At 32.8% G+C, this 72,089-nt stretch overlaps 2 protein-coding genes and 1 pseudogene across 7 annotated transcripts; 1 reads left to right on the top strand and 2 right to left on the bottom strand.

Moving 5' to 3' along the window:
• Nucleotides 1-4,856: 4,856 nt before the first annotated feature.
• LOC102621526 (uncharacterized) lies at nt 4,857-6,307 on the bottom strand (annotated as a pseudogene).
• Nucleotides 6,308-13,321: 7,014 nt separating this feature from the next.
• LOC102619985 (alpha,alpha-trehalose-phosphate synthase [UDP-forming] 1) lies at nt 13,322-31,458 on the top strand. 4 transcript variants are annotated; one of them, XM_006477757.4, is made up of 18 exons: nt 13,322-13,479; nt 20,521-20,970; nt 21,162-21,259; nt 21,433-21,821; nt 22,525-22,639; nt 22,799-22,900; nt 23,829-23,979; nt 24,942-25,030; nt 26,527-26,575; nt 27,266-27,366; nt 27,611-27,798; nt 28,454-28,571; nt 29,093-29,269; nt 29,347-29,469; nt 29,543-29,630; nt 29,726-29,856; nt 29,958-30,056; nt 30,770-31,458. In XM_006477757.4, exons 2-18 carry the CDS (start codon nt 20,583-20,585, stop codon nt 31,175-31,177), a joined length of 2,814 nt encoding a protein of 937 aa, XP_006477820.2. In that variant the 5' UTR covers nt 13,322-13,479; nt 20,521-20,582; the 3' UTR covers nt 31,178-31,458. The 4 variants fall into 4 exon arrangements, with proteins under 4 accessions (XP_006477820.2, XP_024954484.2, XP_006477822.2 ...); XM_025098716.2 differs by having other exon boundaries at nt 30,690-30,995; XM_006477759.4 differs by having other exon boundaries at nt 13,344-13,479; nt 20,574-20,970.
• Nucleotides 31,459-56,323: 24,865 nt separating this feature from the next.
• LOC102619504 (trifunctional UDP-glucose 4,6-dehydratase/UDP-4-keto-6-deoxy-D-glucose 3,5-epimerase/UDP-4-keto-L-rhamnose-reductase RHM1) lies at nt 56,324-59,724 on the bottom strand. 3 transcript variants are annotated; one of them, XM_006477755.4, is made up of 3 exons: nt 59,557-59,724; nt 57,290-58,865; nt 56,324-57,195 (listed from the first exon to the last, which is right to left on the bottom strand). In XM_006477755.4, the coding sequence occupies exons 2-3, from the start codon at nt 58,850-58,852 to the stop codon at nt 56,752-56,754; spliced, it is 2,007 nt and encodes a 668-aa protein (XP_006477818.2). In that variant the 5' UTR covers nt 58,853-58,865; nt 59,557-59,724; the 3' UTR covers nt 56,324-56,751. The 3 variants fall into 3 exon arrangements, with proteins under 3 accessions (XP_006477818.2, XP_006477819.2, XP_052294774.1); XM_006477756.4 differs by having other exon boundaries at nt 57,290-58,862; nt 59,557-59,720; XM_052438814.1 differs by having other exon boundaries at nt 59,430-59,692.
• Between the last annotated feature and the right edge of the window lie 12,365 nt (nt 59,725-72,089).

Raw genomic sequence — 72,089 nt, forward strand, 5'->3', positions numbered from 1 at the left:
AAACTTCACAAGCGATTCCCTTCACTTCCTCAGAATGCCCTCCTTACGATCTATAAAGCTCGGTCCGAACGCATGCGATTACTCATGAGGAATAACATACCTGCTGACATCCGTTGGTTAATCGAGGCTAAAGTACGATCGGCGGGTGAGTTACCTCCAAAATTTATTGCATACATGCCTGGTTGTGGTAAAGGAAATTATGCAAGAAAACGACGAGCTCGAAGAATTTCTGTTGCTTGTCATAAGTGTGCCAGAATGAGTTGCAATAAAAACCCATGTTCTTTAGGAATGGTGTCTGATAACAGGGAAGATAAGATTCAATTCATTAGGGATGGCTTGAATAAGGAGTCATTGGATGATATCCTTTTGTCTCTTGAAACGCATCCCAGTGGATATGTGCAAGGAGCGATTCTCCAGTTATGGCCATTATTCCAGAAAGAGCATGCACGATATAGTCTCGGGAATCTGACTATAAACGACCTTGTTTGCCAGTTTATAAGAAAACTGGATAGGAAGCCTATCCTCGACCCATAGAGGGCGTTCAAGCCGTTTCTGGACGTAGAACCAGAGGAAGATGTGAGCCACAGTCGCAACTACCTGTAAATATCCTTTCACTTTACTGTTATTTTATTTCACTATTGTTTTATTGTGTGCATTATTGTCTTTAAAAATTTTATTACTGTTTGCTTTTTCCTTATTACTGTTTTCTTTTTCCCTTTTACTGTTTTCCTTTTTGACTAGCGAGCCACGTGCTTTACGCGTTATTTGACACTGACATGTTACCTCATACATAACTGTAATCCACTGTCACCAAGATTCTTAAATGTGATTTCCTTTTTGTCAAGCACTCACAAATTGTTTTCGAGAAGTATCACAATGGCAGCTACTCCCAATAGACAATTCAAGAACATTTGTGTGCTTTCTGGATTTACCTATGGCAAACATAAAGAGTTCGTTGAGGCAGCTATAGATCTTGGTCGAAGCATAGCAGCGAGAAAATTACATTTGGTGTATGGAGGAGGTAATCGAGGGTTATCAAAAATGGTCTCAGAAGCAGCTTTTATCAGAGGAAGTCAAGTGTTAGGCATCATCCCAAGAGTCCTAAAACCATTGGGCAGTTCGTCTGACTCATCAACTGGAGAAGAATTAGTCGTCTCAGGTATGCAAGAAAGAATAACTGAAATGCTTAATTATGCTGATGCTTTTATTTTCCTTCCAGGAGATCTTGCAACACTAGAGGCACTTATGACACTAGCATCTTGGGCCCATCTACACATTCACCAGAAACCCATCGGTTTGTTAAATGTCAATAACTTTTATGATGGCTTTATCGCATTTCTTAACCATGCAATAAAAAACTATTTCATTCCTTCTAATGTGAAAAAACTCTTTATTTGTGCTCACACTGCTAATGAGCTACTTGATATGTTACAAGCTTATAAACCGGAGCCAGACCCCTGGACCTTTGTGTTGGAGCGACCAACTAATGATGGTAACAGTAGCCGCAGTAAGAAGTACAAATTAGATTTAACTCTCCGCCTGTAAATATTTTCTTCTGTGTTGCACCACCCAGGTGATGTCTTCTAAACTCTACTTATTTCCTTTCAAACATTGAGGACAATGTTTCGTTCAGGTTGGGGGGAGGGAATAGTCGACAATTGTGGAATCTTGGTTAAGTTTTTACTAATTTTTTGTTGTAGAAACTAACTGTTGCTAACTTTTTGTGTTGAAGATGGCTGAATATGGAGTGTAGTTACTCTAGAAACGCATCTTCATTGTTCGAAAAAAAAAATAATAAAAATTTTTTTTTCTTTATTAAGTTTTGATGTTCATTTTTCTTCTTCTTTTTATTTTCTCCTCTATAAATATACATTTTCCAACTTTTGAGTCGAAGATGGCTGAATATGGAGTGTAGTGCCTCTAGAAACGCATCTTTAAAAAAAAAAAACCATTTTCTTTTCCTATCATTTTAAGTGTAACTTTTCTAATTAGTTTTTCTACATCATTTTCGCATTTCTGCATGCATATTTTCCTTTCATGCTTAGAATAGGTTGGGGGGTAGAATGTTGTTAAAAAAAAAAAATTTTTGAGTTATTTGTTTTAACATTGGATGACATGATTAATTTCAAATTTTAGTATTTGTATTATCTTTGGTCTTAAGTGATGTTACGCTATGTTTGCTACTTTACATGTTGATGTCGGAGACAAATATGAGTTGCTTGAAGGAATGAACATGTCATAAATAAGTGCCAAGTGAGTTGTTGAGCCTATCATTTTCTTGGAGAGTAACCCTTTTGCTCATTCTCTATACAGCTTAGCAGTTTATTATTTTATACACGATCTCTAGATTTCTTTTGAGTTAACCCTTTAAAAAAAATGGTAAAATTAAAAAAAAAGAAAAAAGAAAAAAATGTGTGTTACTACATTGGGAGGCCCATCTAACTAGTAGATATGGATAATTATTTAGAGCCCTAAAAGACGATGGAAAGGCCATCTTTGATCCGTTTGAGCCTTTCTAGCCATCCCTGTTATTAAATATCCATAGTTACCCCTTTTGAGCCTTAAAAAAAAAAAAAAAAAAAAAAAAAAAAAAAAAAAACCTTTTCTTTGTCAACTTATCATCTTGACCCACTCCGATTTGGAGTATTACCCAATGTCTTTTAAGTTCCATCCCTATTTATGTTTGAGAAAATGTAAATAATTATGTTGTTCAGTGAAGTTATGCCAAATAAAAGCAAAAAAAAACAAAAAAACAAAAAAACAAAACAAAACAAAAGTTGTTGTTTCAAAAGAATAAAAATAACAATAATAGGTGAAATCCACCTTGCAACTTTCAAAAAAAAAAAAAAATCTGCATTTTTCTCAAACATACACTTTGTTTTCCTTATTTCCTTTCTTTGTTAGCCATATCCCTAGCCTACGTTACGTCCTAATAAAAGTCCTTCTTGATTTTAGGGAACTATAGTTTGAAGTAGAAGCTAGTTATATGGGCTAAAAAGATGTAGTGATGCATAAAAAAAAAAAAAAAGATAAATAAAGTGGGTTGACTAACATTTTATTTGACTTGAGATCGTATTATTTCTAAGCTGAGGGCATATTTATTTCATCTTGGTGAGAGCATGTGATATCATTTCTTTATTATTTTCTCTCTCAATTACCATTCATTGGAGTGACTATGTTTATTGGGTTTTAATTTCTTTGTGAGAGTGTCACCACTTCCAGTGAAATTTTGGGGTTTGACATGTCATTCTTGAAAGTAGATATAACAAAGTCTACTGGGCTGATTCATGTGGATGGTTAATATGGGTGTGATATTTCTTTAGACTGGAGATAATGCTTATACTTTTATTTGATTGCTATCATTAATCTGATTGAATAAATATGAGTGTTTCAAAAAAAAAAAAAAAAAAAAAGAAAAATCATTTTGAATTTGAATTTTGTTTTCGCTTTATTTGCTAGGGACTAGCAATAAGCTGGTTGGGGGGTGTGTTGAGTGTTAGAAAATGCATATTTATAAAGGAGAAAACCGTCATTTTACATTTCAAGTCTTACTAACAACCCTTACTTTTATGTATTTAACCTTCTTGTGATGTAATTACGTGTGTGTTATTTTAATTAAGTATTTTATGTATTTTAGGGGCAGTATAGCCATTTCACAATAAAGGAGAGATCAGACGGCAAAACGGACATCACTTTTGAACTCAGGACGGTCGAAAACCTTAGGAGGAGCATAAAAGGAAAAATGGCACTATTCACATGTACGGTACTATTCACGTATACGGTACTGTCTACGTTACTGTTCACGACACTGTTCACATAGACGGATCGATGACGTGGCATTGACCGATGATGTGGCATTGACTGATGAGGTGTCACGATCCTGTTGGGCTAAAATTCTTATGTACTGTTGATGGTGACGTGGCAGCATATCAGTGGACGAAAAATCTCGTGTACGGTGCATGCATCACACAGGATTATTTTCAACCAAACCGCGTTACTGTTCATCCGGGTCAAACCGCGTTACTGTTCAAAGTCGGGTCAAACCGTGTTACTGTTCATCCGCGTGGTCAAACCGTGGACTGTTGACTGATGACGTGGCGCAATCCTGAGCGTCCAAACTGTTTTTAATCCGATGGCCATGATTTACTCCATGTATCTATAAAAAGGGGGCCTCCCCCCCCTAATTTGATAGCTCTGAATCCATTTTTGGGATCCATTTTCTGTAATTCCTTCTCCATCTTGTATTTTCTTCGTATTTTAATAAATTCCCATTTTGCCCATAGTTCAATTATGAGTGGCTAATTTTCTTTCAAGCTTGGGTTGAAGGTGAAGTCTCAACATGTGTCATGGGCTTAATTTGGTAAATTTATTTTCTCTTCCCCTCTAGTTTTTGTGGATGTTTTGACTTCTCGTCGACAAATAACATTAATCTTGTCTAGTACCGCCTTGGTTTCACCGGCCCTCTAGTACAAGGTTATTATTATTTGGCACGATAAGCCCTTAGCACCATATTGATTAGAGCGTGGTTCATGAGGTGTGGATTCCCCCCTCATGATTTAATTGGCATTAATACGGATTATTTAGCCCATGATGCATGTTGATACGGATCCAGATACCCAAGTACGTTATTTCAATAGAATTCTCTTCAATTTATTCTCGCCATTGCGAGTCCAATTTTAGAATTTATTATCGCCATTTCAATTCCAATTTTAGGATAATTTAAATCACTTCCACCACAATTCCAACCACCCATTTACAAAATTAATTCTATATATAATTAAAATCCACCTCCTCGTGGGATCGACACTCGTCACCATAGATCTATACTACAATAGATTCGTGCGCTTGCGAGTACATTAAAATTTGCACAACATATCACCACAATGTTTTAGAGTAGTCTCTTGGTTTAGGCCTTGCCCACTCGAGAGATCTCCAAGATTAAGTGCTTTAACAACTTCCTCAGCATGTTTCTCTCTAAGAGCATCACAGCGTTTAGATGAGGCTCCAACAACATTCACCACATTGGCAATTATAGCAAAAAAAGATTCAATTTGAATATGATTTTTTGCAACAACAATAAGAGCTAATTGAAGTTGATGAGCAAAACAATGAATGTAATAAGCACACTCATTCTCTCTCAAAATTATGGTTTTAAGGCCATTAAATTCTCCTTGCATATTACTTGCTCCATCATAACCTTGCCCTCACAACCTAGACATACTCAACCCATGTCTAGAAAAAAGTCTATCAATAGCTTCCTTAAGTGATTGAGCAGTAGTACTAACAACTTATTCAATGCCTATAAAACGTTCAACCACTTGTCCACTAATGTTTACATATCGTAAGACAACAGTCATTTGCTCTTTTATTGATACGTCGCGAGATTCATCAACCAAAATAGAAAAAAAATGCATCACCCATCTCTCTTATAATGGCATTAGTGGTCTCAATTGCACAAGCACTAACAATGTCTTTTTTAGTATTAGGACATGTCACTTTAAAAAATGATAGGGCATTTTATAATGTAACAGCTTTTATATCCTCATTATGATTAGCCAAAAATTTGAGAAGTTCTAGAAAGTTACCTCGGTTACTTGACTCTTCAGATTCATCATGGCCACAAAATGCAAGTCCTTGTCGTAAAAGAAATCTGACACAATCAACTAATGCTTGTAACGAGCTCGATATTCACTTCTAGTTTGATTACAACGTTTGGAATACATTGTCTGAATATATTGCTCTTGCTTCATTAAATCTTGACAAGAACGCCAAGCATCATTGTGGACACTATTAGAGCAACCAACTTGAACTCTCAATCTTTTTGGTTTTTTCCAATTTGTAAACCCATGTTTAGTAAAAGATTCACCACCGGCTTGTTCTCCAATTTCTGGCTTGAAAAGATAACAACAAAGACAAAATGCAGCATCCTTTGCAATGCTATACTCTAACCAATTTCCATATTTATCAAACCAAGCTGAATTGAATCTCCGAGATTGTTTTCCAAAATGCCTAAGAGGAAAATTGTGAGTTTTTGGTTGACAAGGGCCATTTTGTAAATATTGTCTTCAAACTTGATCTTGGATATTTACATTGTAGTAAGAAATTAGATGTCGTAACGCAGGATCCATAAGAAGATTCAATAAATTCACCTCCACATCATTTTCTCTCATAGTTCCACATCATCATTCTTTTGTTTTTTACCACAATCATCATTTTTCTTTGAACCACTATTGTCTTTTTGTTTTGAAGCATCATCATCATTTTTTTCTAAAAGTGGTGGCTCCTTTCTTTTGTAAAACCTTTCCATACCTATTTCAAAATATAAATAAAGATTATGAATATTGAGTACTTTACTTAGGCTAGTAGCACTTTTAGCATATTCCCCTATTATATAATTATATTAATGCTATAAATTAATTAACAAACAATACAAGACATTAAAGCTAAACAAGCAAATGCTTAATTGCAATTGTTATTTTCTTAATCTAATAATATGTGTTCTTTTTCATGGAATCTACACTCAATTACATTATATTTTTCAAATATACCAATAGCCAGATGATACACTAACTAAGGGGGAAGAAAAACAACTATAACATCAATTCAACAAATAATTATATATGATTTATAAACAATAAAAAGCAAATAAAGTGTTAACTTGTACCTTAATTTTATTGAATGAAGAGATAAGGGGTTGTTTGAAATTTGGAGGAATAAATGAAAATCACTTTCCACTGTCACCATGTTTTACTTTTGGAGATGCCGAAACAAGAAGATGATTTAGGGATTTGCATATGGGTGCAGAACGTAGTGGAATTGGAGAGGGTAAAGAGTAATAAAATATTATTAATGGGTTTGTGGGCTGTTTAAAAATTTGATTAATATTAATATTTATGGGCTTGATTTTAGTTTGCAAAACCCATCTCTTTTTATTTGTTTTAAAAACTTAGAGTGTGAGAATTTAAGTATAATTATGTATTAGGGGCTTGAATATAAATTAGTGGGGGCTTAGGAAAAATTTATTAGAAATTGTTGGCAAATCAAATTCGTTAGTAAAAGATTTTTTTTTTCAATGGGGACTTAAGTCCCCACTTGTCCCAAGCTAGATCCGCCACTGAGTGTAACATTATCTTATTTTAATAAATATAATTATATTATATTTAATAAAAGAATGATAAAAAAAAAAGTGGTGAGAGTGAATTTTCACTCTCACCACTTCTATAAAAATGGGTGACACTCACACTCCTCACTCCCGCTCCAGTTAATAAACAATACTTAATGGAAGTTTTCCTTTGCATCGGGATTTAGTGACTTTTTCGAGTGGCTGGACAATTGAGGATTGACTATTAGTTGTGAGCACGTAGAAAATGGCGATCCATTATCCATCATGCTGCTGGACAATTGAGGTTACCTTGTCTTTTCACTCTGTATTATCTTTGGAAATTTCGGAACCAAAATCGTTTTGATGAGTGCTGACAATTAGTTCATTCAAATTGCTCGTTTGAAAACTCAAATTACCTTTCAACTTAATTTTCGGAGCACTTTTCCCTGGTTTTCTTGCCCATGAACTGCCAATTTATATACCTCTCAATTTAATAGTAGCCTTTGAAAAAACTCGAGTAAAAGTCATGAATAATATCATTGTTAAACCTAGCTACAAGAATCAACAATGGGTTTTGAAAATATCTTTTACTTCTCACGAGGCTTGACTAAATCATAAACACATCTGTCAACACTCAAGTTATTTGGCTGGGTAGTAAAGACTCTTTTCTGAAAATAAAATGATTTCACATGTCATAGTTAAAATTTATCATATTCTATAAATATTTATTCGTAAGTGTGGGAGACTTATGAACCACTTTATTCATAGACGATCATATTATTGCTCATGATGTTGCTCGCTGTAAACACAATACTTAATTTGTAAAATGATGTTTTTAATTTGTAGAATTATAAAACGATCGACGGCCTTGCTTGTTTCTTGGGCATAGTTCAGATTTTCGTAGTCACTTGTGTTCGAGTAAATATATAAACGAGACAGCACTTCAATTTTGATGGGTGAGATTTATCATCTCCATCCACCACAACAATAACAGCTTGAGAGTAATAAATTTGTTTGTACAAATTTTGCTAAATTTACCTAAAAGTAATCTGGGTAGACAAAAATGATTGCTGTGCTATGATAATGTAGCCATGCATCCCTATAACGTTTATAGATAATGAAGATATTGAGACTGCTTTTGTCAAATCAAAATAATTCTCATTCGGTATGATAATGTTTGTCGACCGTGATAAAAATTTAATTTATTTTTCATATATATTTATTTAAAAAAAAAAAGGGAAATGGAACATGACAGGCTAGCTAGGTTAAAAGGTGAAGAAAATAAAGATGAGATTCGTTTCGGGGTTTGATTTTCTTTTTTTTTTTTTCCAAATTACAAAATTAATTTTTATGTTTTATTTTCAATGAATCAAACCTTTTCCAAAAGAATTTATTTTTTGGGAACCGCATTCTAATAATTTAGTGATAAATTACTATAAGTTTACATTTATATACAGAAAGGATCGATCAATCTGTTATAGGCCAAATATCTAGATTGTATCATTTTACAAGGTTACCATGGATTTTTATTCTAAATTTAAGAAAACTTATAATCTAATTTAGAGCAGAAAAAAAAAGGGACCTCAAAATGTTCACTAGTTTCATGACTACCGCAAAAAAAGAGAAAAAGAAAGCAAGTAAATATATGAACTCTTGCAAATGTCCTAAGAAATCACATTAATTAGTTTCTAATTTCATTTGTACATTTTTAACTCAGAGAAAATCTAATTTCATTATTATGGCTCGTAAAAAATTTATATCTCATAATTTTATTCTCAAGAGAGCTTGAAGCTTTAGACATTCGTTGTAAAAATGTTTTTTCAATAGATATTTTTGGTAAAATAGAATAAAATTACTTTGTAGATATATAGGAAATGTTTTTAACATTGTCCCTGTATTTGGTTTTGAAAACACAACAATATTTGGTAAATAATTATTTTTACTTGTCTTTCAAATTTTTTTTTAAAATTTCTGAGTCAATAATTACTAATTATCCACTCATTTTAGAAGTTGCAAATCAAAAGCCACAGTAAACCAATACATCATTCCTTAAGATTTCGGTTTGTAAGAAATTCATAATCACTTTGTCGATAATTGGATGATAAATCTTAATTTCAAAATTAAAGTTGAAATGATAAGCATGGATAATGGAGAGAGATACATCACCAAAATGACGATGCAATTAGACGTGCATGATAACAACTTAGCTAGCAAGTAGCAACAAAGGGTAAACAACCTAAATTTATTTTATAATTTATTCGCACTACCGAATATCTAATCTTATGGTAAATGTATATATCATAAAAATATAGTCGCAAAACAATAGGAATTCTCAAACCCTCGACCTTGAGAAGTGTAAATTTGATTGAACGTTTAAACAAATCGGTTATCGTCATCTTACCCATAAAATTTCGAAACATCATTAATCCACACCAATTTTTAGTTTTTCCATTTGTTTGGGTGGCCGACTATGGTTGACTATCAATGTACATGTTTGGGTAAACATTTGTGTAATCTTTATATTTTGACTTAGATATTTACTCAGTCCCTACATTTTAAAACAATACCTTTAGATACCATTACTCTTAAATATATTACACTCTTACTCTATTTTTTCTTAGCTTTTACAATAACATCCTCACTCCAATATTCTATACATTAATTTATTCATCTATTGGAAAATTTAATTAGCAAATTAAGCAATAATTATTTACTAGTAAATTCATAAATAAATATCATTCTAAAAGAACTGATATTAATTTTATGCGCCATTGCAAAGACCTTGCTAATTATTATTTTATAAATCAATTCATACCAGCCAACTTTAAATAATGATTAATACCCTTGCAACAATCTTACTAATAACTATTTATAAGAAAATTAATTTACAAAATTAATCCTAAAAGTAAAGTAATAAAAAAAATTTACACTAATTTTTATTTTACTTTTAAGACTGATTTGATAAATTAATATTTTTTTCTTTTCATTCATATCCCCAAGAATATCATTGTAAGTGCATTATTGTAAAAACAAAAAAAAAATAAGGCAACAATATAATATATTTAACAATAAGGATGTTTTAAGATATTTTTTAAAATATAAAAACTAAACAGCTATTTAAATCAAAATATAAGAATTAAATAAATATTTGCCCAAATATTCATAATCAGTGATATCTCTTGTTAGATATAAAATAAGGCAATTTCTAGCCTTTTTTCTTTTCTTTTTCATTCCCACCTTCTTTTGAAGATAGTATGGCAAAAGAGACAACTGACATTATATAGACCAGGCAAATTGACGGAAAGATATTGTAAAATATCTTGATCAATGATATACAATCTTTGTACGGGCAATGCGTATCAAGAAAAGCTGATAATGTCACTACATGCATCAAAACTTTAATAGTTTCTAGTGTGTAGGGGTCCAAAATTAAATTAGTTTCCTCATTCATTCTCCCAACATGTGTCTATTTCTTTCCCGATCAAAATGAAAATCAAGTTAAGAAGATTTTTTTTTTGGTTGACAACTAGAAAGGTCCCTCCTTTTAACTTTATTTCTTTAGTTTTTGTTTTCTATTACTTGCTTTCTACTCCTTTCTTTTCTGGTAATGAATCGACTATCTCCATCTCTGAAAAAATCAAAGTTTTCTTTTACTCCAAATTTGAAATACATACATACATATGTATGTGCGCGCGCGCGCGCACACACACACACATATCTATATAACACACACATGTTACTAGGAATTGGTATTTTAAAGTAGATTTTTAATTATCGCAAAGTTTTGAGTTCTCTCATGTGCATTGGGGAGGTTAATTTTCTTCCAATAATTTAAAAATAGTTGCAACTCAATTTCAAACCTAGATATCCGAACTACACAATCATAAAATTAATACATGAAGTTCTAATAGATGTTTGATCGAGTCCTCCCATATATTGTGAAAGATGAATTTCTTTCAAATATTTAGAAGCAACTTTATCCTATTCTAGATCTAAATATCCAAATTGCACCTTCACAAAGGCGATACGAGAGTATCATAGCTTATAGAGGGACTTAACTGATAAAGCCGATAACTTTATAATTGCTGTGATATTGTGAAAATTATCAACAAAAAAAAAAAAAAGAAGAGCAACTTCAATGTAAAATTGTAAATAAAGTTATAGGACAACGTAAAACTAGGCCACCCCAAGTCCCAACGTATATATAGGGAGGTGGCCACTTGATCTCTTTCTACTCTTTCCTATAAAATTTTCACCTTAACAAGTAAATCTTCAAGGGCAATTCAGCGGTACCGCCATTGCTGTTGCTTCCTTTTTAATTTAATCAAATCGAATCTCAATCTCTGTCTCTCTATGCAAATTGCAAATTGCAAAAGTTAGTGGGGGTGACTAAAGTGACTTAATGAAAATGCTAGCTTTCTGCTCCTCCTGCAAAAGTTGATAGAAAACGCACACAAACACTTATGCATATTATTATATAAGGTCACGTGACAGCCAAAAACAGTCATGACATATGAGAATGAGATCACTAAAGCTTTCTTTTTGACAAAGGTTTGCTCATGGCCATGAGTTTTTGTCTTGCGAATCAAATAAGATCCCACTAGACATGCTAGAGAATATATATATATTTTAATTATTTGATGTGATATTGATACTTTCATAATCTTTTTTTTTTCTAGATCCTTTATCTAAATATATTTTATGATCTTGTAAACTAAGAAAATGATGACAATAATGTATCTATGATCATAGTAATTAAAAATCAATTTGATAGGTTAAATAAAATCAATTTTTTTTCGTTGTTGATACTAGATGATTTGGTAATATAGCCATTTTATGTAATATTCTTAGGCATTTTCTCTCCTAATCTTCCTAGACTTTTAAGGATCTATTGACATGTGTCATTAATGAAATTAAATAACTAATATTTTGTTTTAATTAAATTTTACCTAAATAGACGTCTAAACTCATATGTGACTCTTGTCAAATTTTTTAAGTTAAATTATTTCCCTCTCAACCACATCTTGCTTATAAAAACACAGTAGCTAAAGTTTTTTTTTTTTTCGAGAAAGAAGAAATGCAAAACTTAATTCTCCTATTGGGGTAAACTTAAAATCATCTCAACTTGACCTTTTTAATTTTTTTTAATAACACTTATTAAAAGTTAAACTGAGTTTTTGCTGAGCATTGAATTAATAGTTGTTAAGGAAGAGAAATAAAAAAATAAAAATTAAAAATAAATCTTGATCATTAATTCAGTACTCAGCGCAAAAAAAGTTCAGCACTGAATCCTAATTCAAAAATAAATTAAAACAAAATCTTAGCCATTTAATTTCATTAATGACACATGTCAATGGATTCTTGAAAGTTTAGGAGGAACATGAGAGAAAATGTTTAGGAGAGGATCCGGATCCTATTTAGTGGAATTATCCTCTAACCTTATGCTAGAGAATTTACATGAGGATTCTTGGAGTAGTTTCGTCATCTACCGATTCTTTTATTTGATCTTAAGCATATTTCATCTTATGTATTGATTTTTTTTTTCTAGTAAACTAAATGTTTTTGAATATATATATAGCTTGATCGATCTTTGATCAGTGCAATAACAATAAGTTTAACCTAATAATTGTAAATATATTTGTGCTAGTGTCTATATTTTTGTATTAATGTTAAAGTTCTTACCTAATAAATAAGACTTTACTGAAACTAGATTTTTACTAATATGATTTTATAAAGTGAAGGTTATAAATCTTAAAATTACAATTTTTTTCCAAACAAAAAAAATATTTTGAAAGTACAAATGTGGTTGCTACTCTGCATTAGCTGGAGTGGTGGATTGGTGCTCTAGACAGATAGATTCGACAAGACTCAAGAACTAGTATTTTTCCGTAAATATAAAAGGGTAGATATATCTCTTCAATTATTAGAGAATCGGTGGCTCTCTAAAGTGACTTTTTATTTGTATTATTATTATTATTATTTTATTTTATATAATGAAAATTAACTTTGTGAATATATTCTTTGAAATTATTTTAAAAAATTAAAAAAAAAAAGATTCAAAAGGAGGAACAAATTCCCTCCAAATGATTGGGTACACCGCACACACAAGAAAGCGAAGTGAAGGCAAAGCAAAACCAAAAAAATCAGCCACCCCCGCCAAAAAGGCGATGCAGACGGAACACTGTCTGCCAAGTATATAAAATTAAATCAAATTAAATTGAAGTCCTTCCCTCTTAATTTTTCTCCCCTATAAATACCCCTCTTTCTTCCGCTCTACACTTCTCCCTTTAAATTCCTTCAATCTTCCTTTTGGCTCAAAACTGGTCTCCAAACTTCTTCAACGGTCCAGATTCTTCCGTCACCAACGCAACTCTCAGGTCAGCTCTCGATCATCTCCTCTCTCCCTCTAGAAGCATCTATATTTCTGTCATACGTACATTGAAAACTCAAACTTATTTGCGTCGACGTTGAATTTGATTCTGTTAATAAACGATGTATGTTGAAATTTCTTTTGTTTTTTTTTTATTTCCTTGTTTTGATCTCTATTCGATACGCTGATTTCTTTGCCGTTTTTCTGTTACTACTTCTACGGTTCTATAAAATCTTGTTTCTAGCTGTAGTGATTGGATGCTGTGAAAAGAGAAGAAAAGAAAAGAAACTGAAAAAGAAAATGATCGATTTCTGACCATCTTGTTTGTTTATTCTGTTTAAATATCGGGAAAACGCTAAGAAACTAGTGCTATGAGTTGAATTTGCTACAGGTGGAACTTTTAGTATTTCTGATTTCCATTTTGTGTTTGGATGCTGAGAAGAGAAAAGAAAATTATGAATCGATTTGATTTGAATGTGTTGTGTTATCGGCTGGATTGAATCTGTGTGTTACCGGTGAAATTTATCGTGTTGTGTGGTGTTGTTTTGATCTGCATTAGAATCTGGATGCCGTTTTCAATTTAGGCTAGATTTAGTTTTTTATGTAATTGTGATTCAGTTTTTAGTGAAAGCACGATCGTTGAGACTTATTAGGAAATTATATGGAAGTATAGTTACAGTATTTTTGGAAGATTCTAGTATGTTTTATTGACGCTTTCATCCTGATCGATTTTTTTCTATTTTAAAAAATGCTGTTTGGTTGCTGAGAAAAGAAAAGAAAATTAAAACAAAATTGTAATCTCATGCTTATTGTGGTTTAAATCTCTGTAATCTCTGATTTAACTAATGAACTATACTACTAAATTTCTTCTTAGACTGTCTTAATTAGCTTAATTGTTAGGAGTCTAAAAATGCACCAAGATTTCTCTTGACTATTTGGTTATATATAAATAATTATTAATATTGCTCATTGATTGCCCATTAGAATAGCTTTTCATATGGTTGCATTACTCCTAATTCATTTTCTTATTGGTAGGCCAGAGAATCTTTCTTGATTACTTGTATGTTTTAAAAATCCTTTCAATGTAATGCACCGCTAATAATCTGTCAACTGATGTAAGCAAGTCGTGTACTCACTTTGTGATTAGGCATGTGTATTTATATACACTTTATGCACCTTCTTATTGAAATTTTGATTGTGGCTTAAGGCTGAAAAGATCCATTTTATGTTGGTTTTCTAAGTCCACTTTTCTGTTGCTTCGAGCCTTTATAATTTTTCCTCATATTCTATTTTTAACTTTCCAACCTTTCTAGCTATGGTTGATTAATTCACTCATCATCCAATAATCTGATGTTCAATTTTTCTCAATGATAAAAAATTGCCGGTCATGTGCCCTTTACTTGGTGGCAATTATTAGCAAATTCACTCTGAGTGATGATTGAGAACTTTGAAGTCTTGTTTAGTTAATTGCTAACAAGCTAAGTAAAGCCGAGTTTGCTTGCAATTCAAGGATGCTATTTCCTTAAATTATTATCATATTAAAAAACCTTTGCCTTTTTTTGCTCATTTGCTTGTATGATTATCCTCTGTTTCCATGTGAAGATGTTTAGCTTTCCCATTTATTTGTGAAGATGATTGTTCTTGTATAAGATAGAGCAGAACTTGCTAAACTAATAAAAAGTGAATAGTATTTAGAATAGATTAAAGTTCCTGCTCAGGGACTTTTTTTGAAGTTAATTCGGTGTGCCATGTCTTAGTCCTCGTTCAAAAAAAGTGTGCTCGTTGACTTAGTACATGGCCCTTGGAGCCGGAAATAAACAACAGAAAGAAAAGAAATAGTGGAATTAGAGCTTTTCTGCACACCCATAATTTGAAGTCATATAAGATATGTGGTCCTTTTGCAACAATCCTACTTTTAAAAAAACAGCTGTGAAGTTACAAAGAATCTCATACACTTTACAGATGCTGAGGCAAAGACATTTTCTTGGGATTATGCCGTATAAATTTTTTGATATTAAATCTTTTAGAAGTGCCTGGTCCACTTTTCAAGATTCCACTTAGCTAGGGTTCACCAGGAGTGAAATTACAAATTTCTTCTTGTCAAAAAGAAACTGGCCAGATTGGACGGTTCAGATCATCTTTCTTGAGTGGACCCCCACAGATACCAACAACCATTTGTGCATGTGTGACAAATATGTGGCTTCACTGCAAATTCTCTGTCCATTGCTGTGTAGTGTAATCTTCACGGGCTCTATCTACCCCACTCTAGCCTAAGAAACTCAATGAACTCTTCCACTTGCCTTCGTATTACAGGGAAAAAACAAGCGGCTGCATGATGTGCGCAGAGCCCTTTCTGTCAGTATCTGGTTCTGTTTCCTGTGCTTTGGCCCTATTCATTCATTTAATCACATGTGTTGTGGTTCTCTTTCACTTCCCCATTATATAAGGGCAAATTGTAGTAGTTAATACAGGAGCGTATCTCATTCAAAAGATATTTAAAGAGATATTTCTTCTGCCTCTTCATTGAAGTCATTGAGGACCAGGAGCTTCCTCTCTTCCTTCAGTGCAGGCTTTCAAAGAAGTCCATTAAGGTGGAGTTTTCTTCTCTTGTCAAACTATTAGCTTGGACTATCCTTAAAACTTATAAGCATGTATCAAACATGTTAAATAGAACTGTAGCAAGTCATTTTCTAATTTCCACTCCAAGGCCTTAAATCTAGAAGATAAGCAGTGGATTCAGATTAGTAGTGGATTTCAGCTAGGAAAATTGCGTCTTAACTTGCACTTGGTCTGTCTCTTTGATGTTTTTACTTTTTGATCAACATCTATTGGGTGGAAATAGGTTGTGTCAAAAGAAAGAAATTAATCAAGTTGAAAATTGTGAGGCTTGATAAACGCTTGCTTTCCCCATGTGTTTCTCCTGCCACAGACCAAATTCCTCTCTAGTGCCGGCAATTTTTTGTGCAGTTTGGTACCACCAATGGGCGCACTTAAGTAGCTACCAACTTGCCATGACATAGTGTAGAATGATTGTTTCTACGACTTTGGTAATAAACTTCATAGACAGCTTTTCTTTCTGGCTTCATCCTCAGATAAATTTTGAGATGCATTACTTCATGGCTGTCCCTGTCGACGAGAGAATCTTGTGTTGGACTACGGACTTATTATACAGTAGATCTAACGGGTCTCAGCCTCATAAGTGGATCTTATAAATTAAATAATATAATATTATATTATTCAAAATAAAAAATTATGAATCCCATAACGGCGCTATGAAATTTATCAAATGACAAGTCGCTGGCGGACGGATACACCAACTTAACAGGCTAAGGTAGTGCACTTGTTCTGCACAAGTTTTTTTTCTCGTTAATTATATATATTACTTTTATTAGTTGATTTAATTTATAGGAATTAATTTTAGGGTTTAGTTACCTTATATAATTACTCTTTTACAATCGTTTAATAAAAATTTAACGGTTGTGGAAATAATAAAATTTTGTTATTTTATATTTCTATAGTCGTTGGATTTGTATCAACCGATTGTGAAAGAATTATGTACTTTACATAATTATATAAGGTAACAAGATCTTTAATTTTATTCAGGATAAAAATATGTTTAGTTCTTATATTTTGAGATTAATCTATGTTTAGTCTTTATATTAATATGTATATTTTACTTTTAATTTGTCTTTTGGGATTAAATTAGTAATTTAATTTTTTTATATGTCAAAAAAATATTGTAAGAGAGTAATATTATAAAAATAAATAAAAAAATAAAAAATAACGATAAAATTGTTAATAGTTTAACAATAAAAATATTTTTAAAATATTTTTAATATAGAGAATAAATAAATACTAATATAAAAATATAAAGAAAAATAGACTTTTATTGGATGTAGGTTGTGTTGTAAAAACCTTTTGTGCACACATGGGCGCACAAGAAATTAAGTTGGGTGCGGCGAGATAAATAATAATAAAAAATTATTGAGAAATGTTGGAAAACGTGGAAAAGATTTGGTTGTCAGAAAATAATAATAAATTAATCATCTGTGGTACGCTCGCAAGCCTTCTGGAGGTGGTCAGAGTTGCCCAGCGTCAGCCCATGTGTTCATTTACCAAATATGGTTGTGCTACAGTTGTGTGAATATTGCACTAGTTTTAGGAAGAATAATAACAACGGACACATAATACGTTCTCTCAAAACACTATTTAGAGTGAATAAGTTTGCAACATAAAAAATTCTTAAATGATCTTTGCGGTGGTAATATCCAGAATCCTTTTAGTTTGGCTTATTGAGTCGCTGGGGTACGTTCATGCGTTGCTTGTATGTTGTATATTTTTGGACTTATTTGATGTTTAGGACATCAGTTAGGATGATAGTGGTGTATAGTTTTGTATTTTTTTTTGGGTTATTTAAAAAATTTTAATTGAGCAAAATCTAATGGTCAAAGGAGTCAAATGGGTGGGAGTATGTAAATTCAAAGTCGCAGCGGACCTAGATAATAAAATTACAAAGAAAAAGAGAAGTGATTTTAATATTAACTTTTGAAAACACGAGACACTGGTGGAAGGATTAGAAAAATTTCTAATAACTTTTAATTAAGAAAATTAGATATTTTACTTTGGCTGCGTCAATAAGAACAAATAGAGAGTGTTATAAATGTAATCTCACCATTTACCACTCCTTGACTATTTTCATATGGGACACACGTTTGTACAACTCAGAGATATAGATGACAACGACAGTGTCAATAAATCAATAATATTGTGTATGGAGATGATAGATGTAAGCTGTAAACGCATTCAATTCTGATTGAAATTTGACAAACTAACAATAACATGCCGGTAATAATACTAAATAATTGCATGATGTAATTAAGATGATAGTGGTGTTTTTTTTTAAATTAAAATTCCCTTATTTTATCACATTCTTATTTAATACTTTTTTAATATTAGAGGTCTTGATAATGATGTAACTTTTAAAATAATTATTATTAGTTGTACTATAAAAATAATCAATTATAATAAAAATTAATTAAATATTTAGTAAAATTTATTTTTAAAGTAGTATGAGTTTTAAAAATATTCGTATGTATTTAGTAAATTTTATTGTTAAACTGCTATAAGGTAAATGAATTGGATATAACATTGAATAAAATTTATTTAAACGTTTATAAATATGCATATAAACTATTTTTATTGTGTACATATAATAATTGATAATTAAAATAAATATTTTATATTATTAATTTTATTTTCTTATTTTCTTATCTCTGGCAATAATAATAATAATAATAATAATCTCTTTAAAATTAATGATTTATTTTTTAGTTAATAAAGATAGTTTTTTAGATTGTTATAATATATATGGGGAGATATATGAAATTGTATTAAGTGTAAAATTATTTCTCAAAATTAAATTTTGAAAAATTATTCCGTGCTTTCTTTTTAAATCTATTGTAAGATAAAGTGATTAGATTTTAATTTTTAAAATTATTTTTAAACTTCTCAAAAATAATCCAAATGGACCTTAAATTATGTTAATTCGAAATTTAAGAGTCCGATGGAGCAAACGAGACAAAACAGACCATGCTTTTAAGGCTTTTCTAGAAATTGATTGTCCTAATAATCTTTCTTTTTTTTGATAAATTCCATTAAAATGATTTATTACCGTCAATAAAAGAGGGTAAAAAGAAATATACTTTATCCAACACCACCTAATAACTCTCATTAACTAGCATATAATATGGTTAAGACTGATTAAAAAGGAAAGAAAACCTCTAACCGAAATTATGGGCTTTAATAGAAAAAAAAATAAAAAAATAAAAAAATCACTTGAAGTTGCAAAAATAAGCTTAAGCAGCTAACAACTAACCAAATATGGATACTGTGAATACTAATGGATGCGGCATTAAAATCATTTTAATTTAATCATTCGTTAATGATATTAAATTATTAATTAATTCAGTAGTTCATTAGTTGCTGTCTTGCCGATACTGCGTGGCAAACATATCCTAGGTATCATTCCGGCTTTTCCAAGCCCTCAGGGATTGAAGACTACTTTTTCTTTTGGGTGGAAAAATTAATTGATTTCCATTTATCTTTTCAACACCAATCTTTTGGTTTATTTGCATGGCTGTAAGGCTTTATGTACCCTCTAAAGCTTACACGAGGGTCTCGTTGTTCCCTCTCTTTTTTTCATCTTTTCCTCTCACTGTGATAATTTTCTGCCACCCGGAATCTGGTGGTTTCTCTGTACCATTCACTCCTCCCTTTCTTCTTCTCTTCTCACTCTAACTCGGTGGCTCAATGTCAAAAACCCATTAGCCATCTTATGAACTAACCTACATGTAATCTTTTGTTTTGCTTGAAGGGTCTTGTGCTCTTCTCTTGAGTGCTTCTTGGAGGTGGGTTTCGTATATATGCTTTGTTTTTTGAGTTATCATGTCTTTTTCTCTTGCTTGTGGATCTTGAACCATACAAATGATGTTTTTCAAGTTGAACTCACTCACTGAACTTTCTGTAGTTTTCTTTTCCTGCAATGTGTGTGCCTTTTTCTCTAATTAAATGAATCTTGGACTAACAGATAAAGCAGAGACCTCTGTTTTTTTATCTCAGAAACAACTCGGCCATCTATCTGTCTGCATTTTCTCTGATCTTTTTTAGATACTAGTGCTACTAATGCGTCTCCAAATCCAAGATTGTGAATGTGGGTTGGCAGTTTTGGCTTATGCAACCAGGATTCTATGGTATACCATGTTTTGTTGCCTCATGCAAATCTGTGGATCTCATTCTCTTCATTATCTTTTTAGTTGTGACCTCTTGTCATTTTTGTTTGTATTATGTTCGGCGCACATACTTTAGATAATTTATTCGTTTTCATTTTAGAGATGTCAAGAATTTTCAATTAGAGTAGAAATGTGATTACTATTTGTTTCAAAGCAAATGGTGTGAAAATTTGTGCTGGTAATGTCTAATCTGCAGCATCCGGAGTTTTTTGTTGCTCACTTTAATTGCTGAAGACTTAATTTATGTTGAACATATGTAGGACACAGAATTGTTTTGAGAACTCATAAATTTGGTATTGGAGGTTGGTTCTAGAGTGAGCATATGCCTGGAAACAGCTACAACAGTAATTCGTCCAATATTCCACCTGACCGTGTCACACGGCTCGTAAGAGAGAAGATAGAAAGAGATTTAAGGAAAAGCAGCAGGGCTTCCCACCCTAATGATGTGACTGATAATGGGGGGCGGGAGGTATTTGAGGATGAACAGCGCTTAAGAGATGGTGACAACTTGGGGCCTTCCATTGTCGATGAAGACTTGGAAGGGCCTGCAAGTACACCAAATGAGGGATGTGAAAGGCTAGATGGAAGGACTTTCAGCAGACAACGACTGCTGGTGGTGGCCAATAGGCTTCCTGTGTCTGCTATAAGGAGAGGTGAGGACTCATGGTCTCTTGAGATTAGTGCTGGCGGTTTGGTCAGTGCCCTTCTTGGTAAGTGGTTTTCAGAGTAGCATTTTGTGTGTTTGTCTCATTAAATCCTTGTTTTGTTTCATCCCATTTCGTTTTAATTAGAATATGTAAGTAGTTGAGATTCTTTAATGTTTTAGATTTTTTAACTTTCTTCTATGTTGTATTCATCTGAAACGAATCTCCATATTGGACTATGGATAAATTGTTTGAAGGTGTGAAGGAATTTGAGGCGAGATGGATTGGGTGGGCTGGTGTAAATGTCCCAGATGAGATTGGACAAAAAGCACTTACTAAAGCTTTGGCTGAAAAGGTAGAAAGTTTTTCTTCTCCAAAATCATTTTGTGATTTAATCTGTTCATGTGCATAGTTGCATAACTCTGAGATTGTTAACTTTATTATGTGATTTGTGACGTCAATATTTAGCTATATATGATAAATGTGTTGAGTGCTTGGACCAACTAATGTTTTTGGCATCTCTTGCAGAGGTGTATTCCTGTATTCCTTGATGAAGACATCGTTCATCAATACTATAATGGGTATTGCAACAACATCTTGTGGCCTCTTTTTCATTACCTTGGACTTCCGCAAGAAGACCGCCTGGCCACCACCAGAAGTTTCCAGTCTCAGTTTGCTGCATATATTAAGGCTAATCAAATGTTTGCTGATGTGGTAAACAAACACTATAAGGATGGAGATGTTGTGTGGTGTCATGACTACCATCTCATGTTCCTTCCAAAATGCCTAAAGGAGTACAACAGTGACATGAAAGTTGGTTGGTTTCTCCACACACCTTTCCCTTCTTCTGAAATCCATAGGACGCTGCCATCTCGATCTGATCTACTTCGTGCAGTTCTAGCTGCTGATTTGGTTGGGTGAGTTTTTGTCCTATTCTGCCTGAAACTGTTGCATGTCATCCTACTGCCGGGTTTTAGTCAGTAACTAAATTTGCATGCCTTGGGTGTTTCTTTTTGACTGTTAGTTATTAACTGGATAAGCCTTACATCAGATGAATGGTATACTTTAATAATGTAAACATCCACAGGAATAACTATTTTACTCCCAATTTTGGTGCATAGTGTGATTGTTTGTGTTAGGTCTAACAATTTAAGCAAATCTAGTGGATGCAGAAAAAGGCAGTGTTTTCCTTCTCTGGGTTCTCGTATGTTATAAATTCTGCTTTAATCTGTTTATTTATTCATAACCCTCTGATAACTTGAAAGTTATGGTGCTTCCCATGCTTTTTCCAACTGAGGTCTAGTGTTAAATTAGGACTTTTACTTAGACATTTTCCTTGACTTAGGGTGCTGTATGATTTGAATAGAAGATCATGCTGGTCTCAAAATGGATTTTGAAAGAATTCTTTGTGATTTACATAAAATAAAGGGAAAGGAGCTGACTCTTATGTTGGAATAGCAGCTAAAATTAGATTGACTTTACTTTCATGCTTTGGCAACTTGGCTTTTATAGAACAAATTTTAATATTCCCTTATGCCAAATTCATTCTCATGGTAGTGATTTGATCAATTTGCATTATTTTGTCACTCGTGAATATGTTTTCCCCCTTTTGTCCTGCAGTTTTCATACCTATGACTATGCAAGGCATTTTGTTAGTGCTTGTACTCGTATTCTTGGATTTGAGGGCACACCCGAAGGAGTTGAGGACCAAGGGAGACTAACTCGAGTTGCTGCGGTATAGTAGACTTGAACTGCATATTTGGTTGTTTCTCTATACGTTTAGTTCTTCAAATCTTGTTAATTTTTCCATTGCTCTAAAATATTAGTTGAACACATCACCTTTGAACCTTCTTATATATATATTCTGGTTATTTTGTTTCCTTGAAAACGTCAGTTTCCTATTGGAATAGACTCAGAACGGTTCATTCGGGCACTAGAGATTCATCCAGTCCAGGTTCACATCAAAGAATTACAAGAAACATTTGCTGGTCGGAAGGTAGATTTTGTTTTACTTTATGGTGCTGTTAGTTGCCTGTCAATTTAGTGGCAGTTTTTTTTTTCTTTTTCTGATATGAAACAAAGAATTTAGTATTAATGAGAACAATAATTACAAAATGTGAACAAGGAGTCCACAAAGAAAACCCCCCCCCCCCCCCCCCCCCCCCCCCAAAAAAAAAGATCACTAAATGATCTATTCAGTTGAGAGCTAATCAGATGACAGAACTTTCAAAAGTTGATTATTGCTTACATCTAAGTGTATTTATGCAATTGCAAGGTTTGGAATTGTATGACCAACGTCTGACAATTCTCAAATTATTGACAATATGATGCACAATAAGTAAAAAATAAAACAGTGATGCCTTTTCCTATCATCTATTCTGTTTTCTTTGTCTTCCCTCTCTCTGTTCAGTTTCACTCTATTTCCTTTCTCTATTCTGTTTTTTGTCCTTCTCCATCTTGTTCTCACTATTCTGTTTCTTCTATTTTAAATCTCTATTTCGGAATCTCTTCTCTTCCATTTCTACCAATCTATATTCTTGTATTTTGTCAGTCATACTTCAAAACATGGTACAATTTAATTGTATTACTAAGATATCATATATGTTTAATGCTCCCTCCTTTATTCTTGTAAAATTTGATAGAGACATTGCTTTAAAAGCATTCAATATCACTTGTGTAACTATTTCCTTAATCATATATTTGATCGTATGTAGAGTTTTTTCTTAATAGCTGTTAAAGCTTTCGCTTTGCACTTTTTCCTCGTTTGCAAAGTGCCCTATTTACTTGTGCATGAAAAGAAGTTCATGCTTCTTGTTAATCATCACATTCTGCTGGGCCTGTTTTTCAAGCATACAATTTAAAATCTTTGACAGCACTTGCAACTTTTGTCTAAATTACTTACTTTAACTGATCTGAGTTGACAGGTAATGTTAGGTGTTGATCGCCTTGATATGATTAAAGGAATTCCACAAAAGTTACTGGCTTTTGAAAAGTTCCTCGAGGAAAATTCTGATTGGCGTGGCAAAGTTGTTTTGCTTCAGATTGCAGTGCCAACAAGAACGGATGTTCCTGAATGTATGTTCCTTCTGTGTGTGCTGCTTCTTGTTACAAATATTTCTCTGCATATTATTATTATTATTTTATTTATTTATTTATTTTTTGTTACTAAAATAGGATAATTGAAGATTGTTTTACTTTTTGTGAGCTGGATGGTGCATGTTGCTTGAGTGATAAATTTCTTGGCTAATATAAGTTTCAAAAAACAATGGTATAGATGTAAAAGTTGATCCTCAGTATGGTTGCCATGCCTTGTAGACAAGACAGCTCAACTTTGTGATTCTCAAGTCAAGATATACAGCTCAACTCTGTGATTCTCATGTCAAGATATACTGACTAATTCTATGATTTTCAGTTTTCTATGTGTGGGGCATATTCCATGGAGTTGGATGCAGCACGTGGACTGATTATGAATCCATATGTTTTTCTGAACTTTCAGTTTTCATCAAACTTACAGTTTCTGTATAATCCATTTCCTAAATTGCATCATTTTGATTGATAACATGCTCCGATTTCTGTTTCCTTTAACACGAATTTCAAATTGGACAGTTTGAAAACATAGACTGTGAGAGATGAAAAAATATATCAAGTGCAATTATTAGTATAGGCCCTCAGTTTCTATTTGGGTGATCCGCATTCCTTGTGAAATTTACCATGATGGAACTATAATTTGGTGACATTTATATTGAAACATTTGTACCACTCTTTTCTTCCCAGTTATCTTTTCCCTACTTTCATTACTAGGATATCTTATAATATGTTATTTATTGGATAAAGTGCAACAAAGAATTACATCAGTGATTTAGGGTTATTGACAATACATGAATTTGTTATGGCTGACATGTAAATGCCTGAATACAGACTTTTCTCGTGCTTGCACAGAGTAGATCCCTCAGCTTTGCCCCTTTAATTACATAATGCTTTGATCTTTGATAATTGATAGGATATATCAATTTGATTTTGTTTTTGTATATTCTCAGATCAAAGACTTACGAGCCAGGTTCATGAAATTGTTGGACGCATTAATGGCCGATTTGGAACACTGACTGCTGTTCCAATACATCACCTGGTCTGTCTTTGACTTCCTAAATTGAGAAATCCATGAGATGATTGATGCATTTTCTTTCTCTGAGCTCAATGAATACAGTTAAATTGGAGGTCTTGGCTTATACTCTATTCAGCTTTATTTGGATATTTATCTAGTAACCCTTATCGGACACAAGTATTTGTTAGAAGAATTAGAAGAGACTCAAAGTTGACTTTGTGACAGGTGTGAGGGAAGGGAGAGCAATATCTTGACAAAAGGAAAGATAAAATAGGTCTCAACCTTTTTTAATACAAACTAGGTACATTTTATACCCTTCTAAGTTAACTGGCAGACCAATGACTTGGTTAAGGTCTCTAACTCGTAAAATTACCATGTATTGCGAGGAAATGAAAATTTCCTGGATAATCTGTGTTTTATGTTATTACCTAGACTGTTATCAATTTCTATATTGATGGCCACTCAGTAAATCGTTTACATCGTTGGGGGAAAAGGAAATAAATTTTTACAATATCATAAGGGCAAAAGAGCATCATGGAGGTCAAAATTACTTTTTAGATATAGCTAGCCCGACATTAAAGATCCAAATATGATCAAATGGTGCCTCCCTGAAGTAATTTGAGATTAAGGTTTTCTTAGATTGTACTTGTTGCATCATGGAGGTCAAAATTACTTTTTAGATATAGCTAGACCGACATTAAAGATTCAAATATGAGCAAATGGTGCCTTCCTGAAGTAATTTGAGATAAAGGTTTTGTTAGATTGTACTTGTTGGAAGACTAAGTTCCAGCAATTTGAGACCTGCAACAGTGGTACCCTTACTGGCCAAGTGGTTTTCCAGCAGCTTTATTTAGCTGGCCACCCAAGTTTGAAACCAGGGGATTGTATAGGTTAGAAAATTGATTTGTACTTTGTCCATCCCTCTACCTCAAACATTGTAATAATTCAAAAAAATTGGAATGTTAAAAATTGAAGTATTCAAGAACTACTTTTCCTGAAAAAATTCAGTCTCTAGACATTTTTTTTAAAAATTTTTTTCCAATTTTATATGATGGATTATTTAACATGCTAATCAAGTAAGATGGAGTTGCTAGGCTGGAAATTTAATGTAGCTTATAGATGTTAGCAGGTCAAAGCATATATCACTTAGTTTTCCAATATGCAAATTGGAAAATAATCCAAAGAACCTTGTTAATTCTACTTGTCAACAATCCATATTTGTGTGCTGGTTTTCATTGTCCAAAGAAACTTCTAGCATCTCTTGTTGTCAATGTTACTGCTTTACTGCTTGCCCAGAATCATATTGTACATACCCTCTTCGAAATAAAAGAGAATGCCAACTTTATTGACCGAATAGTCCAAAAGAGTTGATTATCTTTGTTTGAAACCATGTAGGATGAAACATTGTACTTGAAGATCCTTCTGATGGTCTTACGCCAGGATCATATATAAATAAATTTAGCATGCCAATTTTATCAGCAGTTAAAAGTTCTTAATGGAATTTTCTTCCTTTTTCACAGGATCGTTCTCTTGATTTCCCTGCATTGTGTGCATTATATGCTGTTACTGGTAACTTTCTTGCTCTGACTTTTAGATTCTTTAACTTTTCTTAATTTCCGTGATCTCTGGCATCCATAAAGGCCTTTATTCTTTTACACTTCTAGTCATTTGTGTATTATAAGTTTGAGTGGTGATTGATTATGGTATTTTGAAAATGTCTTTTCTATATTTTGAATGCAAGCAAATATCTTTTCTGTATTAGTATCCTTTGAAGCAACAAAAACAGTAAGACATACTAAACAGTAGCTGACGAGGAGTGCAAGTACACCCTTTTCTTTCCCTTCCATGTTGAGTGGTCTCAAAGACAAATACTCAACATGGATGTTAGGGACTATAATTCTGAATCTTTTTCTTTAGTTTTTATTTTCTCATATTCCTTTCTCTTTTTCTTTCTGTTTTTAGTTCGAACTGCCTTGTAGCTGCCTAATGTTATAAGTAATATTTTACTGAAATTTATATATCTTTGCAGTATATTTTTGAATTAGCTGATGAATTTAAGTCATCCAAGATGTTAAAAGAACTTTTAAAAATGTATTGTTGTTAATGGAATAAAGGCACCTGCATCTAGTGTTTTGTCACAATTTTTAAATTATCGCTAGTGCACTTTTGCAGATTATTGTTGCTTCTGTTGGAAAATGGATTCTTTGAGTTTACTACTGATGTAGTTTATTTCCCTTCCTTTTTTATGTTTTTCCTCAGATGTAGCACTTGTAACATCTTTAAGGGATGGAATGAATCTTGTCAGCTATGAGTTTGTGGCATGCCAAGACCTTAAGAAAGGGGTTCTCATTCTCAGTGAAGTAATTTCTCATGGTTCATAATTGTTATGCTAGATTCTAGTCTGTCCACACAAATTTAATGTCATAAATTGAAAAGAGATTTTACATAGGTTACAGCAGTCTGTCTTCATATGTTATGCATGGATTATGTCATAGTCTAACCGAGCCTGCATCAACTTCTTAAAGACACTTTGATATTCCACAGTACTAAAAAAATGGAAATCTTGTGAATTAAAAATTTGTACTCTCATGATCTATTTTGTAGTTCGCTGGTGCTGCACAATCTCTGGGTGCTGGAGCAATCCTTGTGAACCCTTGGAATATAACAGAGGTGGCAAATGCAATTGCCCGGGCACTAAATATGTCACCTGAAGAGAGAGAAAAGCGACATCGGCATAATTTTACACATGTAACGGCTCATACTGCTCAAGAATGGGCTGAAACCTTTGTGAGGTATGCATACAATGTTGCCATGATATACTCTGTGTTGTGAAACTGAAGACGCTTGCACCTTTTTGTCTTAAGCATTTCATGATACTTGTGTCATGCTTTTCTTGACTGAACATTTTAAGATTCCTTTCGGTCTCTTCTTTACGTGTTACATATTAAGCATTGGAGTAATGCTCCATAGCAGCTTCTAGTGGGGACATTAGCACTGAAAGCATTGAATACTTGTCAGAAATTTTATTGTTCTTTGTGATCTGAAACATCTGTTCTTTAACTATGCCACTATTTCTGCTCCAGTAGTTGAAGCAACATGAATTTACAATTTGATGTGTGGGAGTTCTAAATCCTATCTTCTTTGAAAGTATGGATAAAGATAAGTGTCCTTGATATATCTCACGAGAAGTTGTCTTTGGCATTTGATGAAATCTATTTTATGGTTTTTCACAAAAAATAAAATCAGAAGCTCAATTTAATATTGATATGTGTGATAGTACATTTCTGAATAATATTGGTTGTGTTTATGGATAAGTAGCTTTAAAAATGGCCTTTTGGTTTCTTGTCTATTTGTTTTTTGGTTTCAAATATGCCAATTATACAAATGATACACAGGGAGTTTTTCACCATTCTTAAAGATTTGAGTTTTTATATAATTGCTTTGCAGTGAACTGAATGACACAGTTGTTGAGGCGCAACTAAGGATAAAACAAGTCCCACCTAGCCTTCGAGAAGCAGACTCCATTGAACGTTATTTGCGTTCCAATAATCGTTTGCTCATACTGGTATGCTTTATTTGGTTCTGAAACCTATGAGTTACTGGAATTTTCCATGGTTGAGTGATAACATTCAAAATTTTGAAGAGTTGTTCTCTTAATTGGATATTCATAGTACTCATATGTGATGTATGTTAAGCATGTACAGCTTGTTAAGTCGTCATTAAAGTAATAGAAAACTGCGAAGGAATTGAACATGCATTCTAGATTATGCAAGTGAGTGAATACTTGTCATTATCTAGTACAATGTAAAAAGATAGTGTAGAATTTGTATTTGTAAACATAAGACAAATGAATTTGGCTTGGTAAAATTTCATGACTTGTTAATCTAATCCAAACCCATTTGAACATTTGGATGTCATTCTCAATTTATTAGCATTACGAGAAATTTTAATGCAGTTTCATTAGACAAAGATTTGTGTATTTGACAAACTTTAGAGTTGTATTGCTGTTAGATGATGCTTTTATTTCATTGTTTGGCATGATTCTAATTTCTTTTTGGTCCTTTGTTTGAAATCCATCTCATCCAGGGTTTCAATGCAACATTAACCGAACCTGTGGACACTCCTGGGAGAAGAGGGGATCAAATTAGAGAAATGGAACTAAAACTGCATCCAGATCTAAAACAACCACTAAATGCACTTTGCCATGATCCAAAGACAACAATTGTTGTCCTTAGTGGGAGTGACAGAAATGTCCTGGATAAAGTACTGGATCTGGTTCTATTCATCTTCTTTTCTGGCCTTCTTATATCCACTTCTTAATAAATTGTACCCTTTTACAGAACTTTCAAGAGTACAATCTTTGGTTGGCAGCAGAAAATGGGATGTTTTTACGCTGTACCACAGGAAAATGGATGACCACAATGCCAGAGCATTTAAATATGGAATGGGTCGACAGTCTTAAGGTGTCTATATTACTGTAACAATTCTTTGTAATTCTCTCATCTGGCCTCTAAGCTTATGATGGTATGTTTTCAGCATGTTTTTGAGTATTTCACTGAACGAACACCGAGATCACATTTTGAACAGCGTGAAACATCCCTAGTTTGGAATTACAAATATGCAGGTACTTTATTATTTGGACATTGTTTCTGTCCAAGCTATTTCTACCTTTCCATTGGTCCCTCACCACTTTGCCTTCTCATATTATTATGGTTTTAGATGTTGAATTTGGAAGAATTCAGGCAAGAGATATGTTGCAGCATCTCTGGACAGGCCCAATCTCTAATGCATCTGTTGAAGTTGTTCAAGGAAGCAAGTCTGTAGAGGTGCGAGCAGTTGGTGTTACGAAGGTGATTAGCATTTAACTATACCTGTACATTTTCATATTGTTTTCATTGCATTGGTTGGTTCTACAGATGCTATCTTATGTGAAAGCTTCATATTCATTCAGGGTGCAGCAATTGATCGTATTTTGGCAGAGATAGTTCATAGTAAGAAGATGAAAACAGCAATCGACTATGTGCTGTGTATTGGACATTTTCTGGGGAAGGTACTACTCACTCAATTTTTAATACAAGTAGGTTCTTCAATCAATTCACTTCAAAAAAAAAAAAAAAAGAAAGGTTCATCTATTATTTGGAATATTCTTAAGATTTTCATACTGTGGTGTTCAATATTAATGCTCTTCAAACTTATAGACGAGTCTTTCAGAGTCCTTTTTTAGAAAACTCCCAGATGAAAGCTACATTACAATGTGAAAGCACTTTCTAAAGGCGCTTATCATTGCTTTCTCGAATGGTATTTTTTTTTTTTTTTGGGTGTAAATCAAAGAACATTTTGCAGAAAATCATTTATCAACTGCATTAGAACAACCATTAGGAAAGCAGCAACCCAGATGGAAGAAAATGGACTAGAACAATCGTTCTAATTAACAGCGAACTTCAACCTGTGTTTATTTCCGTCCCCACCAAGATAGAGACAAAGAACATGTAATCTGCAAGGAAAAAGGACGAGGATAGTGAGCCACTAGGTGATTTTGTTGAGATATTGTCCAAATGGGATGTCTCTACCAAGTATAAACAATTTCCCCTAGCTATCATCTCTAAAGAGGAGTTACTTTGTCTTGTTATGAGTTGATATACTGGAATGATAAGTAATTTAATCCTTGGTAGTCGAATTGCAGAATTGTAATTTGCCTTTGCAATTCCTCATGCAAACAATCAGCACAGTCAGACTTGACAGTTCATTTCTTCATTACCTCAGGATGAAGATGTGTATGCGTTTTTTGAGCCAGAACTACCTGATGATGGCCCGGGCATTCCAAGAACCAGACCAACAGATGCAATAAAGGTACCAGGGGAGCGAAGACAAGCATTGAAGGTAGCAAGTAGAGGCAGCTCAAAGATATCTCAAGGTAAGACGCAGCGACCTGCCCAAGCTCCCGAGAAAAAAACCCCGAATCACAACTGTACTAATGTACGGCAGCCATCATCGGATAAGACGTCCTACAATGTGCTTGATCTCAATAAAGAGAACTACTTCTCCTGTGCTGTGGGGCGACCTCGTACAAATGCCCGGTTTCTACTTCAGTCATCGGATGAGGTCGTCTCATTTCTAAAGAAGCTAGCTGACGCATCGTCGTCACATGAAGCACACAATGGTCCAACTTAAGAAACGTTTTCAGCTTGCATGCTTGCGACGTTGCATCTGATTCGTAGGCGCAAGAACCAAGCCCAAATTGAAGGTACAGAGAGAGATGACAGATGCGTCCCCTGCTTACTGGGACATGAATCTACACATGTTTCATAGAGATAGGATATTAAATGACTCGAAATGGTTGTGTGATACAAAGCTTAGTTCTTGTATGACACAGGTTAATAGAAAGAATCTGGACCACAGGGATGTTCTTCATTGAAAGATCCATTAAGAAAAAAAAAAAAATTGTTAGCACCTATTGATGCTTCAAGTTTTTTACTTTATTTTTTTTTTTTTTTTTTTGTGCATAATTTTCATAAATTGTAATACTTTCTAAAACTCAGTCGGAACAAGTACTCTACACTGCGAATACACTTAAAAAGAATTTGTAGGAGCAGTAGGTATTTTATGAATTGTAGTGTATATTGATTGAAGACGTGAAGATGGCACGAAACACGTTATCAAATGTTGAAGATCAAATCATTGGCCCCACAACACGCTATCTACCTTCCTTGGAACTCTTTTCTCTCAAAAAGAGAACTTAGGAATGGTTGCTAAAAGGGGATCTTCATGGTCCATTCTGTCGGTGTTTTGGGTTCTCTTATATTTAGTGAGAACAACGATAGGTGGGTGTTGGTGTGGTAATTAATCTCAGGCTAAAGAAAGCTTAAACGCTTGAGGATGGATACTGAAGAATTAATAAGCAAGTAACCTTAAAAGAAGAAGAAACAAACAATATCAACTTTATTGGAAATATAAGGAGAAAGGGGAAAAACTTGCAGCTGCCTTATTGGGAAGATTTGGCTGTCAAGAGAAGTGAACATAGAAGGGTTGAGAATGGCAATGCAGCAAGTGTGGAAGTTGGTACGAGAAATCAAAGTGGAGAGTCTGGGAGACAACATTTTTTGTTTTCAAATTCCCTTACGAAGCTGAAAAGAAAAGAGTCTTGTATGGGGGACCTTGGCATTTTGACAAAGCCTTGATGGTGCTTACAGAACCGAGCGAGGTGGGGGACATCAAACAACAATCCTTCCAGCACACATCTTTTTGGGTTCAGTTATAAAAAGTTCGGGTAATTTTTAAAAATCTCTCCTGAGGTTTGGACTTATTGTAAGTAAATGACGAGAATTGATTTATTTGTAAAAAATCTCCTACCGTCAGTTAATTTTAACATTGACCGTTAGTTGACCGTGCAAAGACAATATTATCCTTAACAATAGTTTATAAACGAAAATAACTATAAAAAAAAACTAAAATTATTAGCTATTTTACCATCTTTAAATTATTGATATTTTTTTAAAGTTCTTATAAAAAAGATAAAATTAAAAAATTAAAAAATTCTCTTTAAATTATTGATATTTTCTTAAAATTCCTACAAGAAAGATAAAATTAAAAATTTAAAAATAAAATAGTCATAATTCTTACCTATGATATTGTAAATTTTTAGAATTGACAAAGATAAAATTATTAAAAAATAAGATTTGTGCTTTTCGCGCCAATAATTTTGATTTTTTTTAGTTATTTTCGTTTATAAACTATTGTTAAGGATAATATTGTCTTTGCACGGTCAACTAACGGTCAATATTAAAATTAACTGACGGTAAGAGATTTTTTATAAATAAATCAATTCTCGCTATCTACTTGCAACAAACCCAAACCTCAAGAAAAATTTTTAAAAATTACCCTAAAAAGTTCCAGTAATGTGTATGGAGAAAGATGTGATTCAAGAAATGGGTAAGAAAATTGAAAAAGTGGAGGAAGTGGAAATCGACAAGTCAGGGGAGTGTATTGGACCTTTTATTCGAGTCCGTATCTCAGTGGATATTACACAGCCTCTCAAAAAGGTTTTGTTGTTGGACTTAGAGAATAGCGAAGAAATTATGTTACCAGTACTATACGAGAAGTTGCTTGAATTTTACTTTTGTCGTGGAATCATTGGTCATCAATATAAAGTATGTCTAAGTTACAAAGGGTAGCCAAAGGAACAATTGGTCTTTGGAGCTTGGATTATGGCGTTAACAAGAGTTGAGAAAGCAAAGCAGAATAGGAACTGAGACCGATGAAACAAGGAAGCGGGTCAATCAAACCATGACTGCCAGCATCAACCTCAACGCAAACAAAGTCTGATTAACCAGATTGTGGAAAGTGGATCCGAGTCAAACTCTAATAGCCTGGAAAAGGCTAAATCACCAATGAGACACGAGAACGTAAAAGGGGTAGTTGAGGGCTTATTAATGCAAATAGAGGTAGGGGTTATTTAGCAGAATCTAGAAGGCAAAAAGCATTCCATGGCATCTGACAAGGGATTGGTATCTAGGGAGATGAACACAAGTGTGGGAATGCTTGGAAGGTGGGAAACTGATGCAGTAATCAAAAAATGGGATTCGGCCTTAATTGGGCCAAATAATGTGATAGAAGAAGAAACGGAACAGGAAGATTTGAACAGAGAAGATGAAGTATGTGGACCCAAAAAAAGGACAAAAGCTAAGGCTAAAAAATGGAAATTCCAAGCGATGATAAGGACAAAAAAGAGTGAGGTAGAAGTTGGGCCAATCTCTTTGAAAAGGCCCGTTGAAGGAACAATGATCTCAAGCCGGCGAACTAAGAAGGCAATGGTAAGAAGTCCAAATGTTACGCGGGTGAATCAAATTCACATTCATCGCTATCGACAAAACTGAAGCTGCTGTGGGAGGATGCAGTACAGAAGGTTATGGAGTTTTAAATGACTAATTCAGATAAGTTATCAGCAGAGGCTGAAGACCAGCCCCGTTGACATCCATGAAGATCATAAGCTGGAATGTCCGGGGCTTGGGGAATTCTCGTATGCGCCTAGCCATTAAAAAAATTCTTCACCTGTATAAACCCCAATTAATTTTCTTTTGTGAGACTAAATTGAGTTCTAGGCAAGTTAATGATGTGTGTAGGGAGTTGGGTATTGAGAATTGTTTAATGGTGGATTGTAGAGGAAAAAGTAGAGGATTAGCCATGCTGTGGAGTTCAGAGATTACAGTGCAAATAACATCATACAATAACCATCATATAGATCCTAAGATACAGAATGCAAATGGGCGAAATTGGAGATGGACTAGCATATATGGTCATCCTAAAGCCAGCCAAAAAAAGCATACTTGGTCTTTGTTAAGAAGGCTGGTAGGTTTGAATAAGAAAATTGGTGGCTTAGACAGAAATGCTAAGATGGTTGCTGAATTTAGGGAATCTGTCAAAGATTGTAAGCTTGTGGATGTGGGATGCAGAGGACACCCTTTTACTCGGTCTAACAGACATTTTGGACCCATTATATAGAGGATAGATTGGATAGATTCAAGCAGAGAAGTCTGAATTATGAAAGAAGAACCTTCACTAGAATCCACTACGAGGATATATGGAGCTCATATGAAGAATGCAAAAATATTGTGAAGAGAGAATAACTTAAAAAAGGAGATCGAAGAGAAGATAATCCTATTCAAATTTTCAAAACGATTACTAAAATTCTATGGCACTGTAGATATAGAGTAAGGAAGCTTTTGGTGGCAGAGAGAACAATTTAAAAAACCTAATGAGGAAGCTGGAAAGAGTAAAGCAGTGCAATCTTCAGTATGATGATGGGGATGATATAAGAAGTATTGAGCTGGAGATCCAAAATTTGTTGATTGATGAAGAGGTGTACTAAAAACAAAGATCAAAGGCCGATTGGCTAAAAGAGGGTGACAAAAATACGAAGTTTTTTCATCACAAAGCTACTACTAGGAAGAGGAAGAAAAAAATTGAAGGTATTGAAGATAATATTGGGTGATGGACAGAAGATAATAAAGAAGTAGAAAGAAGATTTTGTGAATATTTTCAAGATCTCTTTACCACCTCTAACCCTAGTCAAGATCAAATTGTTGCAGCTTTTCAAGGAATGCCTTCGAAGATTACTTTAAAAACGAACAGCTACTTAGATAAACCATTTACAGTGGAAGAAATCGCAGCTGCCCTGTTTCAAATGTTCCCAACAAAAGCTCCAGGACCAAATGGCTTACCAGCTGTATTTTTTCAAAAGCATTGGGATGTAATTCAGAATAGTGTTATCAAGACATGTTTGCATGTTCTCAACGATCAAGGTACCACAACCCCCTTGAATCATACATATATTGCTCTAATTTTTAAGGTTGCCAAGCCTAGGAAAACTATTAAATTTAGACCTATTAGCCTATGTAACGTTATATACGGATCATAGCTAAAACCATAGCTAGTAGGTTAAAACAAATTCTTCACGAAATTATCTTGCTGACTCAAAGTGCATTCATACCTAATAGGACAATCACTGACAATATTATTATTGGATATGAATGCTTGCATAAAATCGGACTTAGCAAGGGGAAGAAAAATGGTTGGGTTACTTTAAAACTTGACATAAACAAGGCTTATGATAAAGTGGAATGGATTTTTTATAGGCAAGTTATGGAGAAGCCAGGCCTTTCAGATAAATAGGTGGCTTTGATTATGAATTGTGTCACTACTCCCACATGCTCTATTCTTATAAATGGCATTGCTAAATGATTAATTTAGCCCCAAAGAGGCCTTCGACAGGGTTGTCCCTTACTACTATATTTGTTCATCATATGTGCAGGAGTCTTTTCAAATATTTTGCTGCAGGAAAAAAGGCAAGGTCGGATTCACAAGCTGAGATTCTCTAGAGACATCACTATTTCCCACCTTCTTTTTGCTAATGATAGCCTTGTATTGATAAGGGCTACTACTGAAGAATGTAAGCATTTGAAGTCAATTTTTTATTGCTATACTTCTGCATCAGGTCATGTTTTTAATTATGAAAAATCATCAATGTTCTTTAGTAGTCAGATTCAAGGGGGACAAATCATAAAAATAAAAAACATATTCGAGCTCAATGTGGTGTCTATGCATGAGAAATACTTAGGGTTGCCTTCTATGATAGGAAGGAGAAAAATAAGTTTCTTTAATTATATCAAGCTTAAACTTTTGAGAAAGATATCTAACTGGCAGCAAAACTTTTTTTTTTTGAGTGGAGGTAAATAAATACTAATAAAAGACATAGCTTAGGTTGTCCCTGCACAAGCAATGAGTGTATTTAAAATTCCTACGGGGCTATACAACGAAATTCAAAGAGGAATGACAAGATTTTGGTGGGGAACAAAAGGAGGATAGAAAAGGAATGCACTAGACAAAATAAGAGAAGGTGAGTTGGGCTAAATATAAAAAAGGAATGGGTTTCAAAGACATGTCTAGTTTTAATCAAGCCTTGGTTGCAAAATAAGGATGGAGGCTGATTTAATATCTTGATTCGTTGGTGGCAAAAGTATTGAGCCAAATACTTTAAGAACTCTCTTTTCTCAAGGCCAAGACAGGATCCAGCCCATCTTTTGTTTGGAAAAGCATCTTATGAGGCCAACAAGTTCTTCAAAGAGGCATTAGATGGAGAGTTGGAAAATGAGACAAAATTAAAGTCCACTCTAGTAATTGGTTGCCTAGGCTAGTATCTTTTAAACCAATTGTGAAATCAACTCCGCAAGATTACACTAGTGTTTCTAAACTGATTGGTCCTAATCACACCTGGAATGAAGTCTCAGTTCAGCAAAACTTTGCTGCAGATAATGCTAAAGCTATTATGAGAATTTCCTTACCTAGCGAGCCTGAAGAAGATGAGGTGCTCTGGCACTATGACAAGATGGGGAGTGATTAACACGAAAAAATCTATGTGTAATAAGGAGAAAATTATTAGTTTTTCACTCAAAGTGTTGATTAATGCATCATTATCCTTAAATTATCTTAACACTCCCCAAATATGTTTTATAATAAATTAATTTGTAATATGTTAATTTTTATCTTGTAAATATTTTTCAGGAATAAAGATGAAATTAGAATTAAAAGCAGGAACAAAAAAGAACTGCTGGGCACAATTGAAAAAATGTAATTAAAAAAATAGAAGAAAAAATGTAATTTAAAAAATCGGAAAAAAATAATAAAAAGGGTGAGCAACCTGCTTTGGTTGCTCGTAGGGGTGTTCGCGGATCGGATTTTACGGATTGGATATCAATCCATATCCGATCCATGATTTTGCAGATTATAATTTTTCAATCCAATCCAATCCAATCTACGGATTGATAAAATTCAATCCAAATCAAATCCATACATCTGCGGATCAGATGCGAATTTGACTCAATCCATATCCAATTCATACGTCTGCGGATCGGATGCGGATTTGACTCATCCATATCCAATCCACCATTTTGCGCATTAGTTTTTGAATTAAAAATTTTTGGTTCTCTCCAACTAATGAAATAAAAAAAATCTAATATAAAAATAATTTTGCTACCAATTAAATTTAAAATTGAATAAAATTTAAATAAATTAATTGTTTAAATAAAGCTAAAATAATACATTTAAAATTTTAAATATAACACATCAAGACTAATTATTCAAATAAAGTTACAATAATACGTTCATAGCTTCAAAATATAACACACCAAGCTTAATTGTTGAAATAAAGTTACAATAATATGTTAATATAACACCGAAATTAATTGTTCAAATAAAGCCACAATTAATTGAAATGGTGAAGTTTCGGAAACCAAACACAGTCTGATCCTTCATCAAGGCTGTTGCTCCTGTCCAAAAGTCATGATTACGGAGCCGTCCACCATGGGAATCAGGAGAAGCTGTACGGGTGGCGATCTTGAAGGTTGTGATAGTGAAATTATTCAACTGGAACCAGTGAATGTGAAGTGGCTCTATGGACTTGGGAAAAAAGATGATTTGCTCTCGCCGGAATCGCGCGGCCGATGTCCTTCAAAACCGTGTCGATAGTGTATCCAACCAGTATTGAGTGTTGCTAGTGTGTGCGACGACAGGGAAGCTTAGGGTTTTTTGTTTGCAAATTATTGGTGACTTGATGTCATGTTACTTTGCTTTTGGGTGACTTGGCGTTATGTTTCTTTTCTTTTGCTAGTGCATGTGACTTTATTTTTATTTTGTTTTACAATTTTTACAAGTTATATTTGTATATTTGATTATTTAATTATTTTTCATTGATATTATTATTGGGTAATGGCTAAGCTATGTTATAGTGCTTATGTAACTATGTAATGTCACATTTATAATTTTTTAATTAAATTTATAATAAGTTTTTAATTTTATATATTTATATATATATATATATTTTTTTTTTTTTTTTTTGCGGATTCACGGATTTCTGCGGATTTACAGAAGTAAATCCATATCTAATCCATCAATTGCGGATTTTTAGATTTTCAATTCGTATCTAATCCACCAATCCACGGATCGGATTTATACAGATCGGATTAAGCGAATCGGATGAATTAAGCGGATCGAATTGGATTCTGAACACCCCTAGTTGCTCGTGATGGTCAAGTGGCCATCTTGCCACTAGACCATCACACCCCTCATATATATATATATATATTAAAATAATAATAATAAAACAATAAAAAGAAAAAAAAAAGAAAGCAAGGAATCATAATGGTGATGGTCAGAAGGCCATCACGCCACCTGACCATCACCCATGTTTTACTTGTTTGTTTATTTGATAATAATAAGAAATAATAATAAAATAAAAGAAATTGAAGTTGAAGATCGCCTATAAAAGCCGAAGAAAGGGGGGAGCTAAGGAGAGCAAAGCGGTAGAGAAAAGCTAGTAGAGTAGAGCGAAGCCGAGAGAGAACGAGAGGTCAAAGCTGAGGAATTAATTTTTTTCTTCTTTTTCTTCTTTTTCTTGTTTTGTTGTGTAATCAATTTCCTTATAACATATTTCAAAAGTTTATCAAATAAAAAGAGTGTTTGTTTTCTTTTAATATGAGTGGCTAATTTTACTAATTTGATGTGAAAGGTGAAGCTCAAGATTTCAAACTATTAAATTTATTACTTTCTCAATTAAGTTTTTAAGTTTAATTTATTCTTTTTTGGTTATTTTTATGTCATGTTAATTTATAGATTCTCTAGGATCTGTATGGTATTTTGACATAATGTCGACATATTAATACAGTTGTGGCACATTAGGTACTTTATTCATATTTATGTACATACATAATAATTAACTGGTAAAAGTAAGACAAAATATAAAAATAAGATAGTATTAAAATAATAATTTGAGTAACTGAGAGTGGATCCCGTAACCTTAGCATATTTTTAAATTGATTTCTAGTTATTTCTTTTCTCGCAACTAATTTTCTTTATTTAATAAATTGACAACTAGATTTTAAATTCTATGTAGTTCGACCCCGGACTCACATGATTATATTATAACTTGATAATCTTATACTTGAGAGTAATATAATTTTCAGTCGTGTCAAGTTTTTAGCACCGTTACCATGAAGTTTTTTAAATTTTGTGTCAGTTTGTCTTTATTTTTTTTATTTTTTATTTTTGTCACTACTTTCTTTTTGTCATTCTATTTTATTATCTTTTTGAAAAATTTAAGTTAGTGCCCCTCGTCTCTTGAAATTTTAATATTATTCATAAAATTTCTGAGAAACTTATTTTAGCCCAGAAACTTTACAAATTAGTCCTTCAAATCGAATTTGAAGATGAATCTTTGAACCTTGCCTTATTCGTGACTTGGACTTTTAAAATAACCATTAAGGCCCAAAAATTGAAATTTAATTAGCTGCTAAATATTAAAAAAAAAATTAAAAGTGTAATTTTTCTTTCTTTAGATTTCTACAATTTACTTTTTGCATTTATTTTTAATGGTCGGTTCAACTGCCTGATTGTTATTTAATTTATTTTTGTTTATATGGTCGATTCTATCGTCTAACATTTTTATTTCAGTTTGTTTATTCTTATACATTGATTCATTTAATTTTATGTTTTATTATATGGCTGGTTTTAAAATACCAGCTAAATTGTTTCCTTTAATTACTTTGTTTTTATGGCTGGTTTCACCGCCTAATTTTTTTTTAATTTCAATTTTTTTTATTTCTTATTTTTTTCAGTTTGTTTTTATTTCTGCTATTTTCATTTAGTGTTTTATGCATAATTAATTTGTTTAGCACACATCATTAGCATTACATGCGTCGTTGGTCTCGTATAAATAGTGACAAATTAATTAAGAGATCACATTCACCACCCTTAGATATAGCTGACAGAGCTGATAATTTTTCAAAGCACGAAGATAACCAAGCCTTGCAAAATCTTCATGATTAGCCTAGGACCGCTAGAGACTTCTGCATCCTATTATAACAGGGTCACTATCATGCATAGTTTTTCCTTCTAATGCATCACGTTTTAATTTCAAACCTAGTATCATTCAACTTCTGCCTACTTTTCATGGTTTTAAGTCTGAAAATCCATATTTGCATTTAAGGGAATTTGAGGAAGTCTGTAACACATGTACTGATCAAAATTGTAGCATGAACATAATCAGACTTAAGTTTTTTCCTTTCTCACTAAAGGATAAAACTAAAACTTGGCTACAAAATCTTAGGCCAGGATCTTTCAGAACTTGGGATGAAATGCAAGCACAATTTTTGAAAAACTTCTTCCCACCTCACAGAACAAATTCTTTCAAAAGACAAATCACCACCTTCACTCAAAAACTAAGAGAAACCGTTTATCAATGTTGGGATAGGCATAAAGAGCTACTTAACATTTGCCCACACCACGGTTTTGAAATATGAAAGTTAGTGTCTTATTTCTACAAGGGACTAATATCCCAAAGTAGACAAGTCGTTGAAATAATGTGTAGTGGTGAGTTTAGGGATAAAAGTCTTGAAGATGCATTTGATTATCTTGACTATATAACAAAGAATACACAACACTAGGATATAGTTGGGTCTTATGAGTCATCAAGTAAACCCCAGTCATCTCCATCTAGTGAAGGCATGCACAACCTTAGGGAAGACCATGACCTTCAAGCCAAATTTGCATCCTTAGCTAGAAAAGTCAAAGCATTAGAGTCGAAAAAGAATGATCATGTAAAGTATGTTTAAAATATTTCATGTTATGTTTGCGATTCTACTGACCATTTTATGCAGAATTGTCTAACCTTGCCAGCTCTAAGAGAAAATTTGTACTAACAAATAAATATCGTTGATAATTTCAAAAAGTCAAATCCAAATCCACACTCTCAAACTTACAAATCTAGTTGGAGAAACCACCCAAATTTCAGTTGGAGAAATGAAAATCATGCACAACCTTCATAACCAGTTTCTCCACATCAAAATTTTCAAAACCCCAAAGTTACCCACCATATGTCCCACCACCAAAAAAAACTCTGGAAGACACATTACATTCATTTATTGAAAAACAAAAGTCGATCAATAACTAAACAGTGCAAACCTTAACCAATTTGACAGAAACTATCTCCAAACTTACATCTGCTCTGACCATGCATGAAAAACGAAAGTTTCCTACTCAACCTGAACAAAACCCCAAGAGTCAACAACATCATAAAACTAGTAAAGTTGTTGAAAAATATATCATGAATCCTCATGAAACTAGTAAAGATTCAATTTCAGAGAATATGGAAGAGTCTGTCGAACCTTTAAACTACGAAGAAATAACCAACTCTCCTGTTGTACCCCCATTTCCTCAAGCACTGATCAAACCAAAGAAATCAAACCACAATCTAGAAATTTATGAAGTTTTTAAACAAGTGAAGGTCAACATTCACTTGTTGGATGCCATGAAACAAATACTTTTTTATACTAAATTTCTAAAAGATCTATGCACTGTAAAAAGGAAACATAAAGTGCGAAAGAAAGCTTTTCTAACAGAACAGGTAAGTTCAATTCTCTCAACCAATAGTGCTTTGAAATGCAAGGATTCTGATTATCCAACTATTTCTTGTATTATTGGGGATCATAAAATTAGACATACTCTACTGATCTTAGTGCCAGTGTTAATTTGCTTCCTTACTCAGTGTACCAACAACTCAATCTTGGTGAGTTAAAACCAACATCTACTACTCTTTTACTTGCTAATAGGTCGATTAAGGTTCCAAAAGGGATAATTGAATATGTATTAGTCCGAGTCGATAAATTCATATACCCTATAAATTTTATTGTTTTGAAAACGGAACCAATTACTAATGAATGTAAACAAATTCATGTTATATTGGGTCGACCATTTTTAACTACTGCTAACGTCTTGATTAATTGCAAGAATGAAGTAATGAATTTATCTTTCGACAACATGACATTGAAACTCGATGTGTTGAACATGTGTAAACAACCTCACCACCAAGAAGATGATGATAATAAGAATGAGGAGATTGATATCATCGAGCCAATCATTGAGGAACACATTCAGGATGAGAATTTTACAAACTCTGTAAAAAAATTGTTTAGCTGGTTCTTTTGAATCAAGTAAATAATTAAATTGTGATACTACTGACATATACTCTATACTTGATTTTGTGCAAGTACCTACAAGTGATGATGACCAATCAAACTTTGAAGATACAATGCAATATGAAGAACCAAACGAAGAGGAAGCACTAGAGCTCGAATTAAAGCTCTTATCGGAAGAATTAATATATGCCTATCTTAGAGAATAGCAGACATATCCGGTGGTAATTTTTTCCTAACTCACGCATGATCAAGGAGGTCAGTTGCTGTTTGTACTAAAATGGTATAAAACTGCATTTAGTTGGACCTTAAAAGACATAAAATGCATTAATATTTTAATCTGCACACATTGAATACACTTAGAGGAAAATGCCAAAATAATTCATCAACCACAAAGAATATTAAACCCTCATATGAAAAAAGTAGTAAAGAATTAGATCCTTAAACTACTAGATGTAGGAATTATCTATCATATCTCTAATAATAAATGGGTAAATCCAACACAAGTAGTACCAAAGAAACCTGGGATAACAGTTGTAAAAAATGAAAAAAGTGAACCAATCCCAACACGAATTCCATCTAGTTGGCTCATGTGCATTGATTATAGAAAATTAAATGATGTCACAAGAAAAGACCATTTTCCCCTTCCATTCTTAAATCAAATTCTCGAGAGAGTAGTAGGACACTCGTACTACTGCTTTCTTGATGGCTACTCTGGCTATTATAAAATTCTTATAACTTCAGAAGATTAGGAAAAGACCACATTCACATGCTCATTTCGAACATTTGCATTTAGGAGAATGCATTTTGGACTTTATAATGCTCCTGCAACATTTCAAAGATGTATGTTAAGCATTTTTAGTGACATGGCTGAAAATTGTCTAAAGGTTTTCATGGATGATTTAACTATATTTTGTAATTCTTTTGATACATGTCTTAATAATCTAGAAAGAGTTTTGGAAAAGTGCAAAGAAAAATGACTAGTTTTAAATTGGGAAAAATGTCATTTCATGACCACTTCTGGAATTGTCTTAGGTCATCTCGTGTCGTCAAAAGGAATTGAAGTTGACAAAGCTAAAGTTGAAGTCATCAAAAAATTACCCTCACCAAAGACAATTAGAGAAATTCATTTTTTTTAGGACATGCTGGGTTTTATAGGAGGTTTGTAAAAGACTTCAGTGCCTTATCTAGACCATTTTGTAACCTCCTGATAAAAAACACACAATTTGAATGGACTAAAGATTATCAACAAGCTTTTGAAAAAATAATTAGTCTTTTGACATCAGCCCCAATAATGCAACCCCATGATTGGTCTTTGCCTTTTGAGCTAATGTGTGATGTTAGTGATTATGTCGTTGGCGCTATTCTGGCCAAAGAAAGGAAGGTAAGCCCTTTGTCATCTATTATGCAAGTAGAACTTTGAATGGTGCTTAAACGAATTACACTACAACTGAAAAAGAATTACTTGTTGTAATATTTGTAATGGAAAAATTTCGTTCATATTCAATTGGTTCATCTACAATTATTTATTTTGATCATGCTGCTGTGAGATATTTAATGTCGAAATAAGATGCCAAACTAAGGTTGATACAATGAATTTTGCTACTTCAAGAATTTAATTTAACAATCAAGGACAAAAAGGGTGCCGAAAATGTTGTTACGGATCATCTTTCAAGACCTACAAATAAGTCTTCAATTGAAACAATATCCATCAATGATTCTTTCCCTAATGAATTTTTGTTTTCTATAAACAAAATGTTTTGGTATGCTAATATTGTTAATTATCTTGCAACAGGTGAAATGCCATGTGACTGAATTTCCCAAGACAAGAAGAAATTTTTAACGAAAGTGAAAAGTTTTTACTAGGATGATCCATACTTGTTCAAATATTGTTCTGATCAAATTTGTCGAAGATGCATACCAGACGATGAGGTAAATAGGGTTATTCAATTCTGTCATTCAGAAGCATGTGGTGGCCAGTTCTCTTCAAAAAAGACAGCTACAAAAATATTATAGTTTGGATTTGATTGGCCTACATTATTCAAAGATTCACATGCATTCTGCAAAGTGTGTAACGATAGGGTCCATTTCAAAGCGGAACATGATGCCTTTAAACCTCATTCTTGTCATTGAAATATTTGATTGTTGGGGAATTGATTTTATGGGCCCTTTTCCATCATCATTTGGATATGTATATATTTTGGTTGTTGTTGATTATATTTCAAAATGGATCGAGGTGATTCCTTGTTGGCACAATGATCACAAGATTGTGATCCGATTTTTAAAAGAAAATCTTTTAAGTAGATTTGGAATACATCGAGCCATTATCAGTGAAGGAGGTAAATATTTTTGTAACAAGCCAATTTGAGTCCTCAATGAAGAAATATAGAATTACACATAAAGTTGCTACCCCTTATCACCCTTAAACAAGTGGTCAAATTGAATTAGCAAATAAGGAGATAAAATAAATTTTAGAAAAGACAGTTAATCCAAACCATAAAGACTAGTCTCTTCAACAAACTGATGCACTTTTGGCATATCGTACTGCTTTTAAAACATTTTTAGAAATGTCACCCTATCGACTTGTTTATGCAAAATCTTTTCACTTACCGGTTGAATTTGAACATAAATTATTTTGGGCCATTAAAGTTTTTAATTCAAATCTTGATAATGTTGGTAATGTGCGTAAATTACAATTGAATGAACTTGAGGAATTAAGGAATGATGTATATGAGAATTTCAGAATTATTAAGGTAAGAACTAAAGTTTTTCATGACAAAAGAATTTTTTGGAAAACATTTGAAGTTGGTCAAAAAGTGTTGTTTTATAATTCTCATCTTCATTTGTTTCCAGGGAAGTTAAAGTTAAAGTGGAATGGTCTATTTGTTGTAAAAAATGTTTATTCATAAGAAGCCGTAGAAATTGAGATTAAAGATTAAAATCATATCTGAAATACCAACCACGTAAAGCAGACACCGAAATCAATTTGAGTGACCCACCAAATCTTAATTAAGCATTTGTTTTAATTTTTTTGTTATTTTTGTTTACTGTTATTTTACCGTTTGTTAATTTTTTTCTTTTTCCTTTTTATTTCTTGAATGGAGTGCATTACATTGTTTTAACTTGTATGTTGTTCGACAATTTTGTTTTAGCTCACCAATTTTTTATACATGTCATGAGTACCTCGATGAGAATGATCATTTTCAAACATCTTAAAGAACTTTTACATGTAAAAATTCACCTGAGAAGTTTGTTCTGAATTTGTAAATGACATCTTATTTGGGATCTACAACCACCAGAGCTACTATCCCACGTTGAAGATCTAGAAAGACAACTTAGAAAAATAAAGGATGGTATTTATGAATGCCAATTGGAACTTGAGGTAAATTCGATAAAATGGAAAAGGTGAGTTACATGTTTGTTTATATTCATTGTGTGTTTTTATTTTGCTCTTCTTCTTCACTTTTGATTTGATTTTGTAGATTTGATTCATTTCTTTGATTTGTTTTTATTCACTTTCCCGTATAAATGGCAGATAACGGTACTCCAAGACTTTTTAAGTTGGTATTTTCAGTTTCCCACAATAACTGAACCCCAAAATCAAACATGGAATAAATACAACATAAACTGCATAAGCATTTTCCTTCTCTCCCTCAAAATACTCTTAAGAAGATTTACAAAACTCATTATGAACGACTGCGTTTGTTAATGATCAATGAGATTCATGCTAACATTTGTTAGTTAATTGAAGCAAATGTTTAATTGGCAGGTGAGTTTTCTGATCCATTTGTTTCCTACATGCCTGGTTTTGGTAAAAGTACATTTGCTAAAAAAAGCAGAGCTAAGCGGCTTGGCTCTAAATGTCCTAACTGTGTAAGACTTACTTGTAAAAAACCACGTTGTAAAAGCTTAGGAATGGTTTCTGTAAATCATGAAGATAAAATCAAATTCGTTAAGGATGACATGAGTAAAGTGAAATACAAGTGTGCAACCCAAGAGGGGGGTGAATTGGTATTTTTAAAAATTATCGTAACAAATCTACACAACAATCCAATCTAACGCCTTAATAAATTCGAAAGCAGTAAATCCAATAAAAGCACAATAACAAATGAGTAAGGGAGAAAAGAAACAAACACACGAATTTTTACGTGGTTCGACAATCCCCACATACGTCCACACCTCCAAGCAATCCAAGCTTGAGGATTTCACTATGCAAGCCTTCCAAGGCTTCAAATGGTTACAATTGACTTCAAGGTATCAATGAACCTTTACAACAAAGAGATTATCTCCCATTCTCTTCACTCAAGTGTCGCACACACTCAAACACTCACAATTAAGATAAGGAATTGAAGATTACAATAAAAACTCTTTTAAATAGTAGATATACAAATTGAAGAACAAAAGATGATTCAAGATTTTATGATTTGCAAAATGAGAGCTCAATGAACGTTGTGTGCTTTTTTATTTTGCTTGCAAGAGAGCTTGAAAATGAATTGGATTTGAGTTTATATAGTTTGATCTCAAAAACTAGCCGTTATGCACATTTTGGTGATAACCGGCTTACCGTTTATGAAATCCGGCTAGCCGCTTGTATGTTACCGTTAAGACAAAAATTTGAATTTTAGAACATCCGGCATGCCGCTTACAATATCTGGATAGCCGTTTATGCTCCAGAAGCTTACTGCACAAAATTTGGATAACTGCTTATCATATCTGGTTAGCCGCTTGCTACAGTAACTGCTACATTAAAATATTTTTTAAAATTACAATTTAACTCCTAGACTTTATAAAATTGTATTATGACCCAAAACGTTATGAAAGTTTTCAAATAGGTCCAATTCCAGAATTTCTAAATAATGTTTTGTTAATCCCAAAACTTTCTGAAATTATGATATCATCCAAACTATGTGAAATTATAGAATGACCCAAAATATTTAAATATTTCAAATAGATCCAAATCTGAAATTTTAAAACAATATCAAAGATTATAAAATACTTTCATTTTAGTCCACAACAACTTAATTCCATAAAATCATTTTCTTATTAAAAAGCACAATACATAAATCTTTGTTTAATCAACACATGTAGTTTGTTACTAACATAAAGAATCGTTGGATGATATCTTACAATCTCTTAAGACGCATCTGAGCGAATATGTTCAACGTGAAATTCATAATTTATGGAAGTTATTCCAAAAGGAAAGTGCACAGTTTAGACTTGGGAATCTGACTCTAAAAGACATTGATCGCTAGTTTATAAGAAAACTGGATGGGAAGCTTATCTTCGACCCATAGAGGAGGTTTAAGCCGTTATTAAATGTAAAACCAAAGGAAGATGTTAGCCATAATCACAACTACCAGTAAATATCATTTTATTTTACTTTTCTTTTATCTTTTGCATTATTATTATTTTTTGTTTACTTTTGAATTATTGAGTCAAAAGCTGCACGCATCATTTGACAAACACACCACCCCCTTTACAGATATGTATCATTGTGTCCGTCACCAAGATCCTTAAATAGAAGCTCCTTTTCAAGCACTCACAAATTGTTTCTTTTTAGAATTATTCAAAAGGCAGCAACTTAAAGCAGTCAACTTAAAAACATTTGTGTGCTTTCTAGATTTCGCTATGGAAAGTGTAAGGAGTTCGTTCAGGCAGCCATAGATCTTGGTTGTGCTATAGCAGATAGACAACTTCTTGTATATGGAGGAGGTGACCGAAGGTTATCAAAGCTTGTCTCTGAAATTGCTTTCGTTCGAGGAAGCCAAGTGTTAGGCGTTATTCCAAAAGCCTTAAAACTTTTAGGATGTCCACAAAATCCATCAACTAGAAAAGAGTTAGTTGTCTCAAGTATGCAAGAACGAATATCTGAAATGTTAAATCATTCTGACGCTTTCATTTTCTTACCAGGAGATCTTGCAACTTTAGAGGCGCTAATTACATTTGCTTATTGGGCGGGCCCATTTGAATATCTATAAAAAATTCATCGGTTTGTTAAATGTTAATAACTTTTATGATGACTTAATAACATTTCTTAATTATGCAATTAAAAATTATTCCATTCCACCCTCAGTAAAAAAAACTCTTTATTTGTGCTCATACTGCTAACAAATTACTTGATCTTTTACAAGCTTACAAACTAGAGCCAAATTCGATGACTTTGGCGTTGGATTGGGCAACTGATGACGATAGCAGTAACTCTCGTAAAAAAGTATAAATTAGATTTAACACTCCATTTGTATATATTTTCTAGCAGTGGTCAGGTAATGTTTTCTAAACTCTACTCTTTTCTTCTAAGACATTAAGGACAATGTCTCCTTCAGGTTGGAGAGAATGAATAGTTAACAATTGTGGAATGTCCCAATCCTTGTGCTGTTTTTACTAATTTTTATTGTAAAGACTAACTTTGGATAAAATTTGAGTCGAAGATGGCAAAATAAAGGATGTAGTGTCTATAGAAATACATCTTAATTTTAGAGTTTTGTATTTTTCACCAAAAAAAAAACTCTAACTTTTTTTCTTCTCTTAATCATCTTCTTTAAGTTTCTGATATCAGCCCCAATTTTTTAGTGTTTTCTTTAACTTAAAAAAAAAAAGCAAAAATACAAAAGAAAAGTTTTTTCGTTTTTTGTGTGATCTTTTAACATTGGATAACATGATGATTTCCAAATTTTGGTATTTGTTTTATCTTTGGCCTTGAGATATGTTACACTATGTTTTCCTCTTCGCATGTTGAAATGTAAATTGAGAAATTTGATGAGTGAAATTGATTAAGTCATTTGGAGGATCGCACATATCATGAAAAGTCTAAGCTAGTTTTTTAGCCTATTATCCTTGAAGAGTAACCTTGTTTGCCTATACAACTTCACAATTTATTATACAAATGTCTCTATATTTTCCTCAAAGTCAAAAAAAAAAAAACAGAAAGAAGATTTGCAGCCGCATTTGAGAGTCCATTGAACTAGTAAATATAAAAGACTATTTAAGCCCTAAAAGATTATAGAAGGCCATTTTTTATCCGTTTGAGCATTTCTAGTCAACCTTATTATAAAGTATCCTTAGTTAACCCCTTTGAGCCTATATATATATATATATATATATGAAATTTTTTTCTTTGGTAACTTATCATCTTGTCCCATTCCAATGTGGAGTATCACCTTATATTTTATGTTTTCCACCACCTAATTATGTTTGAAAATATGGATGATTATGTATTCCTAATAATAGTGCTACGAAAAAAAAGATATGTATATATAAATAAATAAATAAACAAAAAAAGGAAAGAAAAAAATTCCAAGCAAAAAAGCACATTGTAATCTCCAAAAAGTCTCTTATTTTTCAATCATATATTTTTTTTTCCTATTACTCTTTTCTTTGTTAGCCATGACCCTAGCTTATGTTACGTCCTAATGAAAGTCTTTCTTGATTTTAGGGAACTATAATCTGAAGTAAAAGCTAGTAAATATAAACTAAAAGATGTGGTGGTGCATAAAAATAGAAATAAATTTTGCTAGTAATTCTTTGGACTTGAGATTATTTTATTTCTAAGTTGTTGGCATTATTTTTTCATCTAGGTGAGAGTGTGTGACATTGTTTTACTATTTTCTCAATCTACCACTTTATAAAGTGACAGTTTTTATGGGATATACTCTTTTTGAGAAAGTCACTCTTAACCATGAGGTTTTGGAGTTTAACGTATTATTCTTAAAAGTGTCTTGATTAATGTAGCTCTGATAATGATCATTTTACATTATTTTACTTAACTGATTTATGTGGGTGTGATTTTCTTTAGGCTAGAGATAATGCTTATACTTTTATTTGATTGTTGTCATTAATCTGATGAAAGAAGTAAACACAATTTTTCAAAAAAAATCAATTTGGGTTTGAACTTTCGCTAAATTTTTATCGCTTAAATTGCTAGGGTCTAACAATAAGCTGGTTGGGGGGGTGTGATTAACACTAAAAAGTATATACATAATAAGGAGAAAATTATTAGTTTTTCACTTAAAGTGTTGATTAATGCGTCGTTATTCTTAAATTATCTTAACACTCCCCAAATATATTTTTGTAGTAAGTTAATTCGCAATATGTTAATTTTTATCTTATAAATATTTTTCAGGAATAAAGATGGAATTGGAATTAAAAGCGAGAACAAAGAACAACTGTTAGAGCACAATTGAGGAGATGTAATTAAAAAATAAAAAATAAAAAAAATGAAAATGAAAAAAATAAAAAATAAAAAGGTGAGCAACTATGCTTTGGTTGCTTGTGATGGTCAAGTGGCCATCTTGCCAACTGACCATCACACCCCTCAATGTATATATATATGTATTATAAAATAAAATAATAATAATAAAATAATTAAAAAAAAGTAGGCAATCATAATGGTGATGGTCAGGAAGCCATTACGCCACCTAACCATCACCCATGTTTTGCTTGTTTGTTTGTTTGATAATAATAATAAATAAATAAATAAAAGAAATTGAAGCTGAAGATCGCCTATAAAAGCCGAAGAAATGAGGGAGCTAAGGAGAGCGAAGAGGTAGAGAAAAGCCAGTAGAGTAGAACGGAGCCGAGAGAGAACGAGAGGTCAAAGCTGAGGAATTATTATTTTTTCTTCTTTTTCTTGTTTTGTTGTGTAATCAATTTCCTTGTAACATATTTCAAAAGTTTATCAAATAAAAAGAGTGTTTGTTTTTTTTCAATATGAGTGGCTAATTTTGCTAAGCTGATGTGAAGGGTGAAGCTCAATGTTTCAAACTATTAAATTTATTACTTTCTCAAGTGAGTTTTTAAGTTTATTTTATTCTTTTCTGATTATTTAAATGTCATGTTAATTTATAAATTCTCTTGGATCTGTATGGTATTTTGACATAATGTCGACACATTAATATAGTTGTGACACATTAGGTACTTTATTCCATATTTATCCACATACATAGTTAGTTAAGAATTAAATGATATAATAATTAACTGGTAAAAGTGAGGTAAAATATAAAAATGAGAGAGTATTAAAATTATAGTTTGAGTGATTGAGAGTGGATCTTGTAACCTTAGTATATTTTTAATTTGATTTCTAGTGATTTCTTTTCTTGCAATTAATTTTCTTTATTTAATAAATTAACAACTAGATTTTAAATTCTCTGTGACTCAATTCCGAACTCACCAAGTTATATTATAATTAAACACTTTTATATTTGGGAGTAATACACTTTTGAGTCATGTCAGTGAGTTATTCTATTAAAAGTGGTAGTAATTAGCGCTCAATATTAAGTTTCCTAACCATCCCAACTGTTCAACCTCTGACTCCCAAGGGTGGCAAACAATATAGAAGCTGGGGATTCTTGAAAAAGTAAAAAATTTCTTATAGAGAGCTTAAAAAAACTTGCTGCCAACTATGGAAAACTTATGAAAAATGAAAGTAGTGTAAGAGCTTATCTGTCAAATATGTAAGAAAGAGCTAGAATGTTCCCCATGCTCTATTGGACTGCAAGCTCACCAAGAAAATGTGGAGGCACACCCATATTGCCGCGTAAGTTCAAAATGAAGCTAGGCAGGATATGTTGAGTATGCTACAAAGTTTAACAAAAAATCAAATAGTTAGGGAGATTAAGCTGGTATCTTTTGTGTGGTGGAAGGTGTGGAATGCAAGGAACAAAGTTATTTATGAAAGGAAGAAGCCAAATCCTGTCATATCAATAGCTAAGGTTACTGCAACCATGGAGGCATATCAGAGAGTCAAAAAGCCTGAACAAGAGCATCTTAAACAAAGAGAATCTGGAAAACCACATCAACGGGAACCTCCACCTCAAGGTTGGCATAAAATCAATGTAGATGCGGCCATCGACAAAAAGCAGCAAATTGCAGACCTTGGGGTTTTCATTAAAGACTCATCTAAGAAGATTGTAGCAGCAATTGTTAGGAGTATAAAATCTCATGGTGACAACTCTTTTGCAGAAGCTAAGGCACCCAAATAGGGATTACATGTAGCTCAAAATGCTAGCCTTTCATCAGTAATCATTGAATTAAATTGGTTAAAAGTGGTTGAGCTAGTTAATAATAGGAAAAGTTGCAGGATTAAAATATGTTGGCCTATTTCTGATATTATCAGCAGCAACAGGAAAGATTTCCAAGTAGTTAAATGTCAGGATGTTCATAAATCATGTAATGATGTTGCTCATAGCTTAGCTAACATAGCGATAAGATGTGGTGAAACAAATATTTAGCTAAAAAATTCCCAGCTAACGTTCTGCTTAATTTCGGTTGAATGGTAAAAAGTTTCTCTTTCTTTAAAAAAAATCATTGGCCCTACTCCAATGGGTGGTTTTTTTTTTTTTTTGATAAGAAAGTGAATATTTCATTCAAAATAGAAAAGCACATCAAGAGGGAAGTTATCCTTTCATGTGACAGATTAGGAGATTCTCAAAGCTCTTTTAGCAAGAGAGTGAGCACAACTGTTACAACATCTTGATACATGTTGAACTGTTATCGATTGGAACTTTTCCATGTAGCTTTGAATGTCTGAAATAGTCCACAGAATCTCCTTCCTGCTACTGGTTGTATTGTTGGCTAAGCTCACCACTTCCATACAATCTATTTCAATAATCACTGCCGATAATCCAGCTTCTGTTGCCATTTCCATCTCTCGTTTTACAGTCTCAGCTTCTGCTGCTATAACATTCTCTTGGGGCTTTGTGTTTTTTACTGCTGCTGCCGCTACAACTTGGCTTTGTGAATTTCTAAGAACAACCCCGATTCCTGTAAATTGCACCCCCTGCCTGAACAGTTGCATCCACATTGACCTTGTAATATCCGATAGGTGGAGGACACCATTGTTTTTGCTTGCTAACATCATCTCTTCTATTTATCTGCTTCGTCTCATGCGCTCTTTGATAAGCCTCTATAGTAGCTTTTGCCTTTGCAATTAATGTTATCGGGCTTAATTTTTTGCCTTCAAAGATAAACTTGTTCCTAGCATGCCATATTTCCTTCCAGGCCGTTACCACAAAATCCACCTCTCTCTTGAGCATATTTCTCAACAGGCTCAGTATAAGGCTTAGGATGTCTTTTCTTACCATTCCCTGCAATTCAGAATCACCATAATTGTATTTCCAGACCTTCCTAGCCATCTTACACTCCATACGTGCATGAAAGACATCCTCTACTCATATTTTATAGATTTGGCATGTTGGCTCCTGCATAATTTTTCTCCGAAATAAATTTTCTGCAGTTGGCAACAGATCCTTGGTAGCTCTCCAAAGGAATATTCTGGTTTTCCTGGAAGATTGAATTTCCAGATAGTATGCCAACCGTTAGACTTACCTGTTGAACTTGTTGGTACTTCTGCGTACTTGAGCTTGAGAGCTAATTGGCAACCACTCCGCACTATGTATATTTCTTTTTTGTCATAGTGCCATAACCTTTCATCATTCGTAGGCCATCTTGGTAGGGGGATTCTCTTAATCAGATCTGCTTCCTCTTTCGTAAAATGCTTCACAATCAAACTATTTTTCCATTCGTGATCTGCGCCTATTAAGTCTGCAACTTTGGTATTTACTGGTAAAGATGGAGCAAAAATTGGTCTAAAAGTAGTCAGCCTAGGCATCCACTTGCTGGCCATAACACAAATTTGACCTCCTCTTCTAACTCTCCATCTTATCCCCTGCTGCAAAACTTCTTTACCGCACAAAATGCTTCTCCAAATAAAGGATGGATTAGAACCAACTTTGGCTTCCATAAAATCAGTTTGTTTGTAATATCTAGCTTTCAGCACTTTGGCCACTAGTGAATCAGGGTATTGTAATAATCTCTGGCATTGCTTCACGGCTAATGCCTGGTTGAAGCTTGAGAGATCTTTAAAACCCCCCCCCCCCCCCCCCCCACCTCTGAATTTACCCTTGCTAATCTTCTCCCATTTTGCCCAATGAATTCCTTTCTTATCATCTGTTGAACCCCACCAGAATCTCACAATTGCTCTCTAAATGTCATTGCAAACAGCCAAAGGTATTTTGAAGACACTCATGGCATATGCAGGGACTGCCTGAGATACTGCCTTGATCAAAACCTCTTTGACTCCACTGGAAAAGAATTTATCCTGCCAATTCGATAATTTACTCACCACTTTGAGCTTAATATCATTGAAAAAGCTGGTCCTCTTTCTTCCCACCATTGAAGGCAGTCCCAATTATTTCTCATGTCTTGAAACCACATTTAGCTGAAAAATGTCCTTTATTGCTGCTATATGTCCCTGCGGGATTTTTCCGCTAAAAAACATTGATGACTTGTCATAATTGAAGAGCTGGCCAGAGGCCGAATTATAGCACTCGAAGATTGCTTTCAACCATTTACAATCTTCCGTTGAGGCTCTTGTAAACACTAAGCTATCGTCCGCAAAAAGTTGATGGGAGATTGTGACATTCTTACTTAACTTCAGGCCATGAATTAAGTGTTGTTTTTCTGCCTCAGCTAGTAAGCTGGAAAAGGCCTCTGCACAAATTAAAAATAAATAAGGGGATAGAGGGCACCCTTGCCTTAGTCCTCTTTGTGGCTGTATCACCCCCTTAGCAGCTCCATTTATGAGTGTATGAAAGATTTTTCCAATAAGGCAATGTGTTGCTATCTTCTCTCCCTTGGCTTTCATTTTTCCGGCGAAGTCAATCATGTTATCTTCTTCTAACTTCAGGCTTATAGCCTCGCATCTCCTTATGAGTTCTTCATAATCCATCTCGTTCTTGACCTGACAAGTTGCACTAATGAGACTCACCCACCTTCACTAACCCTTTTTATTACAATAACTCCCTTCTTTGGACGTAATATCTATTCTGCATACCAATAACTACAGTGTTATCCCCACCCTATAATTGACTCGATCCACCCAACTCGTGAGTGACAACATTGGATCACCAAGGATCCTTTACTCCATCCATTCTAGGTTCTCAAAGAGAGACCTGTCTAGAAAGAAGACCCACTCTTGCAATGCTTTATTTTGTTCCAATGGGTGGTAGCTAAAATGCAAGGTTGCGATCAAACAATAGCTGCCGGATCATCCTCCCTGCATGAATTAACGATCGAGCATATCATGTCAACACACGAACAAAAACGGGAAAATAAAATAAAATAAAGCCTGTAAGAATGTATATGGTCATCACTTTTTACTCCAGATAATAGCAAGAACATGAATCATCTTCACTCTTCAATCATTGCCCACATATGCTTTCATCTTTAAATTAATCAAATTATAATATAATAATGATTATTATAATAGATGAATATTAAAAATTTTATATAATTCTTTTTTCGCTTATTTTTTAATAATATAATTCATATTACATAAAACTATCACTAATATTCACAGTAAAACCACTATAGACATTTACAATTAAACTATAACTTATATCAGTTTTTTTGGCTCCATTTAATATCTAGCTGTTGATCTTTTAATTTCTTTCATTTGCAAATTGCAATGACAGCTAGTGCTTGAAATTCGCCTAAGATTATTGCTCCTTAAAATTCTTTCATTTGCAAATTCCAGCGACAGCTAGTGCTTGAAAGTTGCCTTCGAAGTTGAGAATTTGAGATCACCGTAGAGTGTTGTGTGGATACCCCATCAAATCATATCAAAATATTGCATTTAAAAGAAAAAATTCCCATGAGCAAGAGTCTTGGGATTATCCAAATTCTAGTGACTTTTTTTCCTTGAAGTAATTATTGTCAACCAAAAATATTTTGGGAAAGGATTATGGTTCCAATTCAAGCCTAATTGAAAGGCTTTTAATCAGTAAAGTTGCACAGAAACCCAGAGACAAATTCAATTATATAAATGAAAGAATCTGCAAATTTCATTCATCATTTCACCTACAACTCTTCAATGCAAAAAGACAACAGCTGAAGCTAAGTAATTCAAAAGAAAATACATCGAACAGCATGCGGCCATATTCATTTAACAGATACTGCAAAAGTTACATACTAGCAACTAGCAGATTCCATTAAATATTAGCAACCTATTCTAGAAAAAATACACTAACCATATCTCAATAAAACTCCAAGAAAAATAATGAAAGAAGCATGGCTAATTATCTCTAGTGCAGTAAATATAAAGTGATTACACCAAAAAGAAATGAGGAGTAAAGCTGATTAACAGTACAATGGTACTCCAAACCTATTATGTAATGCAGAATGTGTTGGTCAAACAAGAGGCCCCTACAACTGAAAGCTGCTTAATGTACCCTAGGTTTTCTTGTTGGGCTCAAAGACATACTTGATCAGTGAATCCTTGATGGATAGCAACTCAGGGAACTCCTTCTTCAACTTAGAAGCATCCATCTCGTTGTTGCTTCTTGGGGCGACTATCACCTTTGCTTGCTCTTCTAATGTGAAGTTCACCCACTTGAATTCTGGGTTAATGTACTTCTTGTACATCTCAAGAATTTCATTGTGGCTCACAACCCCAGGGTTTGTGAAGTTCCAAATACCCCTCAAGTTACGCTTTGCCATCTCAATTGAAATGGGGAGAAGTTCATCCAAAACAGTCATACTGTTTGGAATGTTGACCACCTTGTTATAACGAGAAATCTTGGTAATGAAGTTGCGGGGGTTGTTTAGGTCAGAAGATATTGGCATTCGGACTCTGAGAGTGCAAACATTGTCGTATTCTTTCAACAGCTCTTCAACCTGGTTAAAATAACAGCACATATCAGCATCTTACCATTATATGATTTGAAAACGGAAGTAGGAATACTATAAAAGATCCAGAAAATAAACTTACCATGGCCTTGGTTTTTGAGTAGAAAGAACCAGTAAAATTGGGTGTATCTTCCTCTTTATACCCAATGCCAGAGCCCTCAGGATGAGCAGCATCATACTCAAATATGCAACCGGTAGCATAATTCATCATCAAGATCCCATGTTCTCTGCAAACATCTGCCAAGGTTAAGGTTCCAGCAACATTGGTGCGAATGGTGTCAGTTTTATGAGATTCACACCAATCAACATTGGGTCTGCCAGTAACACCAGCAGCATTGAAAACATGTGTGGGTTTAACACTCTGAACATCTGCAATGAGAGATGAACAATCCTCCAAACGTCCTTTTCCATATTCAAATGGAATACCCTCTTTCTCACACAACTTTCCTAGTAGACCTCCAATCCATCCTGTCCTGCCATAGATCAAAAACTTCATGGATGGTTTTCGAGGAGAGCTGCATTTGGAAACTGGAACCACCATACGGGACTGAATGTTATTTGTTGAGACACTGGACACCGCTTTGTTCTCTTCAGACCCATCAAAATGTCTCCCACCAGGCATCATCAGCATTCTTGGATGAGGAAGCAGAGCACCAGAGACATCACCCCACCAATCAGGGTTCTGAGTGTACCACTCAATAGTCTTCCTCAACCCTTCTTCCCATATGGTTCGTTCTGACCACCCCAAGCTTGTCAGCTTCTGATCATCAAGAAAATACCTCTGATCATTAAATGGCCTATTTTCTACAAACTTGATGCTTGTCTCAGGGTCCATTGAAAAGAGTTTGCAAATATCTTTTGCCACATCAATCACTCTCCTTTCCTTCTTTGTACCAACATTGTAAACATGGCCAACTTCTCCCTTGTGAAGAATGCATTCAAAAGCCTCAGCAACATCCTCACAGTATAAATAACTTCTCACATTAGAACCATCACCATGAATTGGAAGAGGCAAACCCCTCATGGCCAAGAGGATAAACTTTGGAATTAGTTTTTCAGGGAACTGATTTGGTCCATAAACATTGTTTCCACGGGTTGTAATCACTGGTAGCCCATATGACCTACCATAAGCCATAACAAGCATTTCTGCTCCAGCTTTAGTTGCAGAATAAGGATTTGTTGGCAGGAGTTGGGAAGCTTCATGGTTACCCACAACAGCATCCTCGTCAGTCTCCCCATAGACCTCATCTGTGCTGACATGGATGAACCTCCGGATCTGCCCAGTCACTTTGCAGGCTTCAAGGAGGACATGAGTACCATAGATATTGTTCTTGGTAAACTCAAAACTATTTCCAAAAGAGTTGTCCACATGAGTTTGCGCAGCAAAGTGCATAATAGTGTCAATGGACTCAGTGATGAGAAGAAAGTTGACAAGGTCAGCACTGGCAATGTCCCCCTTAACAAACTTAAAGTTGGAGGATGCTTTGGAGGGTATTAGGTTTTTCAGATTCGAACAATAATCAAGCTTGTCAAGCACAACAATTTTGTACTCGGGATAGTTACGAATCAGCCGGTTGCATACATGGGAAGCAATGAACCCAGCAGCCCCAGTGATGAGGATGTTCTTCGGGGTATACGTAGCCATTGCAAATCAACTTCTACATAATAAAAAGTACATAAATTAAAATCAAAACCACCAGTCACAAACTACAAATAAATGAACACATACTAAATATATAAGAAGTTTCTGGAAACTTCTTATAGAGATGTATAAAATAGAAAGTTAGATCACAATCACAAAAATAATAAAGAAGAAAGATGCAGATCACACAATAACAGCAGAATGAGAAAATTAAACAAAAAATTAAGATCAGTGCACTATCAAAATAATCACATCATAGCCTTCAATGAATGATACTAAGAACTTAAACCTAAGTACCAGATCCAACACTGGAGATAGTAAAATACAAAAGACGAAAGGAAAAAAAAAATCAGATCTTTACTTGAATATCACAATCACCATGAATAATTCAAACGATCCCATTTCATAAAAAACTTCTAAAGCTATGATCTCAACAAATAGTTCAAAATTCTATAATCATCACACAAGATCCAGATCCAATTATGCACAACAATGCAACAAAAACAAATGGCAATAACCAATCAAAAGGGATAAACAAATCTTCAACATTGATCACAGATCTCAAAAAACTAAGCCATACCTAGATCAGAAGACAGTTCAATCAATGAAAAAACGCAAAATTGAAGACATAAATAACAATCATTATGTGAAAATCATGAACTGAAAAGAAAGAATTAACGTTTCTTTTTTTTCTTTTTCTGACTCACAAAGTCGATCAGATCAACGAAGACGAGTCAAACCCAAATGCCAAAACGCGAATCTAGAGAGAGAAACTGTGTTGAAAATGGAAACTGAGAAGAAACCGCAGTGATCTTTTTGAAGAGTGAGAGGGAAGTTAGAGGGAGTCTCCGCATTTTATACAAGTTTTTGAGAGTTAAAAGAACCGGAAACATTTTGAAATGGCCATAACGCCCTCAATTTGGGTTACTAACACGACGCCGTTGCCTAGGTTTGGTTAAGTTCTGTCGCCGGGTTGGTAACACCTACTCACAGAATTAGATGACAATAACGTTGATACTCTGCGGTCGAAGTTATCGGAGTTGAGAACGTGGCAGAATGTGGTTCTTGGAAACTGTTGTGGACCCAATGGGGAGTGGGGAATTAGATCGGGGCCCTGTTGGAGAGTTGCCATAAAAAAAGGTTGATTTCAGAAAAAATAAAATCAAATTGCGATTTTAGATTTGGTTTTCAATTAATTTGGATAGAAATTATTCAAACTTTTTACACTTTTGTTTTTCAGAAAGTTCATGTAATTTTCTTGCTTCTTTCCTTGGCTAAATTCAATGAGTTTTCAACAATGGGTTGATTTCAATGAGGAATCAAAATATTATCTTCAATTCTCTTTTATCTTGGATGAATTCCATTTTATCCTCTTGTTATTTTATTATAACTCATTGAAAAAAGAAAGTTAAATTTCATTGAAACCAAATACATAAGAATAGAAGAGTACATTACTAGCTTAATTACACACGTTTAGATCAATTTACAAACAATCTATTATAAGAATTAGATTAACAAAATCATAATAACAAAAATGCACTAAAATATCTTTAAAAGATGTTTCATTTTATGTGCACGCAACACATTCAATCTCTATTAAGAATACTCTTAGAGAACTATATATTGGTTGGATGATTCTCATTTTCCTTCCTTATATTTGAGGAAAGGGATTCTTAGTAGTACCAAAATGTGGGTAAATTTCTCCTTTATTTGCAGTAGCTTCTTTTGATTTCAAAGTTAATTTTCAGATTGTTCTCTTTATCGTTATGTTGATTAAAACGAATCCTAACAAATTTTTAATTGTAATATTAGTACAAATGAATGTCATATTAAAACATAATTGATACCCCCTTAAGCTCCTGTAAATCATCGAATAGGCAATGCTAACTGATATAATCATGAATGTCTCACCAAGATTAATCTATTGCTTGTAGTTTTACATGTATAAAACTTAGTGTTTCACATCCATAAGCAAAACACTACCTTTTTTTCCCTTTTTTCACACAAAAATGGAGCCACTAAGTTAATGATTTCCTTTCCCTTATTCTTTTAAACAAAGGTTGGTATCTTCAAAGTTTAAAAATATGATATGATAATGTTGTACCACTCACATGATTATCTTTTATTCTATTATTATTCTAAGCAGAAGAATATTCTACCTATCTAATCTCTATTTGCAGTACAAATTCTCAATCTACAAGATGATTAATCAGAGTTGGTAAGTGTTTCTTTTAGTTTAAAATATGCACGCAATCACCATAAATTCAGAAAATGCCACGTGCAATAATTCAAAAAAAGATATATTATTATACAAACCTTGACACTTGTCGTATCGATATGGTATCCAAGTGTACCATTAGATCCATGCTCATGTATGAAAATTAAATATATAATTAAATTCGTTGAACATAAGAAATTTTATAATTAATCTTCCTTAAAGTGGGACAATAATTTTTTATTTTTTTCTGCTGTAAATTTAATGGCATGACGCGTAGGAGTAGCAAGGAATCAATAGAGAGTTAAAAAGAGAGAGAGAGAGAGAGAGAGAGAGAAGAGAATAAAATAAAGGAGAATTTAAACAGAATATTTGTGAGAAACAAAAAGAGGGAACCAAAACCAAATTTGTTGTAAAAATGGATGGAAAGAGAGAAATAGAAGAAAATTAAGAATCATTTATTTGAGAAGCGAAATTAAGAAACAATAAAATGAAGACCAATTCAATCATATTGTTTAATTAATTTTTTTCATCTAGATCTCATTCACATAAACGAATGATAATGATTATTTGCCACTTGTTACTGAACATTTTTAATTTGTTTAGACGTTTATTATGTCAGGTGAACTTTAGTGTTCATTGATTGGTTAGTAGCATGATTAAGATATATTTATGTGTATTTATTAATTAGATTATGGGATAGTGATGGTTTTAATTTATTTTATTTGTATTAGAATAATTTAATTGACTTCTCGTATCACGAGCTGAACTAGCTGTTTTTTTCTTTTATAATTATTTGAAAAATGAAAAGAAAAGAGAATAGTAGGAATTCTCTCGTCCCATAGCCTGTGTGTGTCATTTTGGTTCACATTCTTCATAAAAATAAATACATAAAACAAAACAAAATCACAAAAAGAAAAAAAAGTTTTGTTCAAGACTATTAATTTTTCAACTCGGACCACAATTTGAGCACGGATTTCAATAAAAAAATTGTTTAATAATAATAACTTTTTTCCTTTAAAATAAAACACAGAATTAGATGTAAAAGCCAAATTCGGACCGGCTGTTTGCTAAGCATAAAGCCTTATTAGTCGCTTTGAATTTCCATCAAACTTCGAAGGAAATTTTATGAAATTGGTCATTATACTTTTGTATTTTTAATCAAAATTAGCCAAACACCAAGTTGGAGGACCAAACTACCCCTCTCATTATCACCCTTCTCTCTCGCCCAAATCCTCCCCCTCTCACCGAATGCTTATCACTGGAATTCCTTATTCATTGTCGGCGGCGTAGAGTGGCACCAGAGTCCATCGTTGGGGGCCGAAATTAACTATATCACGTTCAAAATCTATCAAGATCTCTAAAATCAATTATTACAATTCAAAACCCTAGGTGAATTATTACTTCTTTTTTTTATTTGTGTTGTTGTTGTTGTTGTTGTGTGTTGGTGCCCGTGGTGATGGATTGATTATTTGTGATTGCTGATGGTGGTGGTGGGTGAGGTTGTTGTATTGCAAGTGGGATGGGAGAGGTTGTGTATGTATTTTGTGGGTGTTAGATAGTTATTGCTGCCCACTGGATGGAATTTGCAACAACTATCGCACGATGGGCTAGCCATTGCACCAAATCTGGTGCGATGGGTACTACCCATCGCACAAAAACACAGAGCTCGTTGCGACGGGCAACCAGTAGCTTGATGCACATGCTTTTTTTGTGACAAGAACACTGACGTTTCATCCCGTCGCACAAAAACACAGAGCTTGTGCTCTCTGTTGCATAATTTGTGTTTATTTGTATTTTTTCATAAATTTTATTTTAATTTTTTATTGTAATAATTTTGTAAATTTTAATAACGAATAAAATTTTGATTTTGTTTTAGTTACATGGCGAAAAGCAAATTAGCAAAACGTAATCCACCTGCACCGAGGAATGATCAAGGTGTGATGAAGTTAAGCTTTGATGATCATTTCCCTGGCCGTATTACATAGACATCAAAATTTAAGAGAGTCATCCAAGATATCTGGAGTAAGCTAACGCGAAAACAATTATCATTATTCAAGAATGATATTTTCGGGCATTTCTTAGATTTGAAGAGTTATACATTCAGTGGTATTATAATTCACAACATATTGCTTAGGCAAGTCACACATGAAGAAACCAATGAAGATCAATTGTGGTTTCAAATAAGAGAGCATCTGACAAGTTTATCAATCGGAGAGTGGTGTCTGGTTACGGGGCTTTCCGGTGGTCGAGACATCATACAAAAAAATCCACCAATGTACCATATGTAGCACAATCTTAACTATTTCATCGTTAAATATATTTATAGGTAGTGTGTTAGCCTAAAGGGCTACACATAATGTAATTTTGATGATAATAAACATGTGTCTTAAGTAAAAATAATAAATATTGTATTTCACATTTTCACTAGTTTTTGAAGGATAATATTTATGCAAGTGAATCAAGTGAAACCAAGATTGAAGATACTCAACGGACAACGGCGACATCAAGAATATAGTTTAGAGCTCAACAAACAAATTAGTACAATAAATTCTTGTAAAGCCGGTATGATTTAATTGATGCATGATTTAGCATTTGAGAAGCTCAAGAGATTAATTTAATTAAATACTTTTCATTAACTAAAAGGTTTTATTTTTATAAAGTAAAGTATTTTGTAGATTTAAGTAATTTGGACTTAAATGCTAAGATTTGAAATCTTTGATTTTAATAAGTATTAAATTTCGAAGTTGGACGTTTTTACAAACATTGGAAATGTTTTAGGCCATACTATAATTTATGAATATTTTGGACTAAAGTGAAAGGTTTTGAGAACTTTAAAAAATATGGGTATTATGTTGAAAAGGATCTTTGTGCGAAATAATAAAATTTTTGGGATCATATCATAATTTCAGAAAGTTTGGGAAAGACAACTATTCTTAAGAAGTTCTGAAATTGGACTTATTTACAAAGTTTTATGATGTTTTGGGTCATAGTATAATTATAGAAAGTTTTAGGCCAAAGTGTAATTTCAGTGAACAGTATTACTGTAGCAAAATTCAAAAATAACGGTAATATCACTGTTCCTGAGCGGCTAGCCTGATAATCAAGTTGTTAACCGCTTGAGTGCGGGAATTTACGTATAACGGCTAGTTTTTGGGCTTTCACTATAAAAACTCAACTCAAACTTCATTCTAAGGACTAACACAAGCAAATATAAGATCATATAACATATATTGAGCTTCCATTTCGCAAATCATCATTTATTGAATCATTATTGAGCTATAATTTGTTATCCACTCTTAAAGAGAGTTTCATTGTTGTGATTTTCATTTCTCATCAAATTGTGAGTGTACAAGTGTGGGAAACACTTGGGGTGAAGAGATTGGGGATATAATCTCTTGTTGTAAAGGTCTATTGACACCTTGGAAGTCAATTGTAAACATTTAAAGCCTTGGGAGGCTTGGATAGTGAAACCCTCAAGCCGGGTGTGCTTGGAGACGTGGACGTAGGCGAGGATAGTTGAACCACGTAAAAATCCTTGTGTTTGTTTTCTCTTCCCTTACTCTTTTAATATTGTGCTTGATTGAATTTATTGTTTTTTATTGGATTAAGGCAATAGATTAAATTGTTGTGCGAATTGTATTGCATATTTTTAAAATCTCAATTCACTCCCCTCTTGGGTTGCATAACTTGCATTTCATAGTGAACATGTACGACAGACTGTATTACTAGACATCAAAGTTGTCTTTATGGTGATATTGTATTCATTATAACTTATCTGTAAAATATCATAAACTCTTGCCAGAAACTGATCAAACGTATAATCTTTCCGAATTAGAAAAACTGTATTATTGACATTCACGTACTCTATACGTCCATCTGCCAACATCTCCCACCAACTATTGTAACACAATTGAAGCACAACTGAATCCGTTAAACCTGAAAAAAATTAAAAACAAAAGAACAAATGTGGTTACACACTAAAAAAAATGATTAAGTGAATATACGACACATTTTACATAGATATCGCAGAAACGGTCATAACAGGTGTCTGTCACACATAACTTGAGGCAAATTTTTTATTTGGTCATAGGGGAGACTGGCAAAAACAAGCTGTGGGTTTGATTCGTTTCGTCGCAAGCTTTGAAATGGTATATTATACGCAAAAAATAGACAAATGTGGCCTAAATTATACCTCCAAAAAATAGTCGTCGCATATATTATAATTTTGTGTGATAAGTTAAAATTTCAAATCTGAAATTTTATGCGTCGGGCGAGCTATCGCACAAAACTTAGTGTGACGGGTGGAATTCAGATTATATAATTTGATTTTTTGTGCGACGGCTTGCCTGTCACACAAAATTTGGTGCGACGATAACCTGTCGCACAAAAATTCATGCGATGGGTGCTACCCATTATTCAAATCTTCGCGAATTGGTCAGTACTCATTGCAAGATATTCCCGCCAACACACTCCAACAATGCATTAAGACCACCAACAACCTCCACCACTACCACCACAACAACAACAACGCACAACCACAACACAACACAAGAATAAAATAAAGCATGTATTTGAAATTGCTAACCTAGAGTTTTTGAACTTCAACCGTTGATATAGGAGATCTTGATTGCTATTAGATGTGATTTTTGTGGAATTGGTGTTGTTGAACGTGATTCCGGTGAGATTGGCCACCGATAATGAACTCTGATTTGCTCTATGTTGCTGCCGATAAGTGAGAAGTTTGGGTGAGTGAAAGATTTCGGTGAGCTTGGGTCAGATTGACAAGGGTAATTTGGTCCAAAATTTTGTTGTTTGGCTAGTTTTGATAGAAAAAAAAGAACTTGTCTGGTTAGTTTTATTATTTGCTAAAGTATTATAGTTATTTTCGTAAATTTCCCAACTTCGAACAACATGAGTTAGATTTTGAGAAATTTACAAAAATAACCACATTATTTTTGTATTTTTCAAATTCAACCCCTCAAACTTTTTTCAATCATAACTAGCCAAATACCAAACTTTTGGACCAAATTGCCCTTATCACCTTCATCAGATTTTCAAAAAATGTCACTTTTACAATACTCAACACTCTTAACATCCTCAACAAACATCAACACTCTCAATAAATCTCAACATTCTCAACACTCTTAGCATAACAAAAATATAAAATCATCAATTGGAGAGCATCTTAAAGGTTAGTCAATATTCTTACATAAATACGAATTTGTAATGTGCTAAGTCTAGGGTTTAAGTTCAAAATTGATATAGATTTTGTTGTAAATGTTGTTATTTTTCATTCATAAAGTAATATAATTTGTTAAAATAGTTAGATTTGAGTTGAGAAATAAAAACAATCATTGAAAATAGTATAAGCTCGAGTTAGAAATGAAACTCAGGTTATGTCCAACAGGTTGAATTATGTGTGACATGTTAGGTGATAGGTGCCTATCACACAAAAATATAATTCAGTATGTCGCACAAAATTATAGTATGTGCAAGGATACTTTTTGGAGGTCATAGCTTAGGCTACATGTGTCTGTTTTTGGCATATAATATACCGTTTGGAAGTGTGCGACGAGACAAATCAAACCACAAACTTTTTCACCGATCGCCCCCATGGTCAAACTAAAAGTTTACCTCAATTTAAGTGCAATAGGCACCTATTGCACATATAATTACCTGTCACACATATTCTCTATTTGTGCGACATCCATGTAAAATGTGCCACATATTCACTTCATCAAATCTTGTAGTGTGTATATGCAACACATTTTACATGGATGTTACACAAACGAAGAATATGTGTGATAGGCAACTTTATGTGCAATAGGTGTCTGTCACACTTAAATTGAGATAAATTTTTTGTTTGACCATGGGGGAGACTGGCGAAAAAGTTGTGGGTTTGATTTGTCTCGCGCAAGCTACGGTAGATTATATGCAAAAAACGAACACATGTAATTTAAGTTATGACCTCTAAAAGGTACTCGTTTGCACATACTGTAATTTTGTGGGATAAGCTGAATTATGTGCGTATAATTTAACTTGTTGCACATAACTTGAGTTTCGTTTCTAACTTGAGATTCTACTATTTTCAATAATATTTTTAATTTTTCAACTCAAATCTAACTACTTTAACAAATTACATTATTTTATGAATGAAAAATAATAACATTTACAATAAAATCTACATTAATTTTGAACGTAAACCCTAGACTTAACACATTAAAAATTTATATTTGTGTAAGAGCATAGACTAACCCTTAAGATATTCTCCAATTAATGATTTTATACTTTTGTTATGCCGAAAGTGTTGAGATTTGTTGAGAGTGTTCAGAGTGTTGAGGTTTGTTGAGGGAATTGAGAGTGTTAAGGTTTGTTCAGAGTGTAAAGTATTATAAAAGTGGTATTGTTTGAAAATTTGATGGAAGTAACAAAGGCAATTTGGTCCAAAACTTTAGTATTTGGCTAGTTATGATAGAAAAAAATTTGAGGGGTTAAGTTTAAAAAATGCAAAAATATTGTGGTTATTTTTATAAATTTCCCTTCGATTTTTTAGAGATTGCAATGTAGTGCCCAAGATTTTAGAAAAAAATTACCTATTTAATCATTTTCATAAAATCATTATCAAAACTAACCATGTCCGCAATTAACAAGTGTTTTTAAGGGCAATTTTGTCTAAAATGAGTATAAGTGGTTATTATGGGAAATTTGGTTACATGGTTGGTGTTGATAGTGATTTTATGAAAATGGTTAGATAGATCAAGTGCGTTTGGTATTGTTTTAATTGATGTTTCTAACACTTGTTTTAGAGACAAAAACAAAATGTGTTTCCAATATGATACATTTAAAAACAAAATTGTGTTTAGTAGCTTGCTTTATAAATAATACATAAAAATAAAAACAGTAAGAATATATTTGGTTGTCTGTCGGAAAATTTAAGGATAAGGAGAGAGAGTAAAGAATTATTTATTATTTAATTTTTTTAATAGTTGCATTATTTTTTTGTATGAGTTATTGTCATTAAGTGTAATTATTTTATTTAAAAAGTCTTCTATTATTCCAAACGTTGTCTTATAGAATAAAATATAAGATTAAATAGTCTAAAATAACATAATGCAATATAGTATATCGAAAAAATATATTATCGTATAAATCTTTTTAATTAGAATATCATGATTAATATTGTATTTTTAATAATCAATTATAACTATATGTAGAGAGTTATTTTTATTTTTAAAAAAGTTCCTTCATGTGTTTTAAAATAATATTGCATTTTAATTATGTAAATAAATTATATTTATAACAGAACAATATTTGAGAGAATATAAAATTTCTTTATAATTTATATATATTTTTCAATATTAGCTAGGAGGATATAATTCTTTTATTGATATATTTTCAATAATATTTAGAAAATTGTTATAAGTTTTTATTTTAAAATTATCTAAAAAAATTAAAATGGATGATTCATATACAAAATTTCAAATAAATATAATTTTCATATGTTACTTATTTATTATTATAATATACATAAATATTTCTTATTGGACCCGCACATTTATGCACCATCAAAAATTGTGACAAAGCCAGATTATGGGACCTTAATAGAGAATAAAAATTGGAGAATACCAATATGGCGTTCTCTAATTTCCTTCATAAAGTTTAAATAATGAAAATGATTTTTTTTTTCTACTGTAGTGTTTTTCTCCAAAATAAGCCCATCAAACAAGTTGTATTTATTTTCTTTCATAAAACAAAAAAAGCAAACAAAAAATGAAAAATGGTAACAAATGCACCCTAAATTTTTTCCAGTCTTGATAGACCAGAGATAAGACAAAATCAATGTTAACAATGTATTTTTTAATGATAAGCTTACTGCAAATGTTTTTATGACCCAACCAAAAAGTTTTGAATAGGGGTGTTCAAAATTTTTGGTTGGGTCATAAAAACATTTGTGTTCAAAATTCAATCCGATCCGCTCAATCTGTCTATTCTGTAAAAATTCGATTTGTAAAAATCTGATCCGTGGATTGGATTGAATTAGATTGGATTGAAAATTTGATAATCTGTAATCGATGGATTGGATATGGATCTACTTCTATAAATCCACAAAAATCTGCGAATCCGTAAAAAAATAAAAAGTATTTATTTCATTAAAAAATAAAACTTGTAAATATGACATTAGTACTTACTAGTAAATAAATAAGTTAAAATATAGTTACATTAAGAAGTTGTTTGTTAAATATCTGAAATATGAAATTTTATTAATTTCAGATCTTTTCTAAAATTTGTTTGTTTGTTTTTTGAAACTTATATATGATTTTTAGACATTTACATCTGAATAAAAAAAGTAAACTTTTGTGACTTTTATCTGAATGGGAAAATGTCTAAATGACAAGTAAATATTATATTCTAAAAATATCTCTATAAAATAACTTATTTCCTAAACTATAAAATTTAATTCTCTTTTTTTGTTTTAATTTACAAAAACATAAATGCCAAATAACCAAGTTTAAGATATTTTTTATTGTAAAAACAAACGAGATGCCACTTATATTCATATATTAAAAAAATACATGTCATTTAGATTTTCGTATTCAGACCCATTTAGATTTTAGAAAAATTTAGACTGATTTAGATTTCAAATAAAAAAAATAAACATTAGCTAACACTATATTATATCTTATCCAATAATAATATAAAATAAAAATAACTAAATAAACAAATATAGCTTCCTAAATAGTTAATTTCCATATACTGATCTAAACGAATGAGATTTTTTTCGTTTTGGTGTGTTATATTTTGAAACTTTAAATGTATTTTATAACTTTATTTAAATAATTAATTAATTTAAATCTTATTTAATTTTAAATTTGATCGGCAGTAAAATTATTTTTATATTAAAATTTTTATTTAGTTAGTTTGTGGATTGGATAGAATTAAAATTTTCAATCTTAAAATGGTGGATTGAATATGAATTGGGTCAAATCTGCATCCGATCCGCTGATGTATGGATTGGATTTGGATTGAATTTCACCAATCCGTGGATTAAATTGGATTGAAAATTTTTAATCTGTAAAATCGTTGATCGGATATTGATTGATGTCAAATCCGTAAAATCCAATCCGCAAACACCCTTAGTTTTGAATATATTACCAAAGCAAAGCATGTGTTCAAAGTACAAAAAAGATTATAAAAAAAAAATTGCTTTGATGCTTCTGAATTTAGTGACAATAGTTATTTTTAGTTTTCTATAATATCTTAGCAAATGACAATTACTTTATTTTATTTTTAAAAATAACTGCATAAGTGAAAATGGATGGTTCTAGAGAAATATAAGAAAATCAAGTAAAAAGAGTAAAGAAAGCAACAGTTGTGATTTCTTCTTTTTTTTTTAAATCTTTTGGTTATAATTTCCTCTGATTCAAATTTTATAAACATTAGTGGTAGCTCCCATGCGATCATAGTCCATATACTTCATGCAAATTAAACAGATTCAACAACAGTTACATGCAAAATTAATTGAAAGATCCTTCAAAAAATGTATTTTTATAACAACATTGAGATTTGTCATAACATTTCCATAACATGTTCATTAATCATACATTACGATTTCATATATATGTAAATAAAAAAATGAAATCTATAATTTTCTTTTTAATTCTTTTGAAATTAATCATTTCATGTAGTTAGCTAGTTGATAAAATTTCTCACTATGTTGAAAAATAAATGGACTTACTACCTTTTTTTTAGAAGAATGGACTTAGAGCCTTAGTTGACTTAAATTAAGTCTAATGAAAAAAAAACAATAAATAAATAAATAAGAAAGCGCCTCAAATCCGTTACCCAAGCAACAATAGGGATGGCAAAAAAGTCTGACACAAATTTTGGCCCGATTTTTTTAAGTTTTGACCTGAATTTAAGTGTCAAAATTCAGGCTCAAGTTTAAAAATAAAAACCCGATCAAATTTAGGTCATAGTTCCGGCCTTAGCCGACTAGTCCCAACCTGACCTGACCACTTAATAATAAAATAAAATGTGTGTTTTTATTTAAATTTTGTGTTTTTATTTGAATTGATTTTTTATTTATTTTTAGTTATTTATATGATTTTATGGTTGGAATATTGATTAGGGTAATTTTTACATTTAGTTGGAAGGTACATTTAAATTATTTAAATATTAAAAAAATTAAAAAAATGTTTGGTTTGTCCAAGCCCGACCTGACCCAATTACAATCGGGCCTGAAGGTGAAACATTGGGTTTTTTATAGGACTCGAACCCTTTATTAATGCCCAAGCTCGAGCCCAACCCAATAAATTGTCATGCATGTGCAGTATCTCAATTTATATTGTAGTTAGAAAGGGTGGGTATTAGTAATTAAAGTTTTAGATACAATTGTTTATTTTTCGACCTAAGGACAACTTATTTAAGTTGGACAAATAGTTTTTTTTTTTTGTCGTAAAGGAGATTTTAAGATATTTTTAATAGAATAAAAAATAGATTAAGATTTTCTCCTCATTTATTTTTTTCTACTTGCCTCTCCTTTCTTTTTATATGCTAATGAAAAAATTAAACATAAAGTTAAAAAAAAAAAACAAAATTCATTCTTAACAACTCATTAAACAAAGAGATGCATGGAGGAAAAAAAAGATAATGAGAGAATCTTGTCCTTTTTTTTAATGTAAAAATTTTAAAACGGTTTGCTAAATTCTCTTCTCCAATATACTCTTACTCAATTATTTTATTTACTTACACACCCACTTAAACAGTTAAACCCTATCATATTAATTTTTTTTCTAATTTAAATTATCAAGGATTCTCTTATCTATAAATATAACTTTGTGCATAAAATATACAAGATCATAAACTATGGACACAGTTCATTGGACCATGATTTATTTAGATTTTAAATCAATTAAGGTCTATTCATTTTTTCAATCAAGAAAGTAAACCCTACGTCCTTAATTAATTACTAAAGAATATTTCATTTTTTCCTTGGCCAAGAGTAATGCAACTTCATGCACT

This window comes from Citrus sinensis, chromosome 3 (genome assembly GCF_022201045.2).
Source record: "Citrus sinensis cultivar Valencia sweet orange chromosome 3, DVS_A1.0, whole genome shotgun sequence".
In the NCBI taxonomy this organism is placed as follows: Eukaryota; Viridiplantae; Streptophyta; class Magnoliopsida; order Sapindales; family Rutaceae; genus Citrus; species Citrus sinensis.

Excerpts from the sequence above, each read along its gene's own strand:
- LOC102619985 (XM_006477757.4), top strand. The coding sequence starts at position 20,583 with ATGCCTGGAAACAGCTACAACAGTAATTCGTCCAATATTCCACCTGAC. Across the intron at positions 21,260-21,432 it reads CTAAAGCTTTGGCTGAAAAG|AGGTGTATTCCTGTATTCCT; the intron begins GTAGAAAGTTTT and ends CATCTCTTGCAG. Across the intron at positions 30,057-30,769 it reads TTGGACATTTTCTGGGGAAG|GATGAAGATGTGTATGCGTT; the intron begins GTACTACTCACT and ends TCATTACCTCAG.
- LOC102619504 (XM_006477755.4), bottom strand. The coding sequence starts at position 58,852 with ATGGCTACGTATACCCCGAAGAACATCCTCATCACTGGGGCTGCTGGG. Across the intron at positions 57,196-57,289 it reads ACTCAAAAACCAAGGCCATG|GTTGAAGAGCTGTTGAAAGA; the intron begins GTAAGTTTATTT and ends TATTTTAACCAG.